The sequence below is a fragment of the Pelophylax lessonae genome (genome assembly GCF_965119305.1).
Source record: "Pelophylax lessonae genome assembly, chromosome: 2".
Taxonomy (NCBI): domain Eukaryota; kingdom Metazoa; phylum Chordata; class Amphibia; order Anura; family Ranidae; genus Pelophylax; species Pelophylax lessonae.
This window is the reverse complement of record NC_138769.1, coordinates 749,780,172-749,852,260: the sequence shown is the minus strand read 5'-3', so window position 1 is coordinate 749,852,260 and position 72,089 is coordinate 749,780,172. Positions and strand designations below refer to the sequence as shown.

The window sequence follows — 72,089 nt, the reverse complement described above, 5'->3', positions numbered from 1 at the left end:
TGCAAATGCCGCGCGATGTCCCGGCTGTCTGTGTCAGCTGTCAGAAGGGAGCTGATGATTCCTGTATAGTTCCGGCTCCCTCCTGTCACAGGCGGAGTGATATCAAAAGCACTCCACCTGTGAGGAGACCGAGAGATAAAAGAAGCATTGGATCTGCATGCTTCCTCCAGCGCCACTCCTCACACTCTCCGCCATCATTTCCTGCGAGTAGTACCCACAGCAGTACCCACCAGCAGTACCTACCAGCAGTACCAGCCAGCTGTACCCACAGCAGTAGCAGCCAGATGTACCCTCCAGCAGTATCCACCGGCAATACCAGGCAGCAGTACCAGCAAGCAGTACCCACCAGCAGTACCAGCCATCAGTACCCACCAGCAGTACCCACAGCATTACCAGCCAGCAGTACCCACAGCAGTACCCACTAGCAGTTCCAGCCAGCAGTACCCACAGCAGTACTCAGCAGCAGTACCCGCCAGCAGTACAAGCCAGCAGTACCAGCTAGCACTAACCAGTCAGCAGTACGAGCCAGAAGTGCCCACCAGCAATACCAGGCAGCAGTACCAGCCAGCAGTACCCACCAGCATTACCAGCCATCAGTACCCACCAGCAGTACCAGCCAGCAGTACCCACCAGCAGTACCAGCCAGCAGTACCCACCAGCAGTACCCACCAGCAGTACCAGCCAGCAGTGCCCACCAGCAATAACCAGCCAGCAGTATCCACCAGCAATAACCAGCCAGCAGTACCCACCAGCAGTACCACCCAGCAGAACCAGTCAGCAGTACCACCCAGCAGTACACGCCAGCAGTACCCGCCAGCAATAAGTCACATGTGCTAGGGCTGCAACTAGCCCCCAGCACATAACTGTAAGTATCCCAGCATGTGCAGTGTCTGACTCTTACCACCATGACCACTTCAAATCACTGAAGTGGTCATGGTGGTTAGAATGTTCCTTTAATATCTCTCAGAAGAAGTAAACCTCTGTATACTGATTGCATTTAATTTGATCATCCTCTAGTTGTGTTAAATTGGTGGGGGGAGGGGGGGGGGCGCAGAGTACCACCTCCCTGAAATGAGTTTTTGCAGGTTGGGATGTCTGCCATGACACCAATGATCTTTTAGATGTGGCATTCTGACCACCGCTATAAAGGGTGGGATTTTCTACAATGACCACCAATGTAAGAGAAATGTTTTCCACTGGCCCCTGAAGTATTGGTTTTAGCAAGGTTTCTCTTGCTAAACATTATTTTAAGGGTTCCTCTACTGTAATACGGTTAAAAAAAGTCTGCTGAAATGGGAGACTGCTGAAATGGGAGACAAAGTGGAGCCTTAAAGCAGAGTTCCACTCAAAAGTGGAACTTCCGCCTATCTGTCTCCCCCCCGGTGCCACATTTGACACCGTTCAGGGGGGAGCGGGTAACTGTTTTTGACAGGTACTCTGTCCCCACTTCCGTCGGACCTCGCCACGGCGAGGTACGTCAGAAGTTCGGCCCCCTCCTCCTCCCTCTGGCCAGGTACCGTGCGCAGCGTGCTTCGTGCATGCACAGTAGGGACCCAAGGCTTCACTGCCGGGTTCCCTTACTGGAAATGGCGGTGGCAGCACCCGACACCCGACTGCGGTGCCAACGTCGCTGGATTCCAGGACAGGTAATGCCTCGTTTCCACTGAGTGGTACGGTACGGTTGGGTTCAGTACGGTACGGTTGGGTTCAGTACGGTACGGTTCGGAGCGGTACACATTGCGTTTCCACTGCCAATAGTACCCTTTCATGATAGGCGTGGTGTAGCAGGAAAGCTGTGATAGACGATTCTCTGTCAACCTATCAAAGTTCTGCAGAGTGTAGCTCCACTCTGTTGGTACGGTACTAATGTGCTTGGTACCCCGACGAAAAAAGTGGTACGGTACGGTTTGGAATTAGGGTACCATTCATAATGGAAACGGCATAAATAGCGTACCGTACCGAACCGTACCGCTCAGTGGAAACGAGCCATAAGTGTGCTAATATTGAAAGTCACCAGTTACAGTATGTGTAGCTGCTGATTTATAATTTATGAAGGGGGGGGGGGGGGCTGGACTCTGCTTTAATAAGCTTTGCCATTCTCTTTTATCCTGCACATTTAATTGATAAAGAGTGATTCTTCCACTGCTCACAGGCTAACAAGACCAATAATGGGCAAAGAGGACCTCCATCACCTGCTCACTACCCTTCCAGTGAGTCAAGGATTGACGCCATATGCTTATGGTGGGAACTGAATCCAGGATTACAGCACTGCTAACTCTTTTTAGATGCCGCTGTAGATCTGATTTGTATAAATATACAGATGATATTATAACATAGTGCTACTCGGCTGCCTCTTATTTGCATAGCATGCTATAAAGCCAGGGACAGATGTGTAGAAGTAAAATATATTCTCTTTCATAGCACTACAATAACCACATAGAGTCTGAAAAATGTTGGCCAAAGAGAAACCAATCAATAGCCAGTTTTGCAGAGAAAAAAAGAAATGGCTTATATGGTAATATATCGACTGTTACTGAAAAGCCAATCAGCAGAAAATACATATTGGTGATCCATGGACAGTGACAAGATTGCCTGAGGCTATCTCATTTGCCTTCCTAGCCTCTCACTCTCACCTACCATAAAGCTGCAGGTGGAACAGATAATGAATGCATAAGGTGAATGTAGCAAAGACAATTCTTCTGCCACCTTTATATCCACCACGTACTTCCAGGAAAAGGGGACATAATAGTCGACTACTGAGATGAAGTGACCATAATATGGATCCTTCTGCAGATTCAGCTTAGTGGGATGAGGTGAGCATACGTATGAATTATTTGAGAAACACAGTCTAATGAGATGAGGTGACCACAATATGGATTATTTTAGAGACAGAGCCTAGTGGGAAGAAGTGACCATACTATGCATCCTTCTAGAGCAGCCATTCTCAACCATGTGTCTGTGGAACCATGGGCGTCCGCAGAACTTTTTCCAGGGGGGGGGGCATCATTTTACCACTTAAGCCCCAGAGGATTTGGCTGCTCAAAGACCAGGGCCTATTTTGCGATTCGGCACTGCGTTCAACTGCCATTGAACGCTTTATAAACAGCTGTGCTCAAAAGTTTGCATCCCCTGGCAGAAATCGTGAAATGTTGGCATAGATATTGAAAATATGACTGATCATGCCAAAAAACTGTCTTCTATTTAAGGATAGTGATAATACGAAGCCATGTATTATCACATCGTTGTTTTGTCTCCTTTTTAAATCCTAAAAACAGAAATTGCCTAAAAGGCCCTGATGAAAAGTTTCCATCCCCTGGAACGGCCTTGGTTCAGACACACAAGGTGACCCACACAGGGTGAAATGGCAATTAAAGGTTACTTTCCCTAACCTTTACTCAATGAGTTTGTTAGCTCTCACGTGGATGCACTCCAGAGCTTCTCCCATTCTTTGGAACTCTCTACCCCAATTTGTCCGACTGTCCCCTAATCTATCCATCTTTAGACGATCCCTGAAAACCCTTCTCTTTAAAGAAGCCTACCCGGCTACTAACTAATAACGCTGTTTCACTTGCTCCATCAGCTCATCCCCCACAGCTATTGCCTTTTGTATCAATTGACCCTCCCTTTTAGATTGTAAGCTCTAACGAGCAGGGCCCTCTGATTCCCTTTGTTCCAAATTGTAGTGTAACTGTAATGTCTGCCTTCATTTTGTTAAGCGCTGCGCAAACTGTTGGCGCTATATAAACCCTGTATAATAATAATAATAATAATAATAATAATAATAATAATGCACTGAGCAGGCTAGATACTGAGCCATGGGAGCAGAAAAGAACTTTCAAAAGACCTGCGTGACAAGGTAATGGAACTTTATAAAGATGGAAAAGGATATAAAAAGATATCCAAAGCCTGGAATATGACAGTTAGAACTGTTCAATCACTTTCTAACCGGAGGATTTTGCTGTCTTACGTCCAGGCCGCTTTTTGCGATTCAGCACTGCATGACTTTAACAGACAATTGCGCGGTCGTGCGACGCTGTACCCAAATGAAATTAATGTCCTTTTTTTCCCACAAACAGAGCTTTCTTTTGGTGGTATTTGATCACCTGTGTGATTTTTCATTTTTGCGCTATAAACAAAAACAGAGAGACAATTTTGAAAAAAATAACAATATTTTTCACATTTTTCTATATGAAATTCCCCCCCAAAAAAAGTAAAAATCAAAATTTTTTAACATTTTAGACCAATTTGTTTTCTGCTACATATGTTTGGAAAAAAAATCGCAATAAGCGATCTGCAATTTTTTTTGAGGGACTGCGACATTGCGGCTGACAGATCGGACCCCTAACTGACATTTTTGACACTTTTGGGGGTACCAGTGACATTACTGCAGTAATCAGTGCTATACATATGCACTGTTACTGTAAAAATTACACTGGCAGGGAAGGGGTTAACTTTATTAGTGATCAAGGGGTTAAGTGTGTCCCTAGGGGCGTGCTTCTAACTGTAAAGGGGCGTGGCTAGTGATGTAACCACAGAGACATACGATCCTACATAGCAGGATTGTATGATTGCTGCAGTTAGATCAGGGAGAATGACAGGCGGCTTTGTTTACATCAGCCGCCTGCCTTTCTCTCTCTGCACCGGGAGATCGCGGGTGACCGTCGGAACCGCCGGTCACTCGCACGGACATGTCAGGGAACGAGCGGGGGCAGGAGCGCGCCTCCGGCGGCGCGCACTCGCCCCCTAGAGGCTCGTAGGCGAGCGACGTAGTACTACGTCACTTTGCCTGTACGGGGCTGACTGCTGCCATAAATAGTCGCGCGGCGGTCGGCAAGTGGTTAAGGTCAGTCACTTTTCAATGTAATGAAGGGGAGGGGCTTAGTCACATAAAGCGCAGGCATTCAAAGGTTTGAGAAACCTGATGCAAAAGCAAAGCTGACCCTCTCTGTTTTGGGTTCATGCAGGCGGTGCATGCATGCACGTGACGTCAGTACGCGCTGTGACGTCACGTGCCGTGCCTCTCGGGGCCACAAAGCCACTCAATTTCCTTGCCCCGGGCTCCCCCTCTCCTGGAATGATAGCACCAGGGGCCTGGGGCTGAGGACAGTGGTCCGCGCGGCTGCTGATGTCAGTCACCACACGAGCCGCGACTCACGAGTATTTATTTTTAAAGGGGAAAAATAAGCCGCTCTTTACCAGTTTTTAGAGTGCTGATCACTTCTAACGTGACCCGCCGTTTCTCTCCTCCTCTCGGCCTCTCCTCCTCCCCTGCTGACAGATGTCATTGGGGAATCCTTGGCCCGCCCCCGCTGCAGGCAGTTGTCAGACAGGGAGAGGAGAGAGCTGGCAGGTCAGGTGAGTGGCGATCGGCGCTCTGAAAACAAATAAAGAACGGCTTATTTTTTTGAAAACACAGACACAGGGCACGGGCACACAGGATTATTAAACAGACCAGACCGGATAGTATAAAGTGGCTTAACAATCACTTGAAAGTGGAAGTTGGGATTCCAGGGGGGGGGCGTGCAATTGCCCCCCCATGCGGACGCCCATGTGTGGAACCCGAGGGTTTCTCCAGAGGTTGCTTGGGATTCCTTGAGCTTTGGCTGACTGACCTCACATTTGATGGGGGCTTCGTCAATCCCACGTGACAGAGCCAACTGCAAAGCACTAAAGATCTTTTTATCTATTTGTAAGGCTGGCATTCTGACTACCACTTAAAGAAAGGTATTCTTCCCATTGACCACCAATGAATTGGTTTTACCAGGGGTTCCCTAAAGACTTGGTGGTCAGTTGGATTAAAACAATTAAAACTGCATGTGGTTAGTAGTAGGAGGGATAATGCCCCATCCTTGGTATTGGTGGGTGTAATAGTGCCCTATCCTTGGTGTCAGTGGAAAAGTGTCCCATTGCTGGTGTTAGTGGAAGAAATAGTGCTCAATTGTTGGTGTCAGTGGGAGGAATCGTGTTCCACTACTGGTGTCAGTGGAAGGAATAGTGCCCCACTACTGGTGTCAGTGAAAGAAATTGTGCCTCAACCTGGTTGACAGTGAGAGGAATACTGACCCAATAGCTGGATAAAGGCAAGCAAAAGGCCACACCTGGTCTGCGGGGTGCAGTTTGGAAATCACTGTTCTAGAGAATAGCCTTGTTGGAAAAGGAAGGCATAGTGGGAGTTCCCCAAGGGATACAGCCTAGTGAGTGGAGGTGGCCATGGCATGGGTCCTTCCAGAGACACAGCCTAGTGAGTGGAGGTGGCCATGGCATGGGTCCTTCCAGAGACACAGCCTAGTTAGAGGAGGTGGTCATGGCATGCGTCCTTCCAGAGACACAGCCTAGTCAGAGGAGGTGGCCATAACATAAGTTCTACCCGGGACACAGCCTAGTGAGTGCAGGTGGCCATGGCATGGGTCCTTCCAGAGACACAGCCTTGTGAGAGGAGTTGGCCATAACATAAGTTCTACCCGGGACCCAGCCTAGTGAGTGCAGGTGGCCATGGCATGGGTCCTTCCAGAGATACAGCCTAGTGAGAGGAGGTGGCCATAACATAAGTTCTACCCGGGACCCGGCCTAGTGAGTGCAGGTGGCCATGGCATGGGTCCTTCCAGAGACACAGCCTAGTGAGAGGAGGTGGCCATAACATAAGTTCTACCCGGGACCCAGCCTAGTGAGTGCAGGTGGCCATGGCATGGGTCCTTCCAGAGATACAGCCTAGTGAGAAGAGGTGGCCATAACATAAGTTCTACCCGGGACCCAGCCTAGTGAGTGGAGGTGGCCATGGCATGGGTCCTTCCAGAGACACAGCCTTGTGAGAGGAGTTGGCCATAACATAAGTTCTACCCGGGACCCGGCCTAGTGAGTGCAGGTGGCCATGGCATGGGTCCTTCCAGAGACACAGCCTAGTCAGAGGAGGTGGCCATAACATCAGTTCTACCTGGGACACAGCCTAATGGAAGGAGGCAGCCATAGCATGGGTTTGTCTAAAACATAGAATAGTGGGAGGAAACATCCATCGTATGAATACTTCCAGAGAACATAGCTTAATGGGAGAAGGTAACCATAATATGGATCCTTCCAGGAGGAGACAGCCATAGTGTGGGTCCTTCCAGATACACCGCATAGAAGGAAGAGGCAGTCTTATGGATGCTTCAGGGACACAGCCTTGTGGAAGAAAGCCGCCATAGTATAGATCCTACCAGGGTGATCGGAACTGATACACTAATAGTTTGTAGATATTTGCATTACCGCTTTTTCTACTACTAACAACTATTAAGTAAATATTTTTATATGGGAAATCAGATAACAGCATTGTACTATTTGATAACAGCATTGTGCTCTATTTGAATCTTTTATAATGTTAAATATTTTTTGCAGCTAGTACCAACTTCAATTGGGGAAGTGTATGAATTTTTGTGATATTTAGTGCGAATCTATATAACAATTATTTTGCACTGTTTAGTGGTTTACCTATGTTGCAAATAAGTGAATTGGTTTGGCACTTTGCACTTTAACAAAATAATTTTGACACTTAGATAATTTTGGAGGTTTCAGAGTGCCGTAGTAGTTGTTTTTACACTTTGTAATTTAACCACTTAATTCCCGGAAGATTTTACCCCCTTCCCGACCAGGGCCTTTTTTGCGATTCGGCACTGCGTGACTTTAACGGACAATTGCGCAGTCGTGCGACGCTGTACCTAAACGAATTCGACGTCCTTTTTTCCCCACAGAGCTTTCTTTTGGTGGTATTTGATCACCTGTGCGCTATAAACAAAAAAAGAGCGACAATTTTGCAAAAATAACAATATTTTTCACATTTTTTTATATGAAATTCCCCCAAAAAAATGTAAAATTCAAGTTTTTTTAACATTGTAGGCCAATTTGTTTTCTGCTACATATGTTTGGTAAAAAAAAATCGCAAAAAGCGTATTTTGATTGGTTTGCGCAAAAGTTATTACTAACTAAGGGAAAGATTTTTGTCACTTTTGTTGTTTTTTTTAACGAGTAATGGCGGCGATCTGCGATTTTTTTTTGCGGGACTGCGACATTGCGGCGGACAGATCGGACCCTTGACTGACATTTTTGACACTTTTGGGGGTACCAGTGACATTACTACAGTAATCAGTGCTATACATATGCACTGTTACTGTAAAAATTACACTGGCAGGGAAGGGGTTAACTTTTTTTGAGAGCGAGGGGTTAAGTGTGTCCCTAGGGGCGTGATTCTAACTGTGATTGGATGTGGCTTGAGGTGTAAGAACAGTGATCAACGGTCCTACATAGCAGAACCGTTTGATCTCCATTCTTACACAGGGGAGAATGACAGGCGGCTTTGTTTACATTAGCCGCCTGCCTTTCTCCCGATGTAACGGACGATCGCGAGTCACCGGTGGACATCGGGTCTGCCGGTCACACGTGCGGGGGGGTCCGTGACCGAGCGGGAGCGGGAGCGCGCCTTCGGGGGCGCGCGCTCGCTCCCTAGAGCCTCACAGGCTAGCGACGTAGTCCTACGTCGCTTTGCCTGTGAGGGGCTGACCGCCGCAGTAAATAGTCGTGTGGCGGTCGGCAAGCGGTTAATGCTCAGCGGCTCAGAGTATTTATGTGATCCTGCTACACTTTAGTGATTGAGGGTGCAGGGGTAATTATCATGCTATTACAAAAGTCTTGAAATATATGAAATAGACCTCAGGGGTGTTGGGGTGTACATCGAACATTAAGTAAACTCCTAATGAGCTCTTCTTACTTTGTCTACAGTCTTTCACATCCCCAACAAGCCTTGTACCAGATGGTCTTCAGGCAACAAATGAAGATGATGGATTTCACTACTCTGCTCAATGACCTCGCTCAGACCTGCCGGGAGCTAGAACAGATTAAAGCAGACCAGACTAAAGATCACGAGAGAGTGTCCAAGTCATTTGAGAATACTCTACTCTCCATCCTAAAGCAGGAACAGACCATCCTTAACCGTGTGGAAGAAGAGCATGGAAGACTGAGAGACCAGTTGTCCTCCATCCAGAAAAGCAATGAATTGGTCCTACAAAATGGAGTTTGTGAGATTAATAACATGGTGCAAGAGATTGCTACCGTGTCCTCCCAGCTAAAGCAAGCCCTAGTGACCTCTGGTGACAGCCAACTTGTCATGAAGGAGATCCAGCAACGAATATCAAACATATTTGCAAGAAAAAAAAACATCTGTATCAATCTAAAGAAGGTGTATTTCAATCCACAACCTCTTCCATCTACTACACTTGGGGTGATACAATGTGAGGAACAATCCCTGGGCTTCTCCTCATTGCATTGCAACAGAAAAGCTCTGTTACCTGTAGGAAGAAACTCAGCTATCCAACCAACGCTTCTGATTGATGAAAGACCACCATGGGATGTCAGGTCACATAACCCAGATGATTTTGGCTTTGTGGGTGTGAAGATCTTGTTGGATGACAGTGATGGAGACTGTGGGTCCAGCACCCAGTCATCATCTTTAGAACAGAACCTAGGGGGCGCCGCTGATCAGAAACTGGGGGTTTCTTCAACAGATAAAGCAGTGGTGGAAGCTGACAGTGCAGCTCTAAGCCCCCGAACAGCCACCAAGAAATGGATTTCCGACATTAAGCAAAGTCCTACAAAGCAAGGTAAGCAGCATGGACTGGAATCAATAAACCAGGCTGAAGGAGGCAGCAAATTAAGCAGACATCAGCCTTTAGTAAACAAGCAGCTCTCAAAAGACTCATCACTAGTCAACCAAAATGTAAACCATCAAGTGAATCACTTTACAGCAAGGAAACACCAAGATTCGAAAACAGGCAACTCTGGTTTCAAAAAGGATCCTACTGGTTATCAACAGAGGACAGTGATAAGCTCTAAAGAGATGGGCACCACAGCTGATCCTAGGAATGGCAGAGATAACGAACTGAGACATGTCAGCAATGATAAAGTTAGCAGAACGTCTGAAAACAATTCTCTGTTCAGAGCAACCACTGCTTATATATGTGAAGGTGACTCGGAAAGCTCGGAAGAAATTTTAGAAGAAATAGAAACAGAGACAATAAGGGATCCAAAGTCTTGCCGACAAGTGGCTCTTAGGGAAAGTCGGGTACCATCTGCCAAGAAGATGATTGGTGGAGACCAACGAACATTGTGGATGACTATGGAGTCAGACGGCCAGATAGAGAGAACCGGTGGTGAGAACTCGCCTACATCTTATTTAAATAGACACAATCTAGAAAGCGACCATCCTCAATCAGTGCATAGAACACAACTGGGCGTTGACTATCTTAGAATGTCCGATGAGATGTCAGATAGCCTCAATAGTGAACTTCTGAGTGTTCCAAGACCGACTTCTCCCACAGAAAGCGTGAAGTCAACATGCACCTTTATCATAGAGAAGCCAAAGAGCAGAGGAGTTTGCAAATCTGGTACATTTAAAGTTTCATCTTCAAAAACCCAACCTAATGAATCTGGAAAGGCTCACCCTATTATCTCAGAATCTGAAAACTCAGAAGTAAATCAAAGGCAACAAGCGCTAGTGAATGCACGGCACAGAATTGTATCAAAACTCAGAAACAAGCAGTCGCAGGCTTCCTCCTTTGGGAAACCGGTACCAAGGTCCTCTTCCATGCCTTACATTGAGAAGATATCAAGGCCACGCACTGCTCCTTCTAGACTCCACAGACCAACTTCAGCTAAAGAAAGACGTGATTCTGTATCCAGTTCCTCGAGTTCTTGGTCCAACCCCAGAAGCCTGGCCGCAGCTGCCCCATCTGGTGCCCTTCGTGAAATTAAGGTGCGAGTTAAGTCAGCACAATACAACAGGAAGGTTTCGAAATATTCCCAACAAATTCCACCTCGAAAATGTTTAAGCAAGAGTGAGTCTAACCTTACTGACAGCCCTCTGGAAAATGGCGATGGCACAACCAAATTAGTTCGGCAGTTTGGCAAGTTTGGATCTGGGAGAGCTGAGTTAAACCTGCCCCATGGGATTCATGCCACAAGCACAGGTTCTGTATATATTGTGGATTACGGAAATCGAAGGCTCCAAGTGATGGACAGCAAGGGTAAGATCCTCCAACAGTTTTCTCTTGAAGCAAAGAATTATTTTGACGTGGCTGTGAACAACCGTGGGCTGGTGGCATTGACTAACTCAACTGACCGCACCTTGGATGTGTACAGCAAGCACGGTCGCCTCCTGCAAGTCATTTCCCGAAACTGGGGTGCTCCACGTGGCATTACCGCCAACTACAAGGATGAGTTTATCGTGGCAGACATGAAACTGGGCACTGTCTATGCTCTTATGCTGGACACTACCACTGGGCGGCAGAAAGAAAGCACTGTGGTACCTGGGTTCAACAAACCTTACCTTGTCAGTACCAACAGTCAGGGTCTTCTAGCTATATCAGAAAGGGGTTTAGATGGAGGTTGTTGTGTCAAGGTGCTCAGGGAAGACTGGCAACTTCTCAAGGTTCTAGGCCTCAAGGAATCCCCTGGGCCCAGTCTGTGTAACCCATGGGGCGTCTGTGTTGACAGTGAAGGAGGGGTTTTGGTGGCAGACTGGGGACAGAAACACTCTATTATTTACTATCCAGCCAACAAGCGGACCCGAGTTCTGGTCACGGAAGGTCTCAGTAGCCCCAGAGGCCTGGCTCTGTTGCAAGACGGTCTCCTACTGGTGGCTGATAGCATGCACAACTGCATCAAGGTGTTCAAGTACCAAGAGAATGATTAGTCACTTTGAAGTTGACCGGACACTAAAAGTATAAAGTCTGTTTATTTATTTCCCACCCACTCCTGCCCACTCCTACCCAGGTTGGAAGGCCACAATGAAAAAAAAATCTATAGGGAAAAAAGTTATTCAATATACTTACCTAGGTGCCTGAGTGAGGATGACTCCTAGACTACTCAGCATTCCGGAGATCTCACTGGAAGAATAGTGACTCTCCCTCTTCCCCCACAGAAATTAGGGGAAAGACGAAGAACTTTTTTCTTTACAGTTTTTATTTTTTATTGCGTCTTTTTGCCATGGAGGGTGGGAGGTGGGGGCGAGTTAAACAAGTGGACCTTGCAATTATAATGACACAGAAGACACTTTAGCGAAATGGATGCTCTGTAAAAGTGTTTATTCATCTAAGTCAGGGGTCTCCAAATATTTCAGTACAAAGGCCATTTTCAGTATGAATACTTTACAAATATTCGCAGGTCGCAAAAAAACTCCCTGCTATGGTCCCTATCAGAGAGTCCCTTTCATCAGGATCCCCATCAGAGCCCTCCCTCATCAGACTCCCCATCAGAGCCCCCCTTAAATCAAGGTCCCCATCAGAGTCCCTTCTTACATCAGGTTCCCTATCAGAGTCCCCCCTTCCGTCAGGTTAGAAAAATAAAAACATAGGGGTTGATTTACTAAAGTTTAATTTTTCTGTGCACTTTTGAAAGTCCACTTGCACTCTGCAAGAGCAGTTGCTCCAGAGCTTATTAAAGCGGAGTTCCACCCTGGGAAAGCTTTTTTTAATAAAAATACCCCCGGGACAGTCAGGGCTAGTGCATTCCACAATGGATAGCCTCTGATCTGTCCCGGGTTGCACTTACCTTTTAGAAGAAATACTTACCTTGAAAAAGTATTGTCCAGCGCTGCCATCTCAGGTGTGGGCAGCTTGAAGCCAGCGCGATCCTCTTCTGCATCCTCTTCCGTCTTCTTCGGTCCCACGATGCACTGCACAGGCCCCGCCGTCACATTTCCGGTGCTGCAGCGTCATCCCTGCACAGCTTCTGGGCATGCCCAGAAGCTGTTTAGCAAGGCATGACGGCGCCTGCACCAGAACTGACTTTGGGGCCAGTGATTCCTGGGAGCGATGACGTTCAGCTCCCAGGAATCATTGCAAGCCAGGAAGTGACGAATCGCGTGGCCGCCGAGGGGAGGAAGAGGAAGTAAGGTAAGTTTATTTTCTTCTAAACCAGGTAAGTAAAAAAAAAAAAAAATTGCGATTATCCATTTGTTTTTCAGGTGACCCCGGGCATGAAGATGGAGGTAAGTTTAATTTTAGGGTGGAACTCCGCTATATATGAGGGGAAGCTCTTCCGACTTCCATTATCCAATCATGTGCAAGCAAAAATACTGTTTTTTTTTCATTTTCCTTGCATGCAATTGGTTGTTCTTTGTAAAGTGAAGCTTTACCTCATTTATTAAGCTCTGGGACAACTGCACTTTCAGAGTGCAACTGCCCTTTCAAAAGTGCACAGTCTATTTGCCTTTAGTAAATCAACCCTATAGAAAAGTAACGGCAGAAAAAAGACTGAGTAGTCTATCGAGTCTAACCCTTTTTTTTTCGTGACTTTTAGTAGTATAGATCTATGTTTGTCTCAATCATGTTTGAAGCCTTTTACTGTTGACTGACTCACTACCTCTGCTGGAAGTTTTTTCAAGTTTCTCCTCAGAGTTCCCTTCATACATCAGGTTCCCCATTTAAGTACCCTCCATAATGTTGGAGATATATCACTCTACATACATCAGGTTCCCCATCAGAGGTCCCTCCATACACCAGGTTCTCCATCAGAGTTCCCTCCATACTGTTGGAGATACAGTATATCACTTTATATACATCAGGTTCCCCATCAGAGGTCCCTATACATCAGGTTCCCCATTTGACTTCCCTTCATACTGTTGGAAATATATCACTCTACATACATCAGGTTCCCCATCAGAGTTCCCTCCATACATCAGGTTCCCCATCAGAGTTCCCTCCATACATCTGGTTCCTCATCAGAGTTCCCTCCATGCATCAGGTTCCCCATCAGAGTTCCCTCCATGCATCAGGTTCCCCATTTAAGTACCCTCCATAATGTTGGAGATATATCACTCTACATACATCAGGTTCCCAATCAGAGGTCCCTCCATACACCAGGTTCTCCATCAGAGTTTCCTCCATACTGTTGGAGATACAGTATATCACTTTATATACATCAGGTTCCCCATCAGAGGTCCCTATACATCAGGTTCCCCATTTGACTTCCCTTCATACTGTTGGAAATATATCACTCTACATACATCAGGTTCCCCATCAGAGTTCCCTCCATACATCAGGTTCCCCATCAGAGTTCCCTCCATACATCTGGTTCCTCATCAGAGTTCCCTCCATGCATCAGGTTTCCCATCAGAGTTCCCTCCATGCATCAGGTTCCCCATCAGAGTTCCCTCCATGCATCAGGTTCCCCATCAGAGTTCCCTCCATGCATCAGGTTCCCCATCAGAGTTCCCTCCATGCATCAGGTTCCCCATCAGAGTTCCCTCCATGCATCAGGTTCCTCATCAGAGTTCCCTCCATGCATCAGGTTCCTCATCAGAGTTCCCTCCATACTGTTGGAGATATATCACTTTACATACATCAGGTTCCCCATCAGAGGTCCCTATACATCAGGTTCCCCATTTGACTTCCCTTCATACTGTTGGAGATATATCACTCTACATACATCTGGTTCCTCATCAGAGTTCCCTCCATGCATCAGGTTCCCCAACAGAGTTCCCTCCATGCATCAGGTTTCCCATCAGAGTTCCCTCCATGCATCAGGTTCCTCATCAGATTTCCCTCCATGCATCAGGTTCTCCATCAGAGTTCCCTTCATGCATCAGGTTCCCCATCAGAGTTCCCTCCATGCATCAGGTTCCTCATCAGAGTTCCCTCCATCCATCAGGTTCCTCATCAGAGTTCCCTCCCTACTGTTGGAGATATATCACTTTACATACATCAGGTTCCTCATCAGCGGTCCCTATACATCAAGTTCCCCATTTGACTTCCCTTCATACTGTTGGAGACATATCACTCGACATACATCAGGTTCCTCATCAGATTTCCCTCCATCCATCAGGTTCCCCATCAGAGTTTCCTCCATACTGTTGGAGATATATCACTTTACATACATCAGGTTCTCCATCAGAGTTCCCTCCATCCATCAGGTTCCCCATCAGAGTTCCCTCCATACTGTTGGAGATATATCACTTTACATACATCAGGTTCCCCATCAGAGTTCCCTCCATGCATCAGGTTCCCCATCAGAGTTCCCTCCATGCATCAGATTCCCCATCAGAGTTCCCTCCATGCATCAGGTTCCTCATCAGATTTCCCTCCATGCATCAGGTTCCTCATCAGATTTCCCTCCATGCATCAGGTTCCCCATCAGATTTCCCTCCATGCATCAGGTTCCTCATCAGATTTCCCTCCATGCATCAGGTTCCCCATCAGAGTTCCCTCCATGCATCAGGTTCCCCATCAGAGTTCCCTCCATGCATCAGGTTTCTCATCAGAGTTCCCTCCATACTGTTGGAGATATATCACTTTACATACATCAGGTTCCCCATCAGCGGTCCCTATACATCAGGTTCCCCATTTGACTTCCCTTCATACTGTTGGAGACATATCACTCTACATACATCAGGTTCCTCATCAGATTTCCCTCCATCCATCAGGTTCCCCATCAGAATTCCCTCCATACTGTTGGAGATATATCACTTTACATACATCAGGTTCTCCATCAGTGTTCCCTCCATACTGTTAGAGATATATCACTTTATATACATCAGGTTCCCCATCAGTGTTCCCTCCATACTGTAGGAGATATATCACTTTATATACATCAGGCTCCCCATCAGAGTTCCAACCACACATCAGGTTCCCCACCAGAGTTCCCTTCCATACATCAGGTTCCCCATCAGAGTCACCTTACATCAGATGTCCCATCAAGGTCCCCCTTACATCAGATTTCCCATCAAGGTCCCCCTTACATCAGATTTCCCATCAAGGTCCCCCTTACATCAGATTTCCCATCAGGTTCCCCGCCAGAGTCCCCACTTACATCAGATGTCTACATCAGAAGCAGAGACCATAGGCAGCCTCTGCTGACCTTCATCCTCAGTCAGAGCACTTTGAGGATACGCCATGGACCCTTGCTGGGGGGCCGGGTAAAGTCATGCAGCGGGCCAGATGTAGCCAGATGTGGCCCGTTGACCATAATTTGGAGACCCCTGATCTAGATCATAATATACCTAGTAGCAGTCCCATTCTACAAACTTGTATAAAGGATATCTAAACCCCAAAACAAAATATCATATATTGCAGCTTTCCGGTCCTTAGATGGGGTGGCTGCATTAGTTTTCTTTATTTTCAGGTTAGCCACATTTTCTGTGAATACTGAATAATAACCATTGATCCTGCCAAAATTCCGGTGTCCTTGTCATTTTTTGGGCACCTAACCCTAAATACCAAACCATGTTATTATTTTTCCCAGATATCTGCTGTGAACTACAAAAGAATATCTCCCAAGGAGTAATAGGAGGGGTTAGTAGTCCAGATCCATAGACAGAGTCCTGTGAGTGAGTGTTGTCACCCGAGGACAGGAAGTGTGTTAGTGGCAGGATCACCAGGTGAAACTAAATGGAAAGAGCTGGTAAACAGAAAACGAATGCAGCCACCATATTTAAGGACAAGTAAGCTGAACATATGTTACCTTTTCTTTCTTGGGTTTAGATACACTTTAAGAATCACGGAGGCGGCCATTGCTGAGAATATCAATTTCCTGGCTGTCAAGCTGATGCTTTACTTATTTATTTTTTTTAATCCTAAATTTGACCTGGTATCAATCTCTTGTAGTCCCCTGTACAGCGCAGGGCTCAGACTGGGAGAGGGAAAAGCAGCACAAGGAGTCAGTCCCATCACATGCTGATAGGAGGAGAGAGCAGTGCTGAACTGTCCAGTCACAGGCTGGGGGCAGGTCCATGACAGCCTGGGCTCAGAGGAAGTGGGATCAAAAATGCCAGTCAGTATTCAAGCTGAAAGACTGAGGACATCTAGTGTTGGGAAATAGTATGGCGGATACAGCTTTGGATTGAAGATTGATGTTGCAGCAAATTTGTTTCCTTTTAGATTGTAACTTTAATTATCTATTTTTTTTATTGAATCTGACACAGCCAAGCAACTAGCATTTTCTTCAGGAGGCCAGTAATGGAAGAGTGACCTACTACTACCAGTTAATTTATTGTCTACATATACTTACAAAGATCCAGAGTGTTCACCCCCCCCCCCCCCAAATAAATTGTTCTAAGGAACTCCGAAATAAAAGTATATATTTGTTGAGTGAAAGTTCTCAGTGTTACTTCATTGAATCTAATATCCTATTTCATCAGATTGGGGGGGTTACAGTCAGTGTCTCCGCAGTACGCCTTGGCTGGGTACCAATGGTGGCTGGTGCTCCATGGGCCGGGGGCGTCAGACGGACCACACCATACCCCCCCCGGACCACAACAACTCACACAATCCCCCCCCCCCCCCCATCCCCGGCTCACTGACATTAAAGAGCGCTGGAACACTCTCAGGAATTGGTGGAATTCTGCCTGACCCCATTAGAAGCCTCCCATCAGCTTCATCTCCGGCGGCGGCTTCCCCGACATCTCCTCCCTCCTCCTCCTTGGCCAATAGCATGGCCTCTCCTTTTGGCCAATCGGGAAACGGGTCTCATGACCCGCTTCCTGATTAGCCAGGAGGAGGATCTGTTTCACAATAGCAAATTTTCGTTCGCTATTGTCACACAACTGGGTGGGCTCTGCGCCCCGAGCCCACCCTTTTTTTAGCCTGTGAGAGCCTCTGGCTCTAATCACATGGTTAAAAAAAAACAAAACATCTCCATTGAACTCCATGCGTCCGGCGCCCCGCATGTAGATTAGGGGGCCGGACGCATGGATAGGGGGGGCTGCGTCCCTGCGCCCCATATGCACCAGCCGCCACTGCTGGGTACACTTTGGGAAACACAGTCTGATTATATATTAGGGTTACCTAACACTTCATCAGTTGTGATATGGATGCTGCATTTCCATAAGAAGGAGGCAGACAAGTGTCCTTAATGGGGAGATTACACTATACTTCCTGTCCTGGTGACCACACACAGGAAATGAGGGGAGACAGGTTATACTTACAACGTTACCTTAGATGTTACCACCCCAAATACAGTGGGTATAGATAAGAATTACCCCCCCCCCCTAAAATAATTACATTTTGTTGCTTTTCAGTTTGAAATGAAGACAGACAGTTTTTGTTTAATCCAGCGGTATTTACTCCAAGCAATTTATAACATCTGCTGCAAAGCAACAAAATGTGGTTATTTTAAAGGGGGGGTGATTATTTTCTATACTCACTGTATATCTATGCCCAAAATACGCACAGATGCCGGCTACAGTTTAATTGACAAACAGTGTACACCAGCCAAGGGATAAACAGCTGCTACAATTATTGGAGAATTCCCTTAAAGGAGGCCGGATCCGGCATAGGTACACCTGGCACCGATCCAGGAGAGGCTGCCAATTGTACCTGTCTCCTGCCAGTACTGTGTTTGGAAGTATCTGACATCTGCCCCTGTATACAGACTGATCCCTTCCTGTGCATGGCTACTAGCATTGGTCACACCCAGGGGAGGACTGGGCCAGGGGGCAGGGGGGGCAATAGTTGGGAGACATTCCCATGGTTGGTTGCGGACATGCACCTTAACACTGTTAAATACTGTTCCAGTATTTATTATTACACTGTTTTGGTAGCCTTGGAGGTGCTGTATCCTATGTGCTAGTTTTTTCTTATATTTTTCTGTACTTAGCCTGAGAAAAAAAAGAAAAGCTAATGCAGCCAACACATCTAAGGCCTGGTAAGTTGCAATCTATCATATTTCTCTCCTTGTTTTGTTGTGTCGGGCCATTGTGCAATCAGGCAGCTGCTCCTTGAACCGTTCTAGGAGTCATCCTTACAATACGATTGGCTATATATACCGGTGACACCCCTAAGTGCAGCTCCATAAACCAGAGTTTTCCCGATCATTGCCTACTCTCGGTTTAGTAACTCAACTGGGAAGAGATTTGTTGGAGTTGAAGGTTGAACTTGGGACTTGGTGACCTTAATAGGGTCACCTTGGTCTTTTGAAGTGTTTAGTAAGTACCTTAATTCAGCAAAAACTTTGTAATCTGTTCTGATAGAGAAGGACACTATTTATTTACTAATTTCATGTATGCCAAAATGAAGTTTGACTGGAGTTAGGCACAAAACCAAACCTGGACACTTTCAGATCTAGATGAAGGATCTGACAGGCTTGGGTGGACAAATCTCTAAGACCTGGCTGTTGGGTGACCAGGCCGAACTCATATGAACCATATACAAGCCACTAAAGATTGTATGATCTTCAATTACATCCATTCACCATTCTAGAGGAGAGGACACGGGTTGGATAACCATTATTTACTAGGTGATGATTAGATGTTGAACAACCTACCCTGGCACTGGTCAGCAAAAGCCTCCACCACAACCACCTCCATCAACTCATCTGCTGGATATTGATGACTGCATCTTCATATGGTTATTTTGAGACCCTTTGGATACATATCCCCAGGGCTGCCCACTAAGATAGGTAGGTTGCTGCTGTAAGGGTTTCCAGCTCAGTCCTCAACTAGAAAGCACTAAGACTCCCGGGATCAGTGTCACCAGAGCCACCACGGTGTGCTTCAATCATATCCAACAACTGATTAGTAGTTTTTTTCGAGCAAAAAAACTCTCATCAAACTTCACCACAGGTGAGAGGGTTCAATATTTATTGTTAGGAGGGGTCTCTGCAAAGAGACCCTGTAGCGAGTTAAGTATATAGGCAACCATTACTGGCCTCTAAAGATGCTGGTTGACTGGTTGGCATGCTGATCGTTAAGTCCATGACTTTCTGAGATACTGATTTGGTATGTGGCATCACGATGGATGGCCATTAATGTAACTCATATATGTGGCATCACGACGGGTGGCCATTAATGTAACCCAAATATGTGGCATCACGACGGGGGACCATTAATGTAACCCACCCAAATATGTGGCAGCACGATGGGTGACCATTAATGTAACCCATATATGTGACAGCACGACAGGTGGCCATTAATCTAACCCATATATGTGACATCACGATGGGTGGCCATTAATGCAACCCATATATGTGGCAGCACAACAGGTGGCCATTAATGTAACCCATATATGTGGTATCACGATGGGTGGCCATTAATGTAACCCATATATGTGGCAGCACTACGGGTGGCCATTAATGTAACCCATATATGTGGCAGCACGATGGGTGGCCATTAATGTAACCCATATATGTGACATCCCGATGGGTGGCCATTGATGTAACCCATATATGTGACATCACGATGGGTAGCCATTAATGTAACCCATATATGTGGCAGCACGACGGGTGACCATTAATGTAACCCAAATATGTGGCAGCACGACGGGTGACCATTAATGTAACCCAAATATGTGGCAGCACGATGGGTGACCATTAATGTAACCCAAATATGTGGCAGCACAATGGGTGACCATTAAGGTAACCTAAATATGTGGCAGCACGATGGGTGAGCATTAATGTAACCCATATATGGGGCAGCACGACAGGTGACCATTAATGTAATCCATATATGTGGCATCACGATGGGTGGCCATTAATGTAACCCATATATGTGACAGCACAATGGGTGGCCATTAATGTAACCCTTATATGTGGCAGCACGACAGGTGGCCATTAATGTAACCCATATATGTGGCATCACGATGGGTGGCCATTAATGTAACCCATATATGTGGCAGCACGACGGGTGGCCATTAATGTAATCCATATATGTGACATCACGACGGATGGCCATTACTGTAACCCATATATGTGACAGCACGATGGGTGGCCATTAATGTAACCCATATATGTGGCATCACGATAGGTGGCCATTAATGTAACCCATATATGTGGCAGCACTACGGGTGGCCATTAATGTAACCCATATATGTGACATCACGATGGGTGGCCATTAATGTAACCCACATATGTGGCAGCACGACGGGTGGCCATTAACGTAACCCATATATGGGGCAGCACTACGGGTGACCATTAATGTAACCCATATATGTGGCACCATGATGGGTGGCCATTAACGTAACCCATATATGTGGCAGCACTACAGGTGGCCATTAATGTAACCCATATATGTGGCATCACGATGGGTGGCCATTAATGTAACCCATATATGTGGCAGCACGACATGTGGCCATTAATGTAACCCATATATGGGGCAGCACTACGGGTGGCCATTAATGTAACCCATGTATGTGGCAGCACGACGGGTGGCCATTAAACCCACATACCTATTGAAATGTATCCCCTACGTTTGTCCCAAGCTCCCTTCAGGAACCTCATCCATTACAGGGCCACCAAGCCTACTGCAGAGTCCCCTAACTTACTCCATCCCCTCCCCCCCCCAACACCACCGCAGTGATACCCTGTCCCATCCAGAGCCCTCCAGCATTTCAATACATACTTTTTATTTCCATACTTTTACTGTGTGATTATACACTTTTTCTTTTTACCCTTGGGGCATGGAAGGTTTTGGAAGAGTTTGCCGGGCGCTGGGCTTGAAAAAGTTGAGGAGCCACTGCTGCATCCAATATGAATTTAAAAAAAAAAAAAAAAAAAAAAAGCATTGGATTTAGATATACTTTACTCAAGCTGATATACTGGGCTCAGAGCGCCCCCTGCTGACTGCTCTGGTACAGCATAAAATGCCAAATTTCCCAGCTGCCCCTAGGCTGGCATGAGGTGGGATTCCCAACCATTCCCAGAGCCCATGGCAAGAGTATAATGCTTCACATGGCGTCCTCCCCCCATCACTTTCCCAGGATGATGGAATATGTTGATCACACCCCGTATATCAGATTCTACCATCGTTTCTACTAATGGAGGCACAAAGCAAGAAAATCCATTACTGTATACAGAAATTGAGAAATGGGCATTGTCGGGGGAACTGTCATCTTCTGGAGATCTGAGGCCTCCTTTGCTGACCTTCCATGGCTTCTGGCCCTAAATCAGCGCAGTCAGAAGTATTGAAACCAGAGGATACCCATGACAGCTGGGTTAGGAGAATTTTCAGGGGGAGGTCAGTGATTTTTATTTCACTCTGCCCAATATTGATGACATTAAGCCTCTATTCACACCTGAGAATTTAGTTGCGTGATTTCAACAACACTTAAGAAGAAAAATCCCATTATTGGCAATGGCTCCATTTACACCTTGCTGCATGATGTTTGAAGAAGTACGTGAGCTTCTTCGGGGCAGAATCATTCGTTTTTGGCCCCTAGACTTTAATGGGAGAACATGCATTTTTCAGGTGCTTACATTTAAGCCTATGGGACCAAAAAGTGCAGCTACATAGAGTAGAGACAGAGGTGTAACTAGGGTCTCCAGCGCCCCCCTCGAGAAAGAGAGAGTGTTTGACAAAGAGAGACAGAGGGGGAGGGTTTGACAGAGAGATGGGATGACAGAGAGAGAGGGGGGTGACAGAGAGGGAGGAGAGAGAGGGGATGATGGGGAGAGACAGGGGGTGACAGGGAGAGAGAGGGGGTGACAGTGAGAGAGAGAGGGGGTGACAGAGAGTGAGAGGGGGTGACAGAGAGAGAGGGGAGTAACAGGGAGAGAGAGAGGGGGGTGACAGGGAGAGAGAGGGGGTGACAGGGAGAGAGAGAGAGGGGGTGCAGGGAGAGAGAGGGGGGTGACAGAGAGGGAGGAGAGAGAGGGGATGACGGGGAGAGAGATAGAGGGGGGGGTGACAGGGAGAGAGAGAGGGGGGGTGACAGGGAGAGGGGGTGACAGGGAGAGAGGGGAGTAACAGGGAGAGAAAGGGGGGTGACAGGGAGAGAGAGAGGAGGTGACAGGGAGAGAGAGAGAGGGGGTGACAGAAAGAGAGGGGGGTGACAGGGAGAGAGAGAGAGGGGTGACAGGGAGAGAGAGAGGGGGTGACAGGGAGAGAGAGAGGGAGAGAGAGGGGTGTCAGGGAGAGAGAGGGGGTGACAGGGAGAGAGAGAGAGGGGGTGACAGGGAGAGAGAGAGGGGGTGACAGGGAGAGAGAGAGAGGGGGGGTGACAGAGAGAGAGGGGGGTGACAGGGAGAGAGAGAGAGAGGGGTGACAGGGAGAGAGAGAGGGGGTGACAGGGAGAGAGAGAGGGAGAGAGAGGAGTGTCAGGGAGAGAGAGGGGGTGACAGGGAGAGAGAGGGGGGCGCAGGGTGAAAGGAGGAGCGGTAATTCACTGCGTCTGCTACAGTGTTTTTGCGCCCCCCCTCGGCCTGAGCCCCTGGCGGGCGCCGTTCTGGCCAACCCCACGGTACGCCCCTGAGTAGAGATAACTGGCTCTGATCATTGCCTCTAATCGGTTTAGTAAAATTTCAATCGGGATGAGATTTGTTGGAGTTGGAGGGTGAGTTTGCACTTTGGCAACATTAGGTGGAACACTAAGGCCTTTTGGAACATTCAATAAAGCTCCTAAAACCTGAATCTGGTCAAAATGTTGTATTTTGTTCTGGAGAGAGCAGGACGCTATTCTTTACTCTTTCCCCCTATGCAAAACTTAAAAAAGTTTGGCTGGAGTTAGGCATTAAAAACAAAACCGGGACATATTCAGATCTAGCTAAAGGACCTGACTGGCTTATGTGGGAAAACATGGATATTGGGTGACCAGGCCAAACACGCTCGATAGCACCATACAGAGGTCAATAATTGTGGATCATCAGTTACGTCCATTCACCATGAGGACGTGAGTTGGGTAACTGTTATTTAGTATGTAATTATTAAATGTAGAACAGGCTACCCTGGCAGTGGTCAGCAAAGAGCCACCACCACCGCCGTCTCATCCTCATCTGCTGGATATCGATGATTGCATCTTTATGTGGTCATTTTGAGACCCTTTGGATACATACCCCCTGGGCTGCTTGCTAAGGTAGGTAGGTTGCAGATAGCTTTTTCTGTTCAGACCTCAACCAAACGGCACTGAATCCCCGAATCAGTGCTACCAGTTCCAGCACGACGCGCTTCAAATCCGACAAGTGATTGGTAGTGTTCAGGCAAAGACCAGAAGTAGCTAAACCAGAGGATGGCCAAAGAGAACTGGGTTTGGATGATTTTCGGGGAAAGGTTAGTGATACTTATTTCATTCAGCCCAATATTCATGAGCCCCCATTCACACCCTGCGTGTTTTTCAAAACTTCGCCAACACTCAAGATGAAAAATTACACATTGGATCTGTTCACACTTTTGACGTATAAAGTTCAAAAAAGCTTCTTCGGGGTAGAATCGTGTGTTTTTTTTGTGCCTATAGAATTTAATAGGAGCTGGAAAAAACGTGCTTACGTATGTTTTTTTGGAGCTCACAAGTCTAGAGGGCCAAAAACATTTGATTCTTCTATACTACAAATCACACAAAGTCTCTAATGCCTAGTACACACGCAACGATTATCGGCCGACCGTTCGTCCGACTTTTGTCCATGACTCTACTTCTGAAGTGATGTCATGTGCTGGTTTACTTTCAGTGTGTTTTTTCTTCTCTGAGCATTCCCAGTCTTGCTCATCAGATTTTTGTCTGCCGAAATCTGTACTGACTGACGGAAAATCGGCCGTTGTGTTGACGGCCAACAAAAATTTTATAGCCTGCACACCTGATTTTTTTTGGCCGAAAAGTCGGAGTCAGTTGTCGAAAGCATCATACTAACAAGCCGAAAATCGGCAGATCGGACGTTGGCCGAAAATTCACGGCCAATAATCGTTGCGTGTGTACGAGGCATAAATCACCTGGCTATGCTCATGCTAAGTGTGGTCATTTGTCATTGCTGTAGAATATGGTGGAGCGGGATGATGGCCACACACTAGCTGACCGTGAATACAAATGCAGCCACACTTTTCACAGATTTATTTGTATCATTTATCATTTTCCTTCCACTTCACAATTATGTGCCACTTTGTGTAGGTCTATCACATAAAATCCCAAAAAAATGCATTTACGTTTTTGGTTGTAACTTGACAAAATGTGGAAAATGTCAAGGGGTGTGAATACTTTTGCAAGGCGCTGTATGGATAGACATTCCAGGGACAAGCACCGTCACTGATAACTAATTTGAAATTCCCCTCCTGATATGAAATCAGATTGAACAGAGGAGGGGGGGAAGGAAGAAACTAGAGTCACCCGCACCGGTTCATCAACCACAGCATGGACCAACACGGGACAAAGTACTCCATGCACTATGGAGGGAACATTGAAGTGATACTTCCTCTTTAAGGAGTATTTTGTGAAGGACTGCGGCAGATGCATGCGGTGCATTAAAGGAACAGCGTCACCCTTTTGAGTTTTTATTAATAACAGAAGGCACTTTTATTGTCGGTGGGATTTATGTAACTTTCGCATACTGATGATGATGATGATGTATAAACTGTGACTGTTTTAGTATGTGAGAAGTTCTGCAATACTTCAGGTTGTCAGTAAAAAATAAAAAGTCAATTATATGAAGTTCCATTAGTAGTCATGGGGGGGAGCAGTTGCCAAAGCTTGTCCTGAGCATACAAGGCACCACCTCGCCAGGCTGGAAGTCTCTGCTCCTCCAATACAAGCCATCCTTCTTCCATGATGCTCAGTGCTGCACCATCCCTGAGGTCACACCACGACTCTCCACCATGGCGATTCTGCTTCAGGACCTGTAAATACAGATATTGGTGAGTCTGATATCAATAAACCTGTCCTTCCCCAGTTATGAAACTTACCAGACACCCCACCAACCATGACCACCACCCTACTTATCACTCAACACACCACAACCCTTCCCCAAGCCCGCCACCCACTATGACCACCACCCCCCCCCCCCCAACCACTCAATCCACCACCATCATCCCTCCCCGAGCCTCCCACCGACAACCAACCATGACAACCGCCCCCTCCACCAACCACTCAATCCACCACCACCAACCATGACCACCACTTCTCCCCAACCCCTCAACCCACCACCATGACCACCAACACTCCTCCCTAATCACTTAACCCACCACCACCCCTCCCCGAGCCTCCCACCCATCACCAACAATGACCACCACCACCCCTCCCCAACCACTCAATCCCCCACCATCACCCCTCCCCGAGCCTTACACCCACCCACCACCAACCATGACCGCCCCCCCCCCCCCAACCACTCAATCCACCACCATCATCCCTCCCCGAGCCTCCCACCCACCACCAACCATGACAACCACCCCCTCCCCAACCACTCAATCCACCACCATCACCAACCCTCCCACCCACCACCAACCATGACCACCACTCGTCCCCAACCCCTCAACCCACCACCATGACCACCACCACTCCTCCCTAATCACTTAACCCACCACCATCCCTCCCCGAGCCTCCCACCCATCACCAACAATGACCACCACCCCTCCCCAACCACTCAAACCACCACCATCATCCCTCCCCGAGCATACCACCCACCCACCACCAACCATGACCACCACCCCCTCCCCAACCACCCAATCCATCCCCACCAACCATGACCACCACTCCTCCCCAACCCCTTAACCCACCACCACCCCTCCCTGAGCCTCCCACCCACCATGCCCACCACCCCAACCCAACCACTCATTCCACTCCAGCACCAACTCTCCCCGAGCCTCTCACCCACCACGACCACCACCCCTCCCCAACCATTTAATCCACCACCATCCCTAAGCCTCCCACCCCTCCCCAACCACTCAACCTACCACCATCACCACCCCTCCATGATCACTCAACCCACCACCACCCCTCCCCAAGTCTCCCACCCACCACCAACTATGACCACCACCCCTCCCCAACCACTCAATCCACCACCATCACCTACCCCCCCCCCCTGAGCCTCCAACCCCTCCCCAACCACTCAACCTACCACCATCACCCCTCCCTAATCACTCAACCAACCACCACCCTTCCCCAAGTCTCCCATCCACCACCCCTCCTGTACCACTCAATCTACCATCACCACCACTCCCCAACCACTAAACCTACCAACATCACCACCACCCCTCCCTAATCACTCAACCCCCCACCACCCCTCCCCGAGTCTCCCCCCCCCCACCATCAACCATGACCACCACCCCTCCCTGACCACTCAATTCACCACCATCACTGCTCCCCGAGCCTCCCACCCACCACCAACCATGACTATCCCCCCTCCCAAACCACTCAATCCACCACCATCCTCAAGCTTCCCACTCACCACAAACCATGACCACCACCCTCCACAACCACTCAACCCAACACTACCCATCCAGGAGGCCTTCCACCCACCACCAACCATGATTTGTCCTGTTTAACATTATTCTGCTACAAAGACTTACTAGGGATGCATTAATATATCGGCCACCAAATATCACTGGCTGAAAATAGGGTTATTGGCGTTTTGCCGATAGAGTTATCGGTGGCAATAATGGCTGATAATAGGGTTATCAGTGCCGATAATGACCGAAGATCGGTTTATATTTACCGATACAAGAAAAAAAAAAGTGTGCCGATAATGGCTGACAAAAATTATCGGCCGAAAAACAGGGTTTTTGGTGCCGGTAATGGCTGAAAATAAATTCATATTAATTCATATTCATTATATTAATTAAAAAGCTGAATATAATACATTTAAATAGAAAAAAATATTAAAAAAAACAAAACACAAAAAAAAACTGTCCATTTCATTTTTCGGTATTCGGCCAAGTGGATCCTGAATTTTTAATTTTGGTACGAGGATTTTCATATCGATGCACCCCAAAGAATTACAAATATGAAATAAAAGATTTTTTTTCTTCAATTTTGCACTTTTTCATTTTGCGGGGAACAAATCATCAAAACAAAAAAAAAAATGAAAAAAAAAAAAAATTTTATATTCATGGTTAGAAAAAGAAGAAGAAAAAAAAAAAAGTAAGTTAACCCTTTCATGCCTGAGCGTAAAAAAAAAATCTCACTCCCTTAAACCAGTTTTGCAACTTTGGCATGTGTAAATCTTTAAATAACATTGCAACTACTCTGTGTATACCAGCCAAATATTCCTTGTGTTTTTTTTTTTTTTTCAGGACAAACTGGACTTTCATTTGGTGGTAAATGGAAATGGATATCTCCAGAGACACTCGTGAACAAAATTTGACCATGGAAATGGATATCTCCAGAGACACTCGTGAACAAAATTTGACCATATTTTTCCTCTAAGAGAATAATTCTTGTATCAGCTCCATCTAGTGGCCAAAATAAGGTATAGTTGTCTGAAATGCCTCAATGAGAACATTTACCACATTTTGGCCAGCAGATGGAGCTGATTCAGAAATTAATTTATTGAAAAGAAAAAAAAAAAAGAAATAGGAGAAAAGTTTGTCCAGCTTGTAGGAAGGTTTCTGACATTCAGCCAATTACTAATGTTATAAATAGTCCCCTAACTGCCCAGCCTAGGCCAGAAAGCAGAAATTCAATAAAGACGTATAAATAATATATATTCATTATTAATAATAAAATATAATAAAGAAAGACAGGCTGTGTAGGGCCCGGGTGTGGGGGTCCAACACTAAGACTGTGTTTCATAAAGATAGGAGGAGAGAAAAGGGGGGAAAAGAATTTGGAAATGGGAAGAGGAAGAGAAGAGGGGGGAGGGAAGGGGGGGGGGAGGAAAGACATAAAAGGGGGGAAAAAAAGGGGGGGGAAAGGGAATGGGAACGGGGGAAGAAGGGGAGGCAGGGACGTAGTGGGAAACAAGAAAAAGGGGAAAAGAAAAAGAGGAAAAAATGTGGAGGGCTGGTGGGATTTTTGAGCGGTACTGTAGCTAGTTATAGATAAACAACATAAGTATAAAAAATACAAATTTTATTATTGTCTTAAAAACAGAAGAGACATAGTGTAGAACATATAATGTTAAAATGCAGAGCAGTATATCAAATACATACAGATATTGTCTTGTAGGCACATACAATATAACATACAAAGACCGGTGATTCAGAAAACACCGGGTATCAACCCAACATGTTTCGCGGTCTCAATGATCCGCTTCTTCAGGGGTATTTTTGTTATGTAATAGGTAGATTTGCCTTGAAGTTCCTGTGTAACAGAGAATATACAATAAGAATAATACAATGAAAGTTAATGCACAGGAGAATCGTTAACAGCCACATGCACCCCAGGTGTCTCGTGTCTCCATCAACCCACACATGCATAGGTAGCCACCCAGTGAACGCCTCACCCACGGATGTGGAGGGGGTTTAAACATGCAGCGAGCGATAGGTATAGGGTAATTATAAGTGAGTCATCGGGAGATGTATACCATTGAGATACCTGTATGCAAGGAATAATTGCTTTCTGCTTAGAATGCCTGTACGGCTGTAGCCAATCAGCGTGACACTTGTCGTGTCTTTCTCTGTGGAACATAGAGGTTTGTAATAAGATGTTATGTTGAAAGAAAAGCAGCCCCTATAAGGGGGATGTGGGACTGGGTGACACAATAATAAGACTGGACTTACCAAACCTCCATATGCATGTATTGTACCATAGCTACACTAGGAAGGCACCATGGCTGGTGCCCTCTTAGGGGTACCAAGAGCCTGCATTGGGAGCTTTAATGTTGGAAAGACAGAGTGTATTGATCTCCTGTAGGGGGAGCTCTCCCCTGGAGTAAACGACACTGAAGCGTCTGGATAGAGGAGGAAAGCATAAGACACACGTCTATTATGAGAAAGTCTCAGAATGGCATGTAGATGTCTATCAAAATGGTAAGGCTCCGCGGTACTTACCATGTGTGTGTCTGATGGCGAGAGCCCCGGCATCTGCAAGGGCAACGCCCGCTCGCCGCTATTTGAGCGTCCCCTCAACCCGGCGCGCAAGCGCACATCCGGGCGGAAGTGACGCGTGTACGTCGGGCCAGGTCCCTAACGGCGCACTCCTGGGAACGGAGCATGCGCCGTGCTGCGTAGTGGTCAGCCGCAATCACAGCTGTACGCAGCCACATGATCGGATGTAGGCGGGAACGTTTCCCAACATCTCGGTGAGCCCAGGGACCACACATCCGTTGGGAGTGCCGGGTATTGCCGCCCCCTGCAGTTCAAGTGATGGATGACAGGAGACTTTTCCTCCTCTATCCAGACGCTTCAGTGTCGTTTACTCCAGGGGAGAGCTCCCCCTACAGGAGATCAATACCCTCTGTCTTTCCAACATTAAAGCTCCCAATGCAGGCTCTTAGTACCCCTAAGAGGGCACCAGCCATGGTGCCTTCCTAGCGTAGCTATGGTACAATACATGCATATGGAGGTTTGGTAAGTCCAGTCTTATTTTTGTGTCACCCAGTCCCACATCCCCCTTATAGGGGCTGCTTTTCTTTCAACATAACATCTTATTACAAACCTCTATGTTCCACAGAGAAAGACACGACAAGTGTCACGCTGATTGGCTACAGCCAGGCATTCTAAGCAGAAAGCAATTATTCCTTGCATACAGGTATCTCAATGGTATACATCTCCCGATGACTCACTTATAATTACCCTATACCTATCGCTCGCTGCATGTTTAAACCCCCTCCACATCCGTGGGTGAGGCGTTCACTGGGTGGCTACCTATGCATGTGTGGGTTGATGGAGACACGAGACACCTGGGGTGCATGTGGCTGTTAACGATTCTCCTGTGCATTAACTTTCATTGTATTATTCTTATTGTATATTCTCTGTTACACAGGAACTTCAAGGCAAATCTACCTATTACATAACAAAAATACCCCTGAAGAAGCGGATCATTGAGACCGCGAAACATGTTGGGTTGATACCCGGTGTTTTCTGAATCACCGGTCTTTGTATGTTATATTGTATGTGCCTACAAGACAATATCTGTATGTATTTGATATACTGCTCTGCATTTTAACATTATATGTTCTACACTATGTCTCTTCTGTTTTTAAGACAATAATAAAATTTTTATTTTTTATACTTATGTTGTTTATCTATAACTAGCTACAGTACCGCTCAAAAATTCCACCAGCCCTCCACATTTTTTCCTCCTTTTCCTCTTTTTCTTTTCCCCTTTTTCTTGTTTCCCACTACGTCCCTGCCTCCCCTTCTTCCCCTGTTCCCATTCCCTTTCCCCCCCCCTTTTTTGTCTTTCCTCCCCTCCCCCCCTTCCCTCCCCCCTCTTCTCTTCCTCTTTCCATTTCCCAATTCTTTTCCCCCCTTTTCTCTCCTCCTATCTTTATGAAACACAGTCTTAGTGTTGGACCCCCACACCCGGGCCCTACACAGCCTGTCTTTCTTTATTAGTTCAACAGGGATGTTGGTACTTTTATATGTTTATACAACAAACACCCATCTTCTTAATAATAAAATATATTAAATATTAACAATTTTAATAATCCTTTTTTTTTACATTTGTGTAAGAGGGGGGCAAAATTAAAAATTAAATTTCCACTTTAATTAGTGCTGATTAGGTGGTTAGGGTAAAATAAATGTTAATAAGGGGTTTATTCGAAACAAATTTGAAAAAAAAAATGTATTAATATAAAAAATAACTGTATAAAATTGTATCAACCCAAGAAAGTAATGTATGTTGTTGTGTACGGTGCATTGGATGCGATATGAGATACCTCCGTAGAAGGATCAGAGATCCCGTCTATGGAAGTCAGGGTATATCTCATGTCCTAGGGTGACAACACTCATGCACTATCTATGGAGGAGCAGCACTGTCACCCTAGGAAGGGATTACAGAACATCTCCCCTCTCCTCATATAGTACAATGAGTGAGCGTTGTCACCCTAAGCCAGGAAGTGTGTTACTGGCCGGAACAGAAGGCAAAAAAAGAAAGAAGGCCTAAAAAAGAAAACGAATGCAGCCATCACATCTAAGGACCGGTAAGCTGCAATGTAGGACATTTTTGTTTGTCTTTAGATACTCTTTAAAGGAAATCTTCTGTAGCTCAGGAATAAGTAGGCAGCCGTTCCTTGCAAGTGAGGAGTTTTCATCTCACTGCTGGCATACTTCTTCCAGATTAGGAGTGTTTGGAGAGCCAGGAAACTAGCATTTTCAGAAGAAAAAGCCAGAAGCCCTCATAATACTATCAGGCGAGTCCTTTATACAGCAATGCAGATCCCATGCTCTGTTATACAGATTACCACCAAGGAGGGGAAATTACAGATTTGCACTTTGCATCAATATATAGAAAATCTCATTTATTTGTACACAGATATACAAACACCTCCGACACGTTTCGTGGCTTTTTTTTACCGCTTCTTCAGAAATGGCAGGCAGATGTTTTTCTTTGCCAGATTTAATCTTACTTGTAAATTGGAGTCGTATATTCGCTTGCAAATGTAATTAAAAAAATGTCTTCTTATTGGATCAAATACACCATGGTAAGGGTTTCTGCATAATTCACACAATGTGGTGGTGAACGTGTTTTTCTTTCTATCGTGCCAAGCCCCGTTTATAGCCAAACCCTTCCAAATGAGACACCCAAGTAGGTCTAGATCCAGATCTCGGGCCAATTGGGATATCCAAGTAGGTCTAGATCCAGGTCTGTGCCAATTGAGACACCCAAGTAGGTCTAGGTCCAATTGGGACACCCAATTAGGTCTAGGTCCAATTGGGACACCCAAGTAGGTCTAGATCCAGGTCTAGTTTCAATTGGGACATCCAAGTAGGTCTATATTCCAGGTCTATGTCCAATTGGGTCACCCAAGTAGGTCTAGGTCCAATTGGGACACCTAAATAGGTCTAGATCCTGGTATAGGTTCAATTGGCACACCCATTTAGGTCTAGGTCCAATTGGGACACCCAAGTAGGTCTAGATCCAGGTCTAGGGCCAATTGGGAAATCCAAGTAGGTCTAGATGCATGTCTATGTCTAATTAAGACACCCAAGTAGGTCTAGGTCCAGTTGGGACACCCAAGTAGGTCTAGATCCAATTCGGACACCCAATTAGGTCTAGATCCAGGTCTAGGTCCAATTGGACATCCAAGTAGGTCTAGGTCCAATTGGGACACCCAACTAGGTCTAGATTTAGGTCTAGGGCCAATTGGGAAATCAAAGTAGGTCTAAATGAAGGTCTACATCCAATTAAGACACCCAAGTAGGTCTAGGTCCAATTGAGACACCCAGGTAGGTCTAGATCCAGGTCTAGGTCCAATTGGGACATCCAAGTAGGTCTATATTCCAGGTCTAGGTCCAACTGGGACACCCAAGTAGGTCTAGGTCCAACTGGGACACCTAAATAGGTCTAGATCCAGGTATAGTCCCAATTGGGACACCTAAGTAGGTCTAGATCCAGGTCTAGGGCCAATTGGAACATCCAAGTAGGTCTAGATGCAGGTCTACGTCCAACTGAGACACCCAAGTAGGTCTAGGTTCAATTGGGACATCCAAGTAGGTCTAGATCCAGGTCTAGGTCCAATTGAGACAACCAAGTAGGTCCAGGTCCAATTGGGACATCCAAATAGGTCTAGATCCAGGTCTAGGTCCAATTGAGACACCCAAGTAGGTTTAGGTCCCGGGCTATGTCCAATTGGGACACCCAAGTAGGTCTAGGTCCAATTGGGACACCAGGAAAAGCCAGCATCCCTCATATTACTCTCAGACAGGCGAGTCCTTTAAGCAGTAAAAAAAATTTATTAATGTAAAAGGGAACATTGCACACCCCATGCTCTGTTATACAGATTACCACCAAGGAGGGGAGAATTTACAAATTGGCACATTGCATCAATATATGGAAAATCTCATTCATATTTGTACACAGATATACAAACACCTCCGGCAGGTTTCGTGGCTTTTTTGACCGCTTCTTTGCCAGATTTATCTTACTTGCACACTGGAGTCGTTGTATATCGGCTTGCAAATATATTTGAATTCTTCTACAGTAACTGGAACAAATACACTATGGTAAGGGTTTCTGCATAATTCACACACTGTAGTTTTAGAAGTGTTTTTCTTTCTACTGTGCAAGCCCCTTTCATGGCCAAACTCATCCAATTGGGACACCCAAGTAGGTCTAGATCCAGGTCTAGGTTCAATTGAGACAGGTAGGTTTAGCTCTAGGTCCAGTTGGGACACCAAAGTAGGTCTAGGTCCGACCGGGACACACAAGCAGGTCTAGGTCCAAGCGGGACAAACAAGCAGGTCTAGGTCCAAGCGGGACACTGAAGCAGGTCTAGGTCCAAGCGGGACACACAAGCACGTCTAGGTCCAAGCAGGACACACAAGCAGGTCTAGGTCCAAGCGGGACACACAAGCAGGTCTAGGTCCAAGCGGGACACACAAGCAGGTCTAGGTCCAAGCGGGACACACAAGCAGGTCTAGGTCCAAGCGGGACACACAAGCAGGTCTAGGTCCAAGCGGCACACACAAGCAGGTCTAGGTCCAAGCGGCACACACAAGCAGGTCTAAGTCCAAGCGGGACACACAAGCAGGTCTAGGTCCAAGCGGGACACACAAGCAGGTCTAGGTCCAAGCGGGACACACAAGTAGGTCTAGATCCAAGCGGGACACACAAGTAGATCTAGGTCCAAGCGGGACACACAAGTAGGTCTAGGTCCAACCGGGACACCCAAGTAGGTTTAGGTCCAATCGGGCACCCAAGAAGGTCTGGATCCAATTGGGACACCCAAGTAGGTCTGGGTCCAAATGGGACATCCAAGTGGGTCTGGGTCCAATTGGGACACCCAAGTAGATCTAGGTCCCCACTAGAGTTCACCTCACTTTCTATCCTGGGAATCACACAGGAAGTGAAAAGATCTCCCCAGCAAGAAAATTTCCTAATTATGGCTCTAACTCAGCCTCTCTGAACATTTTTTGCCCTAGAAGAAACCTTGCAATGATTTTCAGGTTTGGGGGAACCCCTGCTAAAACCATTTAATTGGGGGGTCAGTTGGAAGAATGCCCCTCCATTTAGACAGCCAACAAGATTATTGGTGTCACGCAGCTGGCCAAGTGATGTTAGCTCCAAAACTAAGAAGGCACCACCAAATGGGAGGTTAATCAGCCACACCTCAAGGAACCCCTAGCAACTCCTAAATGAACCTTGATCGAGAATGGCTACTCTAACCCTTTCCAAATCTATCGAAAGCCAAGATAACGTTGTAGCTCGAGTCGGGATTGTTAAAAAGTCAGACAATATTTTTGTTGCTGACCGTGTTGACAACCATTCCTCCTTTTTTTTGTACAGGAGTCACAGAGACAGGAAGTTAGGTAAAATCTCTCTAAAGGAGTCACAGACCAAAAAAACTGACAGTAATGTTTAAACTATATTTAACCACTTTGCCGACCACCGCAAGTACATATACTGCGGCGGTCAGAGTGACGTACCAGTACGTCACTAGCCTGTGAGGCCCTGGGGAGCGAGCGCGCGCCGCCGGAGGCGCGCTCCCGCGTGGTCACGGACCCCCCCGCGCGTGTGACCGGCGGGACCCGATGTCCGCCGCTAACTCAGCGATCGTCGGGGGAGAGGGAGAAAGGCAGGCGGCTTGTGTAAACAAGCTGCCTGTCATTCTCCCCTGTGTAGAAACCCTGATCATACGGTTCTACTATGTAGGACCGTTGATCATTGGTCCTACAGCTCTAGCCACAGCCAATCACAGTTAGAATCACGCCCCTAAGGACACAAACAGCCCCTCCCTCTCAAATAAAGTTAACCCCTTCACTGCCAGTGTAATTTTACAGTAACAATGAAAATGTTAAAAAAATTAGATTTTCACATTTTTTTGGGGGGGAATTTCATATAAAAAAAATGTGAAAAATATTGTTATTTTTGCAAAATTGACGCTCTTTTTTGTTTATAGCGCAAAAAGTAAAAATCACACAGGTGATCAAATACCACCAAAAGAAAGCTCTGTTTGTGGGAAAAAAAGGACGTCAAATTAGTTTAAGTACAGCGTCGCACGACCGCGCAATTGTCCATTAAAGTCACGCAGTGCCAAATCGCAAAATACCCCCTGGTCTTTCAGCAGCCAAATCCTCCGGGGCTTAAGTTGTTAAAAAATACCAGAAGCCAGCTGACAAATTTAGACAACACATATAAAAGGCAGATACAATTGAAGAACTACATGCAATTACCGTACCCACCTCACAGCGGAGTCTCCTTCCTGAAGTTAAACCCGCATGTGCGGCCCTCGAATTGCAGCTTGATGGCTTGTTTGAGGTGGAGCTGAGGGTCCATAGTGGTCATGGAGATAACTGGAGAGTTCAATGGACTTGGCGAGCCAGTTTGGTCCTTGGTACTACAAAACTGTGGGTCCTTGGTTATTCTATTGGGCGAGGACGCTTCATCTGCAGTTCTTTTAGGAGAGTATACAAAGTCCACAGGCTTTTTTGCAGAGTAGACTGGGTCCTCGCACCTTGAATGGGGCGACATAGAATTTGGAGGCTTATTTGGGGAATAAACAGGTTCCACATTTTTCTTGGAGGGGTTCACAGGAGAGGGACTTTTCTTTGGAGAAGACATAGAAGTCCCAATTATCTGGGGTGAAGGCACCGATTTCCCGGTTTTAACACCGAATTGCACAATATTTTTAGTGTTTTCTACAGAGTCCACAGTCTTTTTGTAGTAGAGTTCCCTCTCGGTGCCAGCTTGGCTTGAAGAGTATCCAGAACTCTTATTTTGGTCATCCCCGAGGTCTGCGGTCCTGCTGTAAGACCTGGGGCTGGCATTCCTGTTTGGAGGAGGCGCATAATCTCCTGCCTTGAAACGAGAATAGGTGGGACTTCCATATTTTGGGTTTGTGAGAATCCCGTTCCTTTTTAACTCACGGTCAGGGGAACTTGGGTTCTGAGAGGGTGCACCAACCATTTCTGATCTGACCCAGGCATTAGGTGAGCTGGAGGTCTGATCTAAGCCTGATGCAGCTGAAATTTGATTGGGTAAAAGTTCAGGGAGGACTTGGCCACTAAACATCCCGGTGAGGGCCACGGCTTGGCGTGAACGGCTGCGAGGAAGAGAGTGCTGCTGAACCTGCTGAGTAAAAGTCAGACTGTCTGCTGGCACAGTTGCCTGGGAGTGGTAGGTGGATGAGGTTAATATTGACCCTTTGGAGCTCTTTAGAGAGTTGTCCAGTGATTGGCTGCCTGTGGACACTGGAGAAAGGGTAGACCAGCTACCACCAGTTCCTTCCACTACTTTCTTATTAGTGTCTTTCTCTGGATGCTTTCCTATCAAGCCTTGGTATGGTGGAACGCCATGTTTCTCCAAGAGATTTACAATTGCCATGTGTCCACCTTTTGCTGCAACTCTTATTGGTGTGCGGCCATAGTGGTCTGCGTGGAAGGGGCTGGCCTTTCCCTCCTCTAGTAGCACCCGGGCCAGCTCTTCATGTCCCTCTTGAGCGGCAATACAGAGAGGGGTAGCACCTTGTGAACACTGCGCATCGATAAAAGCTCCATTCTCTAGAAGAAGTCGGGCAATATTGACATGCCCTCTCCATGCAGCACAGTGTAACGGAGTCCTCCTTTCCTTGTCGAGGGCATTGCAGTTGGCCTTGCCCTTTTGTAAAAGAATTCGTGCCATTTCCCAGTCTCCTTGCCAGCAGGAGGCGTGCAAAGCTGTGCGTTCCTCCGAGTCTCTTACCTCGGGGTTGGCTCCGTGGTCAAAGAAAATTTCGACCACGTCTGTCAGTCCTTGCAGAGCTAGCAGGTACAGTAGGGGCTTTCCGTGACTGGCCTTAACATCGGGATCTGCTCCTTTTTTCAGTAGTAATTTCACTGTGCCTTTGTGGCCCCCAGAAGAAGCAAAGCATAAAGCCGTCATTTGGTCACTTCCATGCTGGTCTACAGGGGACCCACGGTTAATCAGTAAGTCTACACAGCCTGTGTGCCCTTCCTGAGCTGCCAGCAAGAGTGGGGTGTTCCCCTCACGGTCTCTCATGCCCAGCTTGGCTCCTCCTTCTATCAGGGTGCGACAGGTGTTTTTACGTCCTTCACAGGCAGCCCAGTGCAGTGCAGTCCATCCCAGTATGTCTTCATGATTCTCATTAAGCCCCCTATCCAGTAAGACCTTGACGGCCTCTTCTCCTCCAGCAGCAGCAGATGCCAGGAGGAGTGCCGTCCTCCCCTCACTGTCCATAATGTCAGTTGCAGCACCCCACAGAAGCAGGACCCGCACCGTTTCAGCGTGGCCCCCTAAGGCGGCTGCAAGTAGTGGTGTCATATGACCTTTGCCAGGTCTATCAGGGTCAGCACCCGCCTCAAGCAGAAGCTCTGCCACCTCTTCTTTCCCCTCATAAGCAGCCACCAGTAGTGGTGTGACCCCTTCTTTATCTTCCAGCTCTGGATTTGCACCATGTTCCAACAGCAGAGATACCATCTCTGGATAAGCGTTCCCAGAGGGCATACACAGACAGGCTACGGCAAGGGCAGTCCGGCCCTCTAAATCACACAAATTCACATTAGCCCCAGATTCCAGCAAGAGTTCTGCCACTGTGCGATGGCCCATATATGCGGCAGCCATGAGGGGAGTCCTGCCCTCCACATCAGCCTGGTCTATCCCAGCTCCAGCTCTTAGCAGGGCCTTCGCCGGCCCCTCATGCCCTCCCCAGGCAGCTGCCCTGAGCGCGGTGCGTCCATCACAGCCAGAGATGTCAGGCTGAGCTCCAGCGGCAAGTAGTGCTTCCACCACCTCTGTGTGGCCTCCCCAAGAGGCAGCTCGCAGTGGAGTCCACCCCCGACTGTCCGTGTGATCATGACGAGCACCGTGTTGCAGAAGGAGCTCAACCACCCAGAGATGGCCCCGGTGAGCTGCCAGGCCTAGAGGGGTTTGCCCATCTTCATCTGTGGACTCTAGACTGGCTCCTCTGGAAATCATTAGGGTCACGGCTTCCAGATTCCCAGCATAGGCTGCTGCGGCCAGCAAAGTCCGTCCTGCTCGATCCCGTTTGTTGAGACTACCTCCACCGTCCAATAACATTTCCACAGAGCCACCACGCTCTAGGGTCCTTCTCAAGGCCCCGGAGTCTTCTACAGCCAAAACTCCATCTACTTTAGATCTGGCCAAGAGCAGCAGCTGCAAAACTTCTAGTTCTAGAGGAATGTCTGAGGCCAGGCAGTCCGACACGGGCACCCCAGTCCACAAAAGCCACAGAGCCAGGTGAGACGGATCTAGCCCTCGGAGATCTGACAGCAAGAGGTGCCTGGCGAGTTGTTGGACCTCGGCAGGGGACAGATCGGGCGCCCTTGTTGATAAACTCATGGCCAGCATACTGTGCCCCTCAGGTACGCTGCAGAGATACTTCTGTGTGCAGTACTTGACGTCCAGCAGCCACTCTGAGAAGCTGTGATGGAAGAGCACCAGCCAGCTCCGAGAGACCCCCGCTGGGCGAAGCAGGGAGGAAATGGACTCCAAGATCTTGTTAAAGTCCTCGGTGCTCCAACCTTTCATTTGTTTGGTCCACACTGCTCTGTGCAGCTGGGAAGGAGAGATCGGAGATGGTGATGCCAGGATGCCATTTAGCAGCGTCTGCACGTGGCAGAACTGGCGCCCGGAGAACAGGCGTTGGCACAGCCACAGGTATAGCCCATTCAGAGTGCCGGGGATATGGCGGACCTCTCGGAGGAGGATGGAGCCCTCGGACACTCCGTCCAGTACACGCTCCAGGTACAGGAAGCAGCCGTTGCTTTTTATGTGAAGCTGGTTGAGCATTTCGGCGGTGTCCAGGGTCAGGTGCTGCCGCAGAGTCTCCTCGCTGTCCAGGCGGCACAGGATGTACTGCTGAACGTCACGTACAATGTGCGCTTTGCGGAGGTCATCCAGGCACAGTCTCCGGAAACCTACAGAAAAAAAAAAAAAAAAGAACGATATTTAAGAATGTGATCTGCAAACCGCATCACCTATACTATGTGAATAATGTATATCCTATAATAAATGATACATGTGAAGGTATTCACAGTCACTGGGAATGAAAGACAGATACTTAATAGTTTGAATCGCTTCAAGTAAAACAGTAATATTTGTCAGCTATTTGATTTTGCACATGTTCATTAAAAGAGCTAATCACATTGGCTTCTATTCCATGTCCTGCAACGTCAGACAGGTTTTCCCTATTGTTTGTGTATTGAGATAATGTGTATTCCATTTTCCTTCAATGTAGGGGCGGACAGACTGTCATTGGCAGTCTTGTCCTATTGTCTGTTTTGAGATGGAATGTGTATTGTGTTAAGTCTGCCTGTCCCATTGTTAAATGTTAATGACCTCACATTGTTCTGTCTAGATGGCTAGATAATAAGTTCAGGTTAATTCTGTTTTTATATATAATTTCATCTGCATATGATAATGTAATCAGGCAGAGGGAAGGGATTGTGTACACTGTATGGGAGTGACTGAGTGTAAAACCCTGTTTTTATTGGATTGTGGATTTCATGTCCTGTTCCCCACAAGGTCCACCTGGGCGGTAACCTTGTGGGGGAAAACTGTATAAAGAGCAGCTGTACCATTAAACCTAGAGTTCTACTTCACCCTCAATCTAGAGTCCTGTCTCTTATTGGGGGAATCTGCTACAAGGGATCGCTATGCTCTTCACACTCCCTTGAATAATCACTAAGCTCTTGTAAAAGCTTGTTCCTGTTCCTGCTTCACTTTCTGGGGAAAGAGAGGTTCACCCACTGAAACCTGGAGCCCTGTCGTAGGTCCAGGGTGGGTAGGAGATGGCGAGACCCCAACCAAGCTGCGGCGGTTCGTGGGGTCTGAGGTGGTTATGGTGTCTGGTGGAGTGATTGGAGCCCTCGGGAAGCACTAGGAGCATCCGTCAATGGAGGTACCCAGTCGGGGTGCCAGTTGATCCGTTACAATACATAATATCTTATATATGCAATAAACAAGGAAGACTTGGGTAGCATTTAGACATGAACAGAAATTTGGGCGGCCAAAACATATCGGCCGAAAATGGTGATTTCAGCATTTTGCCGATAGAGAAAAAGGTGCCGATAATGGGGCCAAAACTGCATGCATAGGTCACGTGACAAATTGAGAAAAATCAACATTGAGTTATCACATTAGGGAGGGTAATCACAATCTTCACATGTTTCGCCTTGTCGGGTTCTTCAAGGGCTCAGAGGGGTGTGGTAAGAAAAAGTGATTCCTCCCACTGCGTTAATATGGTTTAATCAAAATATAGAATGATATAAAATTTAGAAAAATCAACATTGAGGTATCGCATTAGGGAGGGTAGTCACCATGCTGATGTATTTCACCTTATCTGCTTCTTCAAGGGCTTAGAGGGGTGTGGTAAGAAAAGGTGATCCCTACCACTGTGTGTATATAGTTTAATCAAAATATACAACGATCAAAATTTTAAAAAAAATCAACATTGAGGTATCACATTAGAGAGGGTAGTCACCACCTGACGTGTTTCGCCTTGTCTGCTTCTTCAAGGGCTCAGAGGAGTTTGGTAAGAAAAAGCTGAATGAATAGGAAATAGAATATGCCCCAGGAGAAACCAGAGAGATCTCTCCCACTGCGGTCATACACCAGATGGGCAAAGGATGGAAATTATCAGACGGATGTACAACAATGGGAAGGGAGAGAGAGAGAGAGAGAGAGAGAGAGAGAGAGAACCAACCCCCCACGCACCGCTGGGAGGGCCACAGCCAGAGTCCCAAATGGGAGGAGTGGCGTCAAAAACACATGGTTCAAAAGAGTATGTAACGTACTATTAGATGCACATCCAACACTGGAACAAATGGCCTATTCTGAAGGCATGTTGGTCTGTGAACAAGCTCTAATGGTCTCCTGCCTCGAGAAACATTTAAAGCAAAGCATCCATCCAGTTGTCTTGCCTTTTGAACCATATGTGTTTGACGCCACTCCTTTTATTTAGGACTGTGTCTGTGGCCCTCTCTGAGGTGCGTATGTAGGGGGGGGTTTTCACCCCCCCCATTGCTGTGCATACATCTGATGATTACCATCCCGTGCCCATCCCGTGTATGACCGCAGTGGAAGAGAGCTCTCTGGTTTCTCCTGGGACATATTCTATCTCATATCCATTCAACTTTTTCTTACCACAACCCTCTGAGACCTTGAAGAAGCAAACAAGGCGAAACACATGCCTAACATGATACCTCAATGGTGATTTTTCTCAATGTTTGATCTTTATATATTTTGAATATACCATATACACACAGTGGAAGGGATCACTTTTTCTTACCACACCCCTCTGAGCCCTTGAAAAATCTGACAAGGTGAATCGCGTCAGTATTGTGACTGCCCTCCCTAATGTGATACCTCAATGTTGATTTCAGGGGTGTTGAGGTTTGAAATATGAGCTGCATAAGATTTTGAGATAGACCTTTTTGGTTTGTAAAGGGATATGTATCCCTAACAAACATTTTTAATGAATTTTGTAACAATAAAATAACCTTTTTTCACTTCTGTCTGTGTTCATATTGTCATTCTGAGAGGGGGTCTCCACACCTTTAAAGTCCCACCCTTTTTTCTCTTGTTTCTTTTTTAAGCACTTTTGTGTTAACCGTGGATAAGACAGTGTCTAGGGAGAGTGTCTGCTAGAACTACGTGTCTAGGGAGAGCGTCTTCTAGAACTACGTGCCTAGGGAGAGTACCTACTAGAAATACGTGCCTAGGGAGAGCGTCTACTAGAACTACGTGTCTAGGGAGAGCGTCTACTAGAACTACGTGTCTAGGGAGAGCGTCTACAAGAACTACGTGTCTAGGGAGAGAGTCTACTAGAACTACGTGTCTAGGGAGAGCGTCTACTAAAACTACGTGTCTAGGGAGAGCGTCTACTAGAACTACGTGTCTAGGGAGAGCGTCTACTAGAACTACGTGTCTAGGGAGAGCGTCTACTTCAACTACGTGTCTAGGAGAGCGTCTACTTGAACTACGTGTCTAGGGAGAGCGTCTACTAAAACTACGTGTCTAGGGAGAGCGTCTACTAGAACTATGTGCCTAGGGAGAGCGTCTACTAGAACTACGTGCCTAGGGAGAGCGTCTACTAGAACTACCTTCCTAGGGAGAACGTCTACTAGAACTACATGTCTGGGGAGAGCGTCTCCTAGAACTACGTGTCTTGGGAGAGCGTCTTCTAGAACTACGTGTCTAGGGAGAGTACCTACTAGAACTACGTGTCTAGGGAGAGCGTCTCCTAGAACTACGTGTCTTGGGAGAGCGTCTTCTAGAACTATGTGTCTAGGGAGAGCACCTACTAGAACTACGTGTCTAGGGAGAGCGTCTACTAGAACTACATGTCTAGGGAGAGCGTCTCCCAAAACTACGTGTCTAGGGAGAGCGTCTACTAGAACTACATGTCTAGGGAGAGCGCCTTCTAGAACTATGTGTCTAGGGAGAGAGTCTACTAGAACTACATGTCTAGGGAGAGCGTCTCCCAGAACTACGTGTCTTGGGAGAGCGTCTCCCAGAACTACGTGTCTTGGGAGAGCGTCTCCCAGAACTACGTGTCTTGGGAGAGCGTCTCCCAGAACTACGTGTCTTGGGAGAGCGTCTCCCAGAACTACGTGTCTTGGGAGAGCGTCTACTAGAACTACGTGTCTAGGGAGAGCGCCTTCTAGAACTGTGTGTCTAGGGAGAGCGTCTATTAGAACTACGTTCCTAGGGAGAGCGTCTACTAGAACTACGTTCCTAGAGAGAGCGTCTACTAGAACTACGTTCCTAGGGAGAGCGTCTACTAGAACTACGTTCCTAGGGAGAGCGTCTACTAGAACTACGTTCCTAGGGAGAGCGTCTACTAGAACTACGTTCCTAGGGAGAGCGTCTACTAGAACTACGTTCCTAGGGAGAGCGTCTACTAGAACTACGTTCCTAGGGAGAGCGTCTACTAGAACTACGTTCCTAGGGAGAGCGTCTACTAGAACTACGTTCCTAGGGAGAGCGTCTACTAGAACTACGTTCCTAGGGAGAGCACCTTCTAGAACTATGTGTCTAGGGAGAACGTCTACTAGAACTACGTTCCTAGGGAGAGCGTCTTCTAGAACTACGTTCCTAGGGAGAGCGTCTACTAGAACTATGTTCCTAGGGAGAGCGTCTACTAGAACTACGTTCCTAGGGAGAGCGTCTACTAGAACTACGTGTCTAGGGAGAGCGTCTACTAGAACTACGTGTCTAGGGAGAGCGTCTACTAGAACTACGTGTCTAGGGAGAGCGTCTACTAGAACTACGTGTCTTGGGAGAGCGTCTACTAGAACGACGTGTCTAGGGAGAGCGTCTACTAGAACTACGTGTCTTGGGAGAGCGTCTACTAGAACTACGTGTCTAGGGAGAGCGTCTACTAGAACTACGTGTCTAGGGAGAGCGTCTACTAGAACTACGTGTCTAGGGAGAGCGTCTACTAGAACTACGTGTCTAGGGAGAGCGTCTACTAGAACTACGTGTCTAGGGAGAGCGTCTACTAGAACTACGTGTCTAGGGAGAGCGTCTACTAGAACTACGTGCCTAGGGAGAGCGTCTACTAGAACTACGTGCCTAGGGAGAGCGTCTACTAGAACTACGTGCCTAGGGAGAGCGTCTACTAGAACTACCTTCCTAGGGAGAACGTCTACTAGAACTACATGTCTGGGGAGAGCGTCTCCTAGAACTACGTGTCTTGGGAGAGCGTCTTCTAGAACTACGTGTCTAGGGAGAGTACCTACTAGAACTACGTGTCTAGGGAGAGCGTCTCCTAGAACTACGTGTCTTGGGAGAGCGTCTTCTAGAACTATGTGTCTAGGGAGAGCACCTACTAGAACTATGTGTCTAGGGAGAGCGTCTACTAGAACTACATGTCTAGGGAGAGCGTCTCCCAAAACTACGTGTCTAGGGAGAGCGTCTACTAGAACTACATGTCTAGGGAGAGCGCCTTCTAGAACTATGTGTCTAGGGAGAGCGTCTATTAGAACTACGTTCCTATGGAGAGCGTCTACTAGAACTACGTTCCTAGGGAGAGCGTCTACTAGAACTACGTTCCTAGGGAGAGCGTCTACTAGAACTACGTTCCTAGGGAGAGCGTCTACTAGAACTACGTTCCTAGGGAGAGCGTCTACTAGAACTACGTTCCTAGGGAGAGCGTCTACTAGAACTACGTTCCTAGGGAGAGCGTCTACTAGAACTACGTTCCTAGGGAGAGCGTCTACTAGAACTACGTTCCTAGGGAGAGCGTCTACTAGAACTACGTTCCTAGGGAGAGCGTCTACTAGAACTACGTTCCTAGGGAGAGCGTCTACTAGAACTACGTTCCTAGGGAGAGCGTCTACTAGAACTACGTTCCTAGGGAGAGCGTCTACTAGAACTACGTTCCTAGGGAGAGCGTCTACTAGAACTACGTTCCTAGGGAGAGCGTCTACTAGAACTACGTTCCTAGGGAGAGCGTCTACTAGAACTACGTTCCTAGGGAGAGCGTCTACTAGAACTACGTTCCTAGGGAGAGCGTCTACTAGAACTACGTTCCTAGGGAGAGCGTCTACTAGAACTACGTTCCTAGGGAGAGCGTCTATTAGAACTACGTTCCTAGGGAGAGCGTCTACTAGAACTACGTTCCTAGGGAGAGCGTCTACTAGAACTACGTTCCTAGGGAGAGCGTCTACTAGAACTACGCTCCTAGGGAGAGCGTCTACTAGAACTACGCTCCTAGGGAGAGCGTCTACTAGAACTACGCTCCTAGGGAGAGCGTCTACTAGAACTACGCTCCTAGGGAGAGCGTCTACTAGAACTACGTTCCTAGGGAGAGCGTCTACTAGAACTATGTGTCTAGGGAGAGCGTCTACTAGAACTACGTGTCTAGGAAGAGCGCCTTCTAGAACTAAGTGTCTAGGGAGAGCGTCTACTAGAACTTCGTGTCTGGTCTCGGGAGATTTGCATACATCATGCATGCCACAGGGATACTATTCTCCCATGCTCACCTGTAAACATCCTGGTGACGGTCTTGTTTTGCCTCCGTGCCGTGCACACCAGCAGCAGCCATGGTGGGAACAGCTCATGGTGACTGGCCAGCAACTCTGCGATGGTACAGCTGGACTCTGCCCCAAATCCATCTGAACGACAACAGCAGCAAGTCTCATCTACAGAATCCACCAGCAGCAAGAGGTTCTGGGAAGGAGGAGGAATCTCTGTCAGTGGCAAGAGGACCAGCCTGCAATAAGAACACGTCAGTAAATAGACCAGCCCACCATGAGGATACCTACAAACCATCCTGCAAAGAAACCGTGTCAGTAAATAGAGGACCAGCCCACCATGAGGACACCTATCAACCAGCCTGCAAAGAATCCACATCAATAGAGTATCAGCCTGCAATGAGGACAGGTCAGTAAATGAAGAACCCACCTACAATGAAGACACCTATCAACCAGTCTGCAAAGATGCTACATCAAAAAACAAAGGACCAGTCTGCAAGGAGGCCATATGTCAGTAAAGTGAGGACCAGCCCATTACAAAGACACCTATCAACCAGCCTAAAAAAAATCCACATCAATAATTGGAGTATCAGCCTGCAATGAGGACAGGTCAGTAAATTAGGTGTCCTCATTGTAGGTAAGTTCCTATCAACTTGTCTGCAAAAATGCTACATCAAAAAATTAAAGACCAGCCTGCAAGGAGGCCATATGTCAGTAAATCAGCGCATCATGAGGACACCACACCTATTAACCATCCTGCAAAGAAGATGTCATGTCAATAGATAAAGGACTAGCCCACCATGAGGACACCTATCAACCAGCCTGCAAAGGTGCTACACCAAAAAATGAAGGACCAGTCCTGCAAGGAGGGCATATGTCAGCGAACGGAGGACCAGCCCACTACGAGGACACCTGACAACCAGTCTGCAAAGGTGCCACATCAGAAAATAGATGATCAGCCTGCAATGAAGACATATGTCAGTAAATGAAGAATCCACCCACAATCAGGATACCTATCAACCAGCTTCCAAAGAACCTGCCAAAAATGAGGACACCCGTCAACCAGCTTGCAAAGATGCTACATCAAAAAATGAAGGACCAGACCGGCCTGCAAGGAGGAGATATGTCAGTGAAGTGAGGACCAGCCAATCTTGGGGACACTCATCAACCAGCCTGCAAACAAGTCACACCAATAAATGATCAGCCTGCAATTAGGACACGTCAGTAAATGAAGAACCTGCCCACAATAAGGGCACCTATCAACCAGCCTGCAAAGATGAAAGGAATTGCAAGAAACCTTGCAATGAGGACATACAAGTGCATCTCATAAAATTAGACTATCATCAAAATTTTAATTTATTTTAGTAATTCAACTCAAAAAGTAAAAAACTCATCACAGACTGTGGAAAATGTTGCATTTCATTTGGAAATCAAGGTCCCAGAGTCTGGAGGAGGAGTGGAGAGGCATCCAAGTTGCATGAGGTCCAGTGTGAAGTTTCCACAGTCAGTGATGATTTGGGGAGCTGAGTCATCTGCTGGTGTTGGTCCACTTTGTTTTATCAAGTCCAAAGTCAGCGCAGCCCTCTAGCAGGAAATTCTAGAGCTCTTCATGCTTCCCTCTGCTGACCAGCGTTATGGAGATGCCGATTTCATTTTCCAGCAGGACTTGGCACCGCCCACACTGCCAAAACTACCAATACCTGGTCACATGACCATAGTATCACTGTGCTTGATTGGCCAGCAAACTCGCCTGACCTAAACCCCATAGAGAATCTGTGGGGAATTGTCAAGAGGAAGATGAAAGACACCAAACCCAACAATGCAGAGGCGCTGAAGACCGCAATCAAAGCAACCTGGGCTTCCATACCCCCTCAGCAGTGCCACAGGCTGATCCCCTCCATGCCACGCCGCATTGATGCAGTAATTCATGTGAAAGGAGCCCCGACCAAGTATTGAGTGCATCCTATACTGTACATGGACAGACTTTTCACTAAGCCAACATTTCTCTATTAAAAATCCTTTTTTTATTGGTCTGGTCTTATGTAATATTCTAAGTTTCTGAGATAGAGAATTTTGGGGTGTCACTAGCTGTAAGTCATAATCATTAAAATTAAAAAAAAAAATAAATGCTTGAAATATATTACTTTGTGTGTAACACATCTAAAATATAGGAGTTCCACTTTTTGAATCGAATTACTGAAATAAATGACCTTTTTGATGATATTCTAATTTAATGAGATGCACCTGTATGTAAGTGACCCAAGAACCAGCCCACCATGAGGATACCCATCAACCAGCCTGCAAGGAAGCCATGTCAATAAATGGAAGACCAGGCCACCATGAGGACACCCATCAACCAGCCTGCAAGGAAGCCATGTCAATAAATGGAAGACCAGGCCACCATGAGGACACCTATCAACCAGCCTGCAAGGAAGCCATGTCAATAAATGGAAGACCAGGCCACCATGAGGATACCCATCAACCAGCCTGCAAGGAAGCCATGTCAATAAATGGAAGACCAGGCCACCATGAGGACACCCATCAACCAGCCTGCAAGGAAGCCATGTCAATAAATGGAAGACCAGGCCACCATGAGGATACCCATCAACCAGCCTGCAAGGAAGCCATGTCAATAAATGGAAGACCAGGCCACCATGAGGACACCTATCAACCAGCCTGCAAGGAAGCCATGTCAATAAATGGAAGACCAGGCCACCATGAGGATACCCATCAACCAGCCTGCAAGGAAGCCATGTCAATAAATGGAAGACCAGGCCACCATGAGGACACCCATCAACCAGCCTGCAAGGAAGCCATGTCAATAAATGGAAGACCAGGCCACCATGAGGACACCCATCAACCAGCCTGCAAGGAAGCCATGTCAATAAATGGAAGACCAGGCCACCATGAGGCATCTATCAACAAGCTTGCAAAGAAGCCACGTCAATAAATGGAGGATAAGCTGGCGGCAAGGACACGTCAGTAAATGAAGAACCCACCCACAACGAGGATACCCATCAACCAGTGATGGCCTTGCCTAGAATGAGGACATATGAAAGTAAACCGAGCACCACCCAGCAACCAGGTCTTATGCAGGTAAATTTGGAATAGGGATAGACTGATTATCGGCAAGGCCGATAAGCACTTTCCCCGATATATCGGTATCGGCCCCGGAAATGGCTGATATTGCTGATATTTTTGTGACATCATTCTGCCTTCTTAGGCCGCCTCCCTCGCCTTGGACAGCCTTGTCTGGAGTCGGGACTAGTCTCGCGGGAGTGTATCAAAGCCATACATCCACCCACAGCAGCCTGGTGCCAGCCAGCCACCCACATCCACAGGCCCTGTACCAGCCAGCCACAGGCACTGTACCAGCGACCTACAGGCACTGTACCAGCCAGCCAGCCAGCCACAGGCACTGTACCAGCGACCTACAGGCACTGTACCAGCCAGCCACTCACAGGCCCTGTACCAGCCAGCCAGCCATAGGCACTGTACCAGCCAGCCACAGGCCCTGTACCAGCCAGCCAGCCACTCACAGGCCCTGTACCAGCCAGCCACAGGCCCTGTACCAGCCAGCCAGCCACTCACAGGCCCTGTACCAGCCAGCCAGCCATAGACACTGTACCAGCGAGCCAGCCATAGGCACTGTACCAGCGAGCCAGCAAGCCACCTTCAGGCCCTGTACCAGCCAGCCAGCCATAGGCACTGTACCAGCGAGCCAGCCATAGGCACTGTACCAGAGAGCCAGCAAGCCACCCACAGGCCCTGTACCAGCCAGCCAGCCATAGGCAGTGTACCAGCGAGCCAGCAAGCCACCCACAGGCCCTGTACCAGCCAGCCAGCCATAGGCACTGTACCAGCGAGCCAGCAAGCCACCCACAGACCCTGTTCCAGCCACGCACAGGCACTGTACCTGCCAGCCAGACATAGGCACTCTACCAGCCACCCACAGGCACTGTACCAGCCAGCCAGCCACCCACAGGCACTGTACCAGCAAGCCACCCACAGGCACTGTACAAGCAAGCCAGCAAGCCACCCACAGGCCCTGTTCCAGCCACGCACAGGCACTGTACCTGCCAGCCAGACATAGGAACTCTACCAGCCACGCACAGGCCCTGTACCAGCCAGCCAGCCACCCACAGGCCCTGTACCAGCCAGCCACAGGCACTGTACCAGCCAGCCAGCCACCCATAGGCCCTGTACCAGCCAGCCACCCACAGCACCTGTGCCAGCCACCCACCCACCCACCACAGGGTGCCAGACAGCCAGCCACCCACCACAGGGTGCCAGCCAGCCACCCACAGACAGAATGCCAGACAGCCAGCCACCCACAGGCCCTGTACCAGCCAGCCACAGGCACTATACCAGCCAGCCACAGGCACTGTACCAGCCAGCCGTCCACAGGCCCTGTACCTGCCAGCCACCCACCTACCACAGGGTGCCAGCCAGCCAGCCATCCACCACAGGGTGACAGCAAGCCAGCCATCCCCCACAGGGTGCCAGACAGCCAGCCACCCACCCACCACAGGGTGCCAGAAAGCCAGCCACCCACCACAGGTGGTCAGACAGCCAACCACCCACCACAGGGTGCCAGCAAGCCAGCCATTAAGTATTAAACAAAAATTAATATGCTCAGTACCAGCAAGCCACCCACAGGCACTGTACCAGCAAGCCACCCACAGGCACTGTACCAGCCAGCCAGCCATAGGCACTCTACCAGCCACCCACAGGCCCTGTACCAGCCAGCCAGCCACCCACAGGCCCTGTACAAGCCACCCACAGGCACTGTACCAGCAAGCCACCCACAGGCACTGTACCAGCCAGCCAGCCAGCCAGCCATAGGCACTCTACCAGCCACCCACAGGCCCTGTACCAGCCAGCCAGCCACCCACAGGCCCTGTACCAGCCAGCCACAGGCACTGTACCAGACAGCCAGCCATCCATAGGCCCTGTACCAGCCACCCACCCACCCAACACAGGGTGCCAGACAGCCAGCCACCCACCACAGGGTGCCAGCCAGCCACCCACAGACAGGATGCCAGACAGCCAGCCACCCACAGGCCCTGTACCAGCCAGCCACAGGCCCTGTACCACCCAGCCACAGGCACTGTACCAGCCAGCCGTCCACAGGCCCTGTACCTGCCAGCCACCCACCTACCACAGGGTGCCAGCCAGCCATCCACCACAGGGTGACAGCAAGCCAGCCATCCCCCACAGGGTGCCAGACAGCCAGCCACCCACCCATCACAGGGTGCCAGACAGCCAGCCACCCACCACAGGTGGTCAGACAGCCAACCACCCACCACAGGGTGCCAGCAAGCCAGCCATTAAGCATTAAACAAAAATTAATATGTTCAGTACCAGATTTGTGTCAAAAAATATCTTTATTTTTCAAAACTTTAAATGTACAAAATATCGGGCCATATCGGCCGATACCGATACGTTGTGACCAGCCCTGAAAAAACGATATCGGTCTATCCCTAATTAGGAACCACTAAGCAATGCGACTAGATATCAGTATAAGGAAGACGAGCCTGTAATGAGCCCACGAGTCAATGAGGGATCACCCTATTAGATGGCCACGTGCCAGGAAATGTAGACTCTACATCACTAGAACATGTCATTGAAGGCCCCTCTAAGGCAACAAAACTACACGGAAATCAGACAACACATCAGTAAGGTCATCCCACCACAAGACAGGTCAAAAAAGGAACCCACGCAGCAAGAACAAAACAATACCCAGAGGCCTGCCCGAAACAATATATAATGCCAGGAACTAAAGACCACCTGGCAGCAGAAATGACGTCAGTAGGCTCATTCAGCAAGAAGAGAAGCCATTATTAGGCTCTCCGATCGGCCTTCACACCAGCATCTCAGCAAGGATCACCCTCAAAAAAAGGAAAACGCGTCAGTAAGGCTACAAAACACCGCAAAGGTTCTCCTGAACAAGGCTCCACATTAGTTACCCGAGAACACTTTGAGAAAAAACAACACGACCCGTCCTGCAGACCATTCCACGCGTTCCGTAAACCTTATCATTAAACTTCTCTTATTTGCTCCCTTTTGCCTTGTTATCTCTTCCCGTTGGCAAGGGCCGGCATTTGAAGAGATCGCAAGGCTAGAGGTGCTACATGGGCTTTCAGATCATGTGATCGGCTATGACAGCAATCACATGATTAGAAGCCCGGCTCTCAACTGTCACTAGTTTACCAGAAGATGTTGGCGACAGCGCGGTCACAGTGCTGGGGCGTTAAATTGAGCATGCTCTCAGCACAACAAAGTGACCCATTCCAAAGGCATGTATGTGGCAGGTCTGCCACATACACTATATTACCAAAAGTATTGGGACGCCGGCCTTTACACACACATGAACTTTAATGGCATCCCAGTCTTAGTCCGTAGGGTTCAATATTGAGTTGGCCCACCCTTTGCAGTTATAACAGCTTTGACTCTTCTGGGAAGGCTGTCCACAAGGTTTAGGAGTGTCTATGGGAATGTTTCATCATTCTTCTAGAAGTAAATTTGTGAGGTCAAGCACTGATGTTGGACGAAAAGGCCTGGCTTGCAGTAATTCATCCCAATGGTGTTCTATCGGGTTGAGGTCAGGACTTTGTGCAGGCCAGTCAAGTTCCTCCACCCCCAAACTTGCTCATTAATGTCTTTATGGACCTTGCTTTGTGCACTGGTGTGCGGTCATGTTGGAATAGGAAGGGACTGTCCCCAAACTGTTCCCACAAAGTTGGGAGCATGAAATTGTTCAAAATGTCTTGGTATGATGACACCTTAAGAGTTCCCTTCACTGGAACTAAGGGGCCAAGCCCAACCCCTGAAAAACAACCCCACACCATAATCCCCCCTCCACCAAATGATTTGGACCAGTACACAATTAACTTACACAATATACAGATTACAGGTACACTACAGATCCTCAGGGGTGGGGCCACAGAGTTACAGAAATAGCATACACTACATGTTTGTGGGGTGGAATCATACAACTTTCAGATAAACATTATAGACCCTCAGGGGGAGGTGCCACACAACTTACAGGTATACTGCAGATCCACAGGGGTGGGGCCACAGAGTTACAGAAATAAGATACACTACATGTCTGTGGGGTGGAATCATACAACTTTCAGATAAACATTATAGAGAATTCAGTATAGACCCTGAGGGGAGGTGCCACACAACTTACAGTTATACTGCAGATCCTCAGGGCTGGGGCCACAGAGTTACAGAAATAAGATTCACTACATGTCTGTGGGGTGGAATCATACAACTTTCAGATAAACATTATAGAGAATTCAGTGTAGACCCTCAGGGGAGGTGCCACACAACTTACAGGTTCACTACAGATCCTCAGGGGTGGGGCCACAGAGTTACAGAAATAAGATACACTGCATGTCTGTGGGGTGGAATCATACAACTTTCAGATAAACATTATAGAGAATTCAGTGTAGATCCTCAGGGGAGGTGCCAGACAACTTACAGGTATACTGCAGATCCACAGGGGTGGGGCCAGAGTTACAGAAATAAGATACACTGCATGTCTATGGGGCGAGATCATACAGCCTGCAGATACACAATATAGAGATTTCCTTTCTGACCCTCAGGGACAGTGTTACACAATTTACAGATTACAGGTACAGATTCTCAGGGGTGGGGGCTACAGAGCAGAAAGAAGATACACTGCATGTCCTTGGGATGGGATCATACAGCCTACAGATAGCAGGTACACAACATAATAGAGGTTTCATTACTGACCCGCAGGGGCGTTGCAATACAATTTTAGATGAAGGTGGGCATACAAAGTCGACAACTAACAGATATACTAGAGAACCTCAGGGGTGGGAGCACTATTTCCTCACCTTTTGAATATCTCGTTCAGATCACCCTTACAAGCATTGGTGTCGGCCTCTCCCCGGTAGCCTTTGATGAGCGAGCTGTGGCGGAGTTGGCGTGCCAGGCTCTGTATGAAGTGCAGTGGGTCCAAACTGGCATGCGCGTGCGCCTGACAGAAGTGGTGTGCCAGGACACAGGAACCGAGGCGAGAGTTCTTCCCTGCCTCTGAAGACGGCCAGAGGATCTCCGTAGACAAGGCCGTCTTCCCTGCGCCAGGGGCCCCTGTGATTAGGATACCAGGGGCCCGCGCTCCCCCCAGCCCCTCCAGACAGTGTTGAAGCCTCTGTAAGACCCATTCTCGGCAGTAGAAAGGACGACCCCGCAGATCACTAGCCGTCATCTCTGCAGATGGTGACAGGCCATTGGCGGATGGAGCATCACGGGAAGGTAGGGCCGGAGTCCAGTGCCCAGGTTTTAGGATCCAGTGGGTGGCGGCATACAGACTGATCTGGGAAGGGGAATATAAAATACAGGTATCAGTCACCTGACCAACACTGATCATAATATAACACCACAGAGGGCATAATTAATGAACATAAAATTCTGTTCTTGTTCCGCCCCTCACTGCTTCCTCAGGGGAGGGGCGTATTAATATTTTACTGATCTATTGATCTGATTTGGCAGGTATGGGAGATGTATATTGATGAAGACATCTAGGGGGTGGCTATAGGTTGGGTATTCACTTATTGGTTGGTACATCTGGTTAAGTAGGTAGGTCTTGGCAAGGTTTTTTATACTGCATAGTTCTGGGTGGGTAGCTAGGTCTAAATGGGATATTTATACATGGGTTGGTAGATCTAGGTAGGTAGGTGGGCTTAGGCCAGGTAGTCATACATTGGCTGGTAGATTTGCGTGGGTACGTGGGTTTAGACAGGGTAATCATTCATTGGTTGATCTGGGTAAGCAGGTGGGACTACACAAGGCATTCATATATTAGTTGGTACATATGGGTAGGTAGGTGGATCTAGATGGGGTATTAATACATTGTTTGGTAGATCTGGGTGGGTAGGTGGGTCTAGGCCAAGTTTTCTTACATTGGTTTGTAGATCTGGGTAGGTAAGTGGGTCTAAACTAGGTATTAATTGGTTAATAGGTATGGGTGAGAAGGTGGCTATAGGTGAGGTTTTCATACTTTGATTGCTAGATCTGGGTGGGTAGGTGGGATATTTACACCTTGGTTGGTAAATCAGGGTAGGTAGGGGGGGGGGTCTAGGTGGGGTATTTTATTTGGTACATCTCGGTAGGTAGGTTGGTCTGGGCAGGAGATTTATGCATCGCTTTGGAGGATCTGGGTGGGTAGGTGGGTCTAGGCGGGGTATTCATACATTGGTAAATCTTGCTGGGCAGGGGGGGTTAAGGTGGAATATTAATACATTGGTCAGTAGATATAGGAGGGTAGGTGGGTCTAGGCCAGGAATTCATATATTGTTTGGTAGATCTTGGTAGGTAGCTGGGTCTAGGCAGGGTATTCATACATTGGGTGGTGGATCTGGGTGGGGAGATGGATCTAGGTGGGGTATTCATACATTGGTTGGTAGATCTGGGTGGGTAGGTGGGGTATTCATACATTGGTAGGTAGCTCTGGGTGGGTAGGTGGATCTAGGCAGGGTATTTATACATTGGCTGGTAAATTTGGGTGGGTAGGTGGAACTAGGTGGGGTATTCATACATTGGCTGGTAGATCTGGGTGGGTAGGTGGGGCATTTATACATTGGTTGGTAGATTCGGGTGGGTAGGTGGATCTAGGCAGGGTAGTCATACATTGGCTGGTAGATATGGGTGGGTAGGTGGGGTATTCATACATTGGTTGGTAGGTGGATCTAGGTGGGAGTATTCATACATTGGCTGGTAGATATGGATGGGTAGGTGGATCTAGGTGGGGTATTCATACATTGGTTGGTAGATATGGATGGGTAGGTGGATCTAGGTGGGGTATTCATACATTGGTTGGTAGAGCTGGATGGCTAGATGGATCTAGGTGGGGTATTCATACATTGACTGGTAGCTCTGGTTGGGTAGGTGGATCTGGGTGGGGTATTCATACATTGGTTGGTAGGTGGGTCTAGCTGGGGTAGTCATACATTGGTTTGTATATCTGTGTGGGAAGGTGGGTCTAGCTGGGGTAGTCATACATTGGTTGTTAGATTTGGGTGGGACTAGGTGGGGTAGTTATACATTGGTAGGTAGCTCTGGGTGGGTAGGTGGATATAGGCAGGGTATTTATACATTGGCTGGTAAATTTGGGTGGGTATGTGGAACTAGGTGGGGTATTCATACATTGGCTGGTAGATCTGGGTGGGTGAGTAGGTGGGGCATTTATACATTGGTTGGTAGATCCGGGTGGGTAGGTGGATCTAGGCAGGGTATTCATACATTGGCTGGTAGATATAGGTGGGTAGGTGGGGTATTCATACATTGGTTGGTAGGTGGATCTAGGTGGGGTATTCATACATTGACTGGTAGATCTGGGTGGGTAGGTGGATCTGGGTGGGGTATTCATACATTGGTTGGTAGGTGGGTCTAGCTGGGGTAGTCATACATTGGTTTGTATATCTGTGTGGGAAGGTGGGTCTAGCTGGGGTAGTCATACATTGGTTGTTAGATTTGGGTGGGACTAGGTGGGGTAGTTATACATTGGTTGGTAGATCTGTGTGGGTAGGTGGGTCTAGGTGGGGTAGTCGTACATTGGTTGGTAGATCTGGGTGGGTAGGTAGGTAAGTTTAGGTGGGGTAGTAATACATTGGTTGGTAGATCTGGGTGGGTAGGTGGGTCTGGCTGGGTAGGTGGGTCTGGGTGGAGTAGTCATACATTGGTTAGTGGGTCTGGGTGGGTAGGTGGGGTACTGATATAGTAATCAGAAGATTTAGATTGGTGGGTATAGTGATGTATTTATTGGTAGATCTGGGTGGGCAGTATAGAACGTGTATTGATATTCATTGATAGATCAGGATGTGCAGGTGCGGGAACGTATTGATATATTGATGGGTAGATATCAGTAGAAAGGTATAGGAGGAGTATTGATACCCTAATTAGTAGAGATGGGTAGGTGGTATACAATGAGTATTAAGTTATTGATTGATAGATCTGAATGTGCTGGCATAGGAGGTGTATTGATATACTGATTGATAGATCTGGATAGGCTTGCATATGAGGTGTATTGATATATATTGATTGATAGATCTGGATGTGCTGGTATAGAAGGTGTATTGATATACTGATTGATAGATCTAAATGTGCTGGCATAGGATGTGTATTGATATATTGATTGATAGATCTGGATGTGCTGGTATAGAAGGTGTATTGATATATTGATTGATGGATCTGCTGGTATAGAAGGTGATTTGATATATTGTTTGATAGATCTGAATGTGCTGGCATAGGTGGTGTATTGATATATTGAAAGTCATATGTAAAGGTATGAGGGATTTATTGATACCTTCATTGATTAGGTCTGGATGTACAGATATAAGAGGTGTATCGATAGATTGATAGATCTGGGTGGGTGGTAAAGAAGGTGTATTGATTTATTGATCAGTAGATCTTAGTGGGTGGTATAGGAGGTGTATTGATAGATCTGGGTGGGTGGTAAAGAAGTTGTATTGATTTATTGATCAGCAGATCTCAGTGGGTGGTATGGGAGGTGTAATGATTGATAGATTTGGGTGGGTAGTATAGGAAGTATATCAATTGATAGATCTGGGTGCGCAGGTAAAAAAGGGGTCCTGATACACTGATCAGCAGATCTGCATGTACAGGTATCAGAGGTGTATTGATATATTGATCCATATATCTGCATATACAGGCATTAAAATTATATTGATCAGCAGATGTGGGTGGTATAGGAAGTTTATAAATATATTGATCAGCAGATGTGGGTGGGTGGGTGGTATAGGAAGTGTATTGATATATTGATTGATAGATTTTGGTAGCTGGAATAGGAAATGTATTGATTGATAGACCTGGTGCGCAGGTACAAAGGGGTACTGGTAAATTGATCAGCAGGTCTGTATAGGGAGGTATATTGATTGATAGATCTGGGTGGGCAGGTAGAGAAGGGGTATTGATATATTGATTAGTAGTTCTGTAGGTATGTATAGATGGTTTATTGATTGATAGATCTTGGTGGACAGGTAGAGAAGAGGTATTGATATATCGGTTGTTAGACCTGAGGGTGTAGATACAGGATCGGTATTGATAATTAGACCTGGATGGCGGAGAGTGACAATATTGATAAGGACAGGGACTGGCAGCTCTGGGTGGGCTCGGTGCCGTCGCAGTGACGCCAGTATGCCACGCTGATATATGGTTTTATGGTCCCAGCAGATGTTTCTGTCACCTCTGGGGTCATAAACAGTTAAGAAGCAGCAGCAGCGATGGCAGGAAGTGCTCAGCAGACAAGACCAGACCCGTTCTGCAGACACACGTCAAGACATTCGGCCAGAGGGTGAGGAGGCGTGGGAGGGCGTGTAGGGTGTGACACCAGGAGATAGACGGTGCCAGGGTCACCAGAGTGACAACATATTATACCGGGGTCACTGAACCCACCAGAGTATTCCAGGCTTACAGGAGGACAACTGTCACTGCACAGAGGAAAGTGTACTGAGAACTGTCTGTCCTGCCCAACAGCCAATCACAATCACTTTCATTCTCTAACCGAGGAATCCGAGGCATGCTTAACTCTGATCAGTACAGACAGTCCTCAGTACTGACACTGTCATACAGAAGAAGTACAGAAAAGGGTTAATAGCTGGACAACAAAAGGGCAGAAGGCTGCAGAGGGGCATATAGGAAGGAGGGGGGAAGGGGGTATAAGAGGAAGTGGAGGGGTATCAGTAAGGATGGGGTTAAAGGGGCAGTTATACAGAGGCAGGTATGGTGGGGGTAGTGGGGGTATAGAATGGCATGGTGGGGTAGTAGAGGGGAGGGGCAGTTGGAGAAGATATGGGTATGATGGGGTAGTAGAGGGGTAGAAAATGGCATGGTGAGGTAGTGGGGGTATAGAATGGCATGGTGGGGTAGTAGAGAGGTAATTGGAATAGAAGGGGGTATGGTGGGGTAGTGGGGGGTATAGAACGGTATGGTGGGGTAGTATAGAGGAATAGAATGGCGTAGAGGGGTAGTATGGGTATAGAATGCCATGATGGGGTAGTGGGGGTATAGAATGTCATGGTGGGGTAGTGGAGGGAAGGGGTAGTTGGAGAAGATATGGGTATGGTGTGGTAGTAGAGGGGTAAAAAATAGCATGGTGGGGTAGTGGGGGTATAGAATGGCATGGTGGGGTAATAGAGAGGTAGTTGGAATAGAAAGGGGTATGGTGGGGTAGTGGGTGATATAGAACGGTATGGTGGGTTAGCATAGAGGAATAGAATGGCGTAGAGGGGTAGTATGGGTATAGAATGCCATGATGGGGTAGTGCGGGTATAGAATGGCATGGTGGGTAGTAGAGAGGTAGTTGGAATAATTAAGGGTATGGTGGGGGAAATAGCACGGCATGGTGGGGTAGTATAGGGGAATATAATAGCATGGCGGGCAGTAGAGGGGTAGTGGGGGTATAGAATGCCATGGTGGGCTAGTAGAGGGGTAGTTGGAATAGATAGGGGTATGCTGGGGTAGTAGGGGTATAGAATGGTATGGTGGGGTAGTAGAGGGGTAGTTGCAAAAGATAGGGGTATAGTGGGGTAGTGGGAGGTATAGAATGGCATGATGGGGTAGTAGAAGGGTAGTGCGGTCCAGAATGCCATGGTGGGGTAGTAGAAGGGTAGTGGTGCAGAATGCTATTGTGGGGTAGTGGGGGTACATAATGCCATGGTGGGGTAGTGGTGGTACATAATGCCATGGTGGGGTAGTGGGGGTATAGAATGGCATTGTGGGGTAGTAGAGGGGTAGTTGCAATAGATAGGGGTATGGTGGGGTAGTGGGGGGTATAGAATGGCATGATGACGTAGTAGAAGGGTAGTGGGGTCCAGAATGCCATGGTGGGGTAGAGAATGCCATGTGGGGTACTGGGGGTATAGAATGCCACAATGGATTAATAGTGAGGTATTAAAGTAGATGGGGCATGGTGGGGGAAGCAGTAGATTAGTTGGGGTATGGTGAGGGTAGTAGTAGAGCAGTGGGGGTAGTGGTGGAGTGGACGGGGGAGGGGGGGAGTAGTAGAGTAGTAGTAGAGTATATAGGGGGAGTAGTAGTAGAGTAAAAAGGGGGGGGGAGTAGTACTAAAGTAGTGAGGGTAGTAGTGGAGTAGATGGGGGGGGGGGGGAGTGGTAGTAGCGTGGATGGGGATAGAAGTAGTAGAGTAGATGAGGGGAGGTATAAGTAGCGTAGTGGAGTGGATTGGGGGGGGGGGGGGAGTAGTAGTAGAGTAGATGGGTGGATGGGGGGAGTAGTAGTAGAGTAGATGGGGGGAGTAGTAGTAGAGTAGATGGGGGGTAGTAGTAGAGTAGTGTGGGGGGGGGGGGAGTAGTAAAGTACAGAAGTGTGGGTAGCAGTGGAGTAGATGGGGGGAGTAGTAGTACAGTAGATGGGGGAGTAGTAGTGGTAGTACAGTAGATGGGGGGGGAGTAGTAGTGGTAGTACAGTAGATGAGGGGGGGGTAGTAGTACAGTAGATTGGGGGGAGTAGTACAGTAGATGGAGAGGAGTATTAGTAGTACAGTAGATGGGGGGGGGGGTAGTAAAGTAGATGGGGCGTAATAGTAGTACAGTAGTTTGGTAAGGAGTAGTAGTACAGTAGATAGGGGGAGTAGTAGTATTACAGTAGATGGGGGAGGAGTAGTAGTACAGTAGATGGGGGGTAATAGTAGTACAGTAGATTGGTAAGAAGTAGTAGTACAGTAGATGGAAGGAGTAGTAGTACAGTAAATGGGGGGAGTAGTAGTACAGTAGATGGAGAGGAGTATTAGTAGTACAGTAGATGGGGGAGGAGTAGTAGTAAAGTAGATTGGTAAGAAGTAGTAGTGCAGTGGATGGGGGGAGTAGTAGTACAGTAGATGGGGGAGTAGTAGTACAGTAGATGGGGGAGTAGTAGTACACTAGATGGTGGGAGAAGTAGTACAGTAGATGGAAGATTAGTAGTACAGTAGATGGGGGAGTAGTAGTAGTACAGTAGTTGGGGGGAGTAGTAGTGGTACAGTAGATGGGGGGAGTAGTAGTACAGTGGATGGAGGGAGTGGTAGTACAGTAGATGGAGAGGAGTATTAATAGTACAGTAGATGGGGGGGGGGGGGTAATAGTAGTACAGTAGATTGGTAAGGAGTAGTAGTACAGTAGATGGTGGGAGAAGTAGTACAGTAGATGGAAGATTAGTAGTACAGTAGTTGGGGGGAGTAGTAGTGGTACAGTAGATGGGGGGAGTAGTAGTAGTAGTACAGTAGTTGGGTGGAGTAGTAGTACAGTGGATGGTGGGAGTAGTAGTAGTACAGAAGATGGGTGGAGTAGTGGTAGTACAGTAGATGGGGAGTAGTAGTACAGTGGATGGTGGGAGTAGTAGTAGTACAGAAGATGGGTGGAGTAGTGGTAGTACAGTAGATGGGGAGTAGTAGTACAGTGGATGGTGGGAGTAGTAGTAGTACAGAAGATGGGTGGAGTAGTGGTAGTACAGTAGATGGGGAGTAGTAGTACAGTGGATAGTGGGAGTAGTAGTACAGTAGATGGTGGTAGTAGTAGTAGTACAGTAGATGGGGGAGTAGTAGTAGTACAGTAGGGTGGTGGTAGTAGTACAGTGGATGGGGGAAGTAGTAGTAGTACAGTAGATGGGAGTAGTAGTAGTACAGTAGATGGGGGGAGTAGTAGTAGTACAGTAGATGGTGGTAGTAATAGTACAGTAGATGGTGGTAGTAGTAGTACAGTAGATGGTGGTAGTAGTAGTACAGTGGATGGTGGTAGTAGTAGTAGTACAGTAGATGGGAGTAGTAGTAGTACAGTGGATGGTGGTAGTAGTAGTACAGTACATGGTGGTAGTAGTAGTACAGTGGATGGGGCGAGTAGTAGTAGGGTGGTAGTAGTACAGTGGATGGGGGGAGTAGTAGTACAGTAGATGGTGGTAGTAGTAGTACAGTAGATGGTGGTAGTAGTAGTACAGTGGATGGTGGTAGTAGTAGCAGTACAGTAGATGGGAGTAGTAGTAGTACAGTGGATGGTGGTAGTAGTAGTACAGTACATGGTGGTAGTAGTAGTACAATGGATGGGGCGAGTAGTAGTAGGGTGGTAGTAGTACAGTGGATGGGGAGAGTAGTAGTAGTACAGTAGATGGGGGGGAGTAGTAGTAGTGCAGTAGATGGGGGAGTAGTAGTAGAACAGTAGATGGGGGAGTAGTAGTAGAACAGTAGATGGGGGTAGTAGTAGTACAGTAGATGGGAAGGAAGTAGTACAGTAGGGTGGTGGTAGTAGTAGTACAGTAGATGGTGGGAGTAGTAGTAGGGTGGTAGTAGTAGTACAGTAGATGGTGGGAGTAGTAGTACAGTGGGGTGGTAGTAGTACAGTAGATGGTGGGAGTAGTAGTAGGGTGGTAGTAGTAGTACAGTGGATGGGGGAAGTAGTAGTAGGGTGGTAGTAGTACAGTGGATGGGAGGGAGTAGTAGTAGTAGTACAGTAGATGGGGGGAGTAGTAGTAGTACAATAGATGGTGGGAGTAGTAGTAGTGTAGTAGATGGTGGGAGTAGTAGTAGTAGTGCAGTAGATGGGGGGAGTAGTAGTAGGGTGGTAGTAGTACAGTGGATGGGGGGGAGTAGTAGTAGTACAGTAGATGGGGGCAGTAGTAGTAGTACAGTGGATGGTGGGAGTAGTAGTAGTACAGTAGATGGGGGGGGGGAGTAGTAGTAGTACAGTGGATGGTGGGAGTAGTAGTAGTGCAGTAGATGGTGGTGGTAGTAGTACAGTGGATGGTGGGAGTAGTAGTAGTACAGTAGATGGGGGGAGTAGTAGTAGTACAGTAGATGGGGGGAGTAGTAGTAGTACAGTAGGGTGGTGGTAGTAGTAGTACAGTAGATGGTGGGAGTAGTAGTAGTAGTACAGTAGATGGTGGGAGTAGTAGTAGTACAGTAGATGGTGGGAGTAGTAGTACAGTAGGGTGGTGGTGGTAGTAGTAGTACAGTAGATGGGGGGAGTAGTAGTAGGGTGGTAGTAGTAGTGCAGTGGATGGGAGGGGAGGGGAGTAGTAGTAGTACAGTAGATGGGGGGAGTAGTAGTAGTACAGTAGATGGGGGGAGCAGTAGTAGTACAGTAGATGGGGGGAGTAGTAGTGCAGTTGGGGAGTAGTAGTAGGGGGGTAGTAGTAGTACAGTAGATGGGGGGAGTAGTAGTGCAGTGGATGGGGGGAGTAGTACAGTAGGGTAGTACAGTAGATGGGAGTAGTAGTAGGGTGGTGGTAGTAGTAGTACAGTAGATGGGGGGAGTAGTAGTAGGGTGGTAGTAGTAGTACAGTGGATGGGGGGAGTAGTACTACAGTAGGGTGGTAGTAGTACAGTGGATGGTGGTAGTAGTAGTACAGTAGATGGGGGGGGGGGAGTAGTAGTAGTAGAGTGGATGGTGGGAGTAGTAGTAGTGCAGTAGATGGTGGTGGTAGTAGTACAGTGGATGGTGGGAGTAGTAGTAGTACAGTAGATGGGGGGAGTAGTAGTAGTACAGTAGATGGGGGGAGTAGTAGTAGTACAGTAGATGGTGGGAGTAGTAGTAGTACAGTAGATGGTGGGAGTAGTAGTACAGTAGGGTGGTGGTGGTAGTAGTAGTAGTAGTACAGTAGATGGGGGGAGTAGTAGTAGGGTGGTAGTAGTAGTGCAGTGGATGGGAGGGGAGGGGAGGGGAGTAGTAGTAGTACAGTAGATGGGGGGGAGTAGTAGTAGTACAGTAGATGGGGGGAGCAGTAGTAGTACAGTAGATGGGGGGAGTAGTAGTACAGTTGGGGAGTAGTAGTAGGGGGGTAGTAGTACAGTAGATGGGGGGAGTAGTAGTGCAGTGGATGGGGGGAGTAGTACAGTAGGGTAGTACAGTAGATGGGAGTAGTAGTAGGGTGGTGGTAGTAGTAGTACAGTAGATGGGGGGAGTAGTAGTAGGGTGGTAGTAGTAGTACAGTGGATGGGGGGAGTAGTACTACAGTAGGGTGGTAGTAGTACAGTGGATGGTGGTAGTAGTAGTACAGTAGATGGGGGGAGTAGTAGTACAGTAGGGTGGTAGTAGTACAGTGGATGGTGGTAGTAGTAGTACAGTAGATGGGGGGAGTAGTAGTACAGTAGGGTGGTAGTAGTACAGTGGATGGTGGTAGTAGTAGTACAGTAGATGGGGGGAGTAGTAGTACAGTAGGGTGGTAGTAGTACAGTGGATGGTGGTAGTAGTAGTACAGTAGATGGGGGGAGTAGTAGTACAGTAGGGTGGTAGTAGTACTCTCTCACCTGTCCCGGTTCCCCCTCCTCTGCACTGAGAGCTCAGCCAGATCCGCCCCGCAGACCGACACCGACCCTCCGCACCCCGCACCCTCCTCTCCTCCCCTCCCCACCTCTCCGTCTCTCGGGCAGTGGGCGGGGTCGCTCCGCCTCTCTCTCATTCCTGTACAACCAGCTCTGACTCAGCGCCCGGGGGCCCCTCACCCTGCAACTCCCATTCCCTCCACCAGAGGGCGCCCGCCCGTCTTCCTTCTGCAATACACACAGCGCTGTGCAAAGTATATCTCCTTCCGCCAGAGGGCGCCGCTACTACACATCTCCATGTGTTCTCTGTACAGCACTGCGGTATATGTCAGAGATATATACATGTATAACAGGGGTAATGAATTAAAATTCAAGGAGGTCCGGTCGCTAAAATTTTCTTTGGGCCGAGGTCCAAATCTGAAGTCTGAGCTATGACTCAGAAAGATGGGCAAAACAAAACGTGTCCATCAGTGTGCCCTCTAACATAAAATAAGGGGCACGCTGATGAGCACATTTTATGTTAGGGGGCACGCTGATGAGCACATTTTATGTTAGGGGGCACGCTGATGGGCACATTTTATGTTAGGGGGCACGCTGATGGGCACATTTTATGTTAGGGGGCACGCTGATGGGCACATTTTATGTTAGGGGGCACGCTGATGAGCACATTTTATGTTAGGGGGCACGCTGATGGGCACATTTTATGTTAGGGGGCACGCTGATGAGCACATTTTATGTTAGGGGGCACACTGATGAGCACATTTTATGTTAGGGGGCACACTGATGGGCACATTTTATGTTAGGGGGCACGCTGATGGGCACATTTTATGTTAGGGGGCACGCTGATGGGCACATTTTATGTTAGGGGGCACGCTGATGGGCACATTTTATGTTAGGGGGCACGCTGATGGGCACATTTTATGTTAGGGGGCACGCTGATGGGCAAAACAAAACATTTAAATCAGCGTTGCTCTTAACATAAAATATGCTCATCAGCATGTCCCTTAGCATAAAATAAGGGGCACGCTGATGGGCACATTTTATGTCAAGGGAGCACTCTGTTGGGCACAATTTTTTTTCTTTTTTTTTAAGGGGCACTTTATAGGGCACTCTAATAAGCATGGCAAAATATGGCAACATATGGCAAAATATGCCAGTCTGCACACTAATGCTTGTGCAGCTACCGTATTCTCCCCCAAATGTGCTCCACATACCTGAACTGCAGCCTGAGCCAGGTCGGAGCCAAAAGTCGCGAACAGGGGGGCGGGGCGTGCACATAGTGTCACGCCCTAGCTCGCTGGACCGAGTGTGAAGGAGCCGCAGTCAGGAGCAGGGGGCGGGACGCACGCGTGACGTCACGCCCCCTACTCGCGGCCGGACAGGACACCGGCGGCGTGTGAGCAGGGAGCCGGGAGCCGCAATGAGGAAGGGGACTGAAGGACTCCTAGGTAGCGGGCTCGCGGTCCGGGCGGAAGCATCGCGCGGGCCGCCAATGGACCGCGGGCCGCCTTTTAGTGACCACCGATGTAGTGTGTGACTGTGGGGGAGGGGACATTAGAGTGTAAGCTCCTCTGGTATAGAGACTGATGTGATTGGCTCAGTGATCTCTGTACAGCACTGTGGTATATGTCAGAGTTACAGTATCTCAAAAAGTAAGTACACCCCTCACATTTGTGTAAATATTTTATTCTATCTTTTCATGTGACAACACTGAAGAAATGACACTTTGCTACAATGTAAAGTAGTGAGTGTACAGCTTGTATAACAGTGTAAATTTACTGTCCCCTCAAACTAACTCAACACACAGCCATTAATGTCTAAACCGCTGGCAACAAAAGTGAGTACACCCCTAAGTGACAATGTCCAAATTGGGCCCAGAGTGTCAATATTTTGTGTGACCACCATTATTTTCCAGCACTGCCTTAACCCTCTTGGGCATGGAGTTCACCAGAGCTTCACAGGTTGCCACTGGAGTCCTCTTCCCCTCCTCCATGATGACATCACAGAGCTGGTGGATGTTAGAGACCTTGCGCTCCTCCACCTTCTGTTTGAGGATGCCCCACAGATGCTCAATAGGGTTTAGGTCTGGAGACATGCTTGGCCAGTCCATCACCTTTACCCTCAGCATCTTTAGCAAGGCAGTGGTCGTCTTGGAGGTGTTTGGGGTCGTTATGTTGGAATACTGCCCTGCCCCCCAGTCTCTGAAGGGAGGGGACCATGCTCTGCTTCAGTATGTCACAGTACATGTTGGCATTCATGGTTCCCTCAATGAACTGTAGCTCCCCAGTGCCGGCAGCACTCATGCAGCCCCAGACCATGACACTCCCACCACCATGCTTGACTGTAGGAAGACACACTTGTCTTTGTACTCCTCACCTGGTTGTCGCCACACACGCCTGACACCATATGTACCAATTACGTTTATCTTGATCTCATCAGAGCACAGGAGATGGTTCCAGTAATCCATGTCCTTAGTCTGCTTGTCTTCAGCAAACTGTTTGTGCGCTTTCTTGTCCATCATCTTTAGAAGAGGCTTCCTTCTGGGATGACAGCCATGCAGACCAGTTTGATGCAGTGTGCGGCGTATGGTCTGAGCACTGACAGGCCGACCCCTCCCCCACCCCTTCAACCTCTGCAGCAATGCTGGCAGCACTCATACGTCTATTTCCCAAAGACAACCTCTGGATATGACGCTGAGCACGTGCACTCAACTCCTTTGGTGGACCATGGTGAGGTCTGTTCTGAGTGGATCCTGTCCTGTTAAACCCCTGTATGGCCACCATGCTGCAGCTCAGTTTCAGGGTCTTGGCAATCTTCTTATAGCCTAGGCCATCTTTATGTAGAGCGACAATTCTTTTATTCAGATCCTCAGAGAGTTCTTTGCCATGAGGTGCCATGTTGAACTTCCAGGGACCAGTATGAGAGAGTGAGAGCGATAACACCAAATGTAACACACCTGCTCCCCATTCACACCTGAGACCTTGTAACACTAACGAGTCACATGACACCGGGGAGGGAAAATGGCTAATTGGGCCCAATTTGGACATTTTCACTTAGGGGTGTACTCACTTTTGTTGCCAGTGGTTTAGACATTAATGGCTGTGTGTTGAGTTATTTTGAGGGGACAGCAAATTTACACTGTTATACAAGCTGTACACTCACTACTTTACATTGTAGCAAAGTGTCATTTCTTCAGTGTTGTCACATGAAAAGATAGAATAAAATATTTACAAAAATGTGAGGGGTGTACTTACTTTTGTGGGATACTGTAAATGTATAATAATAATAGTGTGTGACTGTGGGGGAGGGAGGGGTCATTAGAGTGTAAGCTCCTCTAGTACAGAGACTGAAGTGACTCTGGGGGAGGGGACATTAGAGTGTAAGCTCCTCTGGTACAGAGACTGATGTGACTGTGGGGGAGGGGACATTAGAGTGTAAGCTCCTCTGGTACAGAGACTGATGTGACTGTGGGGGAGGGGACATTAGAGTGTAAGCTCCTCTGGTACAGAGACTGATGTGATTGGCTCAGTGATCTCTGTACAGCACTGCAGTATATGTCAGATATATAAATGTATAATAATAATAGTGTGTGACTGTGGGGGGAGGGGACATTAGAGTGTAAGCTCCTCTGGTACAGAGATTGATGTGACTGTAGGGGACATTAGAGTGTAAGCTCCTCTGCTACAGAGACTGATGTGACTGTGGGGGGACATTAGAGTGTAAGCTCCTCTGGTACAGAGACTGATGTGACTGTGGGGGGAGGGGACATTAGAGTGTAAGCTCCTCTGGTACAGAGACTGATGTGACTGTGGGGGAGGGGACATTAGAGTGTAAGCTCCTCTGGTACAGAGATGGATGTGACTGTGGGGGAGGGGACATTAGAGTGTAAGCTCCTCTGGTACAGAGACTGATGTGACTGTGGGGGGGGGGGACATTAGAGTGTAAGCTCCTCTGATACAGAGACTGATGTGACTGTGGGGGAGGGGACATTAGAGTGTAAGCTCCTCTGGTACAGAGACTGATATGACTGTGGGGGGGGGGGGGACAGTAGAGTGTAAGCTCCTCTGGTACAGAGACTGATGTGACTGTGGGGGGGGACATTAGAGTGTAAGCTCCTCTGGTACAGAGACTGATGTGACTGTGGGGGGGGACATTAGAGTGTAAGCTCCTCTGGTACAGAGATTGATGTGACTGTAGGGGACATTAGAGTGTAAGCTCCTCTGCTACAGAGACTGATGTGACTGTGGGGGGACATTAGAGTGTAAGCTCCTCTGGTACAGAGACTGATGTGACTGTGGGGGGAGGGGACATTAGAGTGTAAGCTCCTCTGGTATAAAGACTGATGTGACTGTGGGGGAGGGGGCATTAGAGTGTAAGCTCCTCTGGTATAAAGACTGATGTGACTGTGGGGGGGGGGGGACATTAGAGTGTAAGCTCCTCTGGTATAAAGACTGATGTGACTGTGGGTGAGGGGACATTAGAGTGTAAGCTCCTTTGGTACAGAGACTGATGTGACTGTGGGGGAGGGGGCATTAGAGTGTAAGCTCCTCTGGTACAGAGACTGATGTGACTGTGGGGGAGGGGACATTAGAGTGTAAGCTCCACTGGTATAAAGACTGATGTGACTGTGGGTGAGGGGACATTAGAGTGTAAGCTCCTTTGGTACAGAGACTGATGTGACTGTGGGGGAGGGGACATTAGAGTGTAAGCTCCTCTGGTACAGAGACTGATGTGACTGTGGGGGAGGGGACATTAGAGTGTAAGCTCCTCTGGTACAGAGATGGATGTGACTGTGGGGGAGGGGACATTAGAGTGTAAGCTCCTCTGGTACAGAGACTGATGTGACTGTGGGGGGGGGGGGGACATTAGAGTGTAAGCTCCTCTGGTGCAGAGACTGATGTGACTGTGGGGGAGAGGACATTAGAGTGTAAGCTCCTCTGGTACAGAGATTGATGTGACTGTAGGGGACATTAGAGTGTAAGCTCCTGCGGTATATGTCAGAGATATAGAAGTAGATGTTGTGTAGAGGTGGGTGATGGCGGGTCTGGCGGTGTACAGAGGATGTTTGGTCCCCGGTGGGACAGACTCGTCCATTCACAGGCAGAGAACAATGTGAGGCCCCGGCATGTTCCGGATAATTATAGAAGATCCTGGAGACGGATCCAGCGGCAGCTGTCAGCGGGGAGGAAGTGTCTTCACCAACAAACTATTTCTTGTCTTTTGTCCACGGCGAACGTTTAACCCCTTCCTACCCAGCCGCCGGGCTGACACTGCTCATCACCATGCGGGACGGCGCCAAACCTCACCAGGAAAAATGTTGCACTTTGAAAAAAGAATAAATGAAAACAACAATCGAATGTGCAAGAAAAGTGTAAGAAATATACTCAGTATAGAATAGTAACAATATGTATCGAATATATTCCTTATAGAATCATCACATTGTGGGCGGAGATTTACTAATAATGAGCTCTCAGAATCTGGTGCAGCTCTGCATGGGAGCCAATCAGCTCTGTACACAGATTGTATATACATTGCCCCCCCCCCCCCCCCAGTAAGGCATTTCCTGCATGTGTGATTGGCTCACTGTTTTTCCCAGAAGTCTGCACTAAGATACAATTTAAGTTTTGGGCATCCCCTACAACAAAACTTCATTTTTAGTGAGATACTCCCAAAGGGGAATTATGTCTAAAGAGATGCAGACCCTGCAACTTTCCTCATTAGAACCCTGCAGGTGCAGCACGTGATTAGTAATTATCTATACACAAGTATATCTGGGTGGGTATATAGGTGTGTAGGAGTATATTTATGTGTGTATAGAAGATGTATTGATATATTGATCAGTAGATCTGGGTGGGAATATAGGTGTGTAGGAGTATATACTGTAGGTGGGCGTATAGGAGATGTATAGATATATTGATCAGTAGATGTAGGTAGGCAAGTGCAGAATGGAAATTTATATATTGACCAGTAGATCTAGGTGGGTATATAGGTGTGTAGGAGTATATAAGTGGGCGTATAGGAGATGTATATACAGTGCCTTGCGAAAGTATTCAGCCCCCTTGAACTTTGCAACCTTTTGCCACATTTCAGGCTTCAAACATAAAGATATAAAACTGTAATTTTTTGTGAAGAATCAACAACAAGTGGGACACAATCATGAAGTGGAACGAAATTTATTGGATATTTCAAACTTTGTTAACAAATAAAAAATGAAAAATTGGGCGTGCAAAATTATTCAGCCCCTTTACTTTCAGTGCAGCAAACTCTCTCCAGAAGTTCAGTGAGGATCTCTGAATGATCCAATGTTGACCTAAATGACTAATGATGATAAATAGAATCCACCTGTGTGTAATCAAGTCTCTGTATAAATGCACCTGCACTGTGATAGTCTCAGAGGTCCGTTTAAAGCGCAGAGAGCATCATGAAGAACAAGGAACACACCAGGCAGGTCCGAGGTACTGTTGTGGAGAAGTTTAAAGCCAGGTTTGGATACAAAAAGATTTCCCAAGCTTTAAACATCCCAAGGAGCACTGTGCAAGCGATAATATTGAAATGGAAGGAGTATCAGACCACTGATAGGGGCTAACTGGGGGTGATGGGGGGTATTTTGGAGTAGTAGTGGGGTAGTTGGAGTGATGAGGGATATTGTTGGGTAGCAGTGGAGTAGTTGGGGTGAGGAGGGGTATGGTAGAGTAGTAGTGGGGTAGTTGGGGTGATGAGGGGTATGGTGGAGTAGCAGTGGAGTAGTTGGGGTGATGAGGGGTATGGTGGAGTAGCAGTGGAGTAGTTGGGGTGATGAGGGGTATGGTGGAGTAGCAGTGGAGTAGTTGGGGTGATGAGGGGTATGGTGGAGTAGTAGTGGAGTAGTTGGGATGATGAGGGGTATGGTGGAGTAGTAGTGGGGTAGTTGGAGTGATGAGGGGTATTGTTGGGTAGCAGTGGAGTAGTTGGTGTGATGAGGGGTATGGTGGAGTAATAGTGGGGTAGTTGGGGTGATGAGGGGTATGGTGGAGTAGTAGTGGAGTAGTTGGGGTGATGAGGGGTATGGTGGAGTAGTAATGGGATAATTGGGGTGATGAGGGGTATGGTGGAGTAGTAGTGGGGTATTTGGGGTGATGAGGGGTATGGTGGAGTAGTAGTGGGATAATTGGGGTGATTAGGGGTGTTTTGGAGTATTAGTGGGGTAGTCGGGGTGATGGGGGGTATGGTGGAGTAGTAGTAGCGGGGTAATTGGGGTGATTAGGGGTATTTTGGAGTATTAGCAGGGTAGTTGGGGTGATGAGGGGTATGGTGGAGTAGTAGTGGGGTAGTTGGGATGATGAGGGGTATTGTGAAGTAGTAGTGGAGTAGTTGGGGTGATGAGGGGTATGGTGGAGTAGTAGTGGAGTAGTTGGGATGATGAGGGGTATGGTGGAGTAGTAATGGGGTAGTTGGAGTGATGAGGGGTACGGTGGGGTAGTAGCGTAGTTGGGGTGATGAGGAGTATGGTGGAGTAATAGTGGGGTAGTTGGGGTGATGAGGGATATGGTGGAGTAGTAGTGGAGTAGTTGGGGTGATGAGGGGTATGGTGGAGTAGTAATGGGATAATTGGGGTGATAAGGAGTATGGTGGAGTAATAGTGGAGTAGTTGGGGTGATGAGGGGTATGGTGGAGTAGTAGTGGAGTAGTTGGGGTGATGAGGGGTATGGTGGAGTAATAATGGGAGTAGTAATGGGATAATTGGGGTGATGAGGGGTATGGTGGAGTAGTAGTGGGGTATTTGGGGTGATGAGGGGTATGGTGGAGTAGTAGTGGGATAATTGGGGTGATTAGGGGTATGGTGGAGTAGTAATGGAATAATTGGGGTGATTAGGGGTATGGTGGAGTAGTAGTGGGGTATTTGGGGTGATGAGGGGTATGGTGGAGTAGTAGTGGGATAATTGGGGTGATTAGGGGTGTTTTGGAGTATTAGTGGGGTAGTCGGGGTGATGGGGGGTATGGTGGAGTAGTAGTAGCGGGGTAATTGGGGTGATTAGGGGTATTTTGGAGTATTAGCAGGGTAGTTGGGGTGGTGATGGGTATGGTGGAGTAGTAGTGGAGTAGTTGGGGTGATGAGGGGTA

The 72,089-nt window shown here is 47.7% G+C and overlaps 2 protein-coding genes across 2 annotated transcripts in view; one reads left to right on the top strand and one right to left on the bottom strand.

The window, feature by feature from the left end:
- LOC309545765 (uncharacterized protein) overlaps positions 1-11,716 on the top strand; it is a gene marked incomplete at its 3' end in the record, with an annotated part of 39,210 nt that extends 27,494 nt beyond the window's left edge. The window contains exon 2 of the mRNA XM_082245119.1: positions 8,749-11,716. Coding sequence (XP_082101245.1) covers positions 8,780-11,716 — 2,937 coding nt within the window. The 5' untranslated portion in view covers positions 8,749-8,779. The remainder of the gene's footprint in view (positions 1-8,748) is intronic.
- A 13,595-nt stretch (positions 11,717-25,311) lies between these two features.
- Positions 25,312-64,027, bottom strand: LOC309545759 (uncharacterized protein). The gene is made up of 5 exons (XM_082245110.1): positions 63,975-64,027; positions 53,557-54,038; positions 45,698-45,927; positions 35,933-39,625; positions 25,312-25,546 (listed from the first exon to the last, which is right to left on the bottom strand). Exons 2-4 carry the CDS (start codon positions 53,928-53,930, stop codon positions 35,934-35,936), a joined length of 4,296 nt encoding a protein of 1,431 aa, XP_082101236.1. The 5' UTR covers positions 53,931-54,038; positions 63,975-64,027; the 3' UTR covers positions 25,312-25,546; position 35,933.
- Positions 64,028-72,089: the final 8,062 nt, after the last annotated feature.

Bases quoted from the DNA above. Each gene is read 5' to 3' on its own strand.
- LOC309545759 (XM_082245110.1), bottom strand. From the start codon at position 53,930: ATGACGGCTAGTGATCTGCGGGGTCGTCCTTTCTACTGCCGAGAATGG. The intron at 45,928-53,556 runs GTGAGGAAATAG...TTCTTATTGCAG, and splicing joins CTGAACGAGATATTCAAAAG to GCTGGTCCTCTTGCCACTGA. The intron at 39,626-45,697 runs GTGAGCATGGGA...TTTTTTCTGTAG, and splicing joins CGTCACCAGGATGTTTACAG to GTTTCCGGAGACTGTGCCTG.